This window comes from Protopterus annectens, chromosome 8.part0 (assembly GCF_019279795.1).
Source record: "Protopterus annectens isolate FY-2018-M chromosome 8.part0, PAN1.0, whole genome shotgun sequence".
NCBI classification, from domain to species: Eukaryota; Metazoa; Chordata; order Ceratodontiformes; family Protopteridae; genus Protopterus; species Protopterus annectens.
The window spans coordinates 27,085,647-27,157,735 of record NC_056741.1 but is presented as its reverse complement, the minus strand read 5'-3'; positions in this window follow the sequence as shown (position 1 = coordinate 27,157,735).

Here is a 72,089-nt window from a genome sequence, read left to right as displayed (position 1 = left end):
ATGCATACAGGGGCAGAATATGACACATGTGGTGGGTGAACACCATTGACAGGGAAGGATGTTTGGAAATCGCAAGCCCATGAGCCCACAAATGGCAACAGTGGAACTGAGATCCCCACCCATGGGCAGTCACCAATGCACCTTCACAGCCCAGAGGGTGGCTGTGCTGGGGGCTGTGTAGGAGGGGCAGGCTCACCCATGAGTCACGCCACTCGTGCCTCAAGCTGGCATAGAGGATCAGCGACAGAATGCTCAATCTCCCTACAGACCACAGCCCGGACCGTTCGGAGGGTGATAGGTGGCCCTCTTCTGCCCACGCTTGCACGGGGGGGTGAGCCCCATCCCCTGCAGCGCTTCCACCCAAAGGTGGCACAGGGCCAATGGAGGAGGAGGTCCCAGGCTGGGCACCGGACCTGCTGGTGCCAGGTGCCATCGCCAGATAAGGTGGGACAGGTGGGTCCGCTGAGACCGGCCTTCCCATACATTCTATGTTTAGGAGGATTTAATGAAAATATGGGTTAGTAACAGTCAACAGCATTCCCAATTAGTTATAACAGCATGCAGAAGTATTCCCATTAACCCAACACACCAGAGTTCCAACAGTTGAACAGCAAGCATGACACATGCATATATAGAACAACAGTGGACATTACAACAGCATGCAGGTTTAATTGATGGCAACAGGCCACCAATATTGTGGTATTTGAACAGGGCACATGCATTGAAATAAATGCAGATATTTATAAACCAATAGGACATATGTCCCAACAAATGTTTTGAGATTAGACATACACATTGAGGTGTGGAATTGTATTTTTTATGCACATACAGTAGGGTGGAAAATGATAGCTCCTTTAACAACTTATATATCCTTCTAGTTTACACTACATTCCTATTAACTGCAGTTATATGACCCCTACATGTGTTATTACACTACCCAATTGTCCTTAAATTGTGAAATGGGTTTTCATAGGTTCATAGGTTCATAGGTTCATACTAGGCTATCTGCCCGAGGGCATTTACAAGCCTAGCCCATAGTTTTGTGGCTTACGCCACCCCTTTAGTATGGGGAACTATACCCATTATTTTGCTGTGCCTCTGTTGAGCAGTGACACTGAGGTAATCCCTGGGGTATATCTGCGATCTCCCATCCATTGGTCAAGATTTCTCTTGAACAAGGCCAGCGAGGTGCTATGCCTCACATATACCGGGATTTTATTCCACAGCATAGGGAGTCTTTGGGTGATGAATCTATCCCTCCAGCACGCCCTATTAATAGCCGTGTCGAGGTTTAAGTCTCCGCCTTGTGGCTCTGACGGATCTAGATTTTTGAGGTGAAGCATATTCATCAAATCTGGGTTTGACATGGCCTTGTATGTTAGGCAAAGGTCACCTCTGAGCAGCGGTGGCGACTGAATAGAGCTGGAGTTCTTTCAGTCGGGCAGCATAGGACAGATGTTTGAGACCCTTTATCCTTTTGGTGAGGAACTTTTGTGGCCTCTCCAGCTGCTGCAAGTGTCGGGTCAGATACATTCCGAATGGGGCATTGTACTCAATCATTGGTCTGATGAGTGATGAGTATAGTGAGACTATGACCTCCCTTGATCTAGATGAGAATCCCTTCATGATAAGGTGGGCAATGTAGAAGGTTTTCCTAACTACTTTAGCTACATGGGTGTCGAATGACAGACTACTATCAACCTGGGTCCCCAGGTCCCTGATAACTTCTTCTGTGCTCAGTGGATTGCCACCTATTTGGTAGCTAGGGGTAACCTTGTTTTTCCCGAAGGGTATGACTATGCATTTTTTGGCATTTAACTTTAGGCCATGGCTCTGGCACCAGTTATCCGTTTCTGTGAGACCCTTCTGAAGGATATCTGTGTCAGATGTGTTTTCTACTATGGCGCCCAGTTTGCAGTCATCTGCAAACTTTGTCAGCCATAACCCTCCTGTGTTTGCTTGTACTTCGGAAAAGTAGATGCCAAACAAGGTTAGATTTTTATATACATGGGCTGTATCTGACATACAAACTGTCCGTGATGCAGATGTTACTGCTACATATTTTGTGAGTTGCTCAGACACACTACTGCTGAGATGGTACACTGACAGCTCTACTTTCCTATACTTATCTAGATATTTTTAGGTGAAATTATCAGTTATATGTTAACAGCTCCCTACATTTCTGCCAGCACAATGACATTTCTGGGGAACACAATACCAAGCTACACATGTGCCAGATTAACCTGTACATGCTGGGTATGAACCAACAGTTGAGGACTGCAAATATGCTTAAAAGCTACTGGCACTCCCTTCATCCACTTTATATGGGCCTACCCAACTGTGTGTTAACAGCGCTTAATACAACAGTACTATTTCTATAATGCAAGAGTACAACAACATATCAAAGAAAATTACACAGACACTCTCCAGGAATTATACCTTTATTAAAGACTTAAAACAATTTTTTAGAGGCTCTCTCATTTATTTTATATAACAGTACATGCAGAATAATTATTAGAGAATTATTATACCTTTATTTATTGTGTTAAAACACTTTTTTTCAGGCTCTCTCATTTATTTTACATAACAGTACAAGCAGAATAATTATAAACCTGCCTGGTGGTGCAGCCTTAGCAGTCTGTCTGCATAGGCTTGCTGATTCACAGCACAGACACCTGCAGCTGTGAAGTAAATGAAGTGATATTGAGACATACCTATCCATAGTATACAATAGAATAGCAATTTTTACATACTTAATTCCATGGCTACTTACTCAGTAGTGGGGCATTTTCCATCCATGGGCCTCCTGGATCCACTGGTCCAGTTGATCCACCTTACGTCTTCTCAGGTCTGCATGGTGGTGTCTGACCTGCTCACCAGTCCGAGGGACGCCTGTGGCACTGGTGAGTTCATGAGCTAGACCATCCCAGGCTTCCGTTTTGTATTGGGTGCCCTGGTACTGGCCCCGCAGGAGTCTATCCTCATGATTATGGACAAGGAGCCAAACCATTACTTTGGACTCCTCAATGCCCCAGTATTGCACTTGAAAACAAGAGCCTTCTCTAGCACCAGCCATTGCTGCTTGCAGATGGGAGCTACAACCAGTTATGGCAAGTATTCCCGCCTATGGAGCTTAAATATGCATCATTTCCCACACTTATTTGTGATTGGCCAGTTTTGAAAAAAAATCATCTGAAGGCACACCTGCTTAGCAATGGGTAAACTTCCATTGATATGTATGTGTGTGTTGAAAGTGCATGCTTACGAAAAGCTGTCATGGCTTAGTGGTTCAGTACTGTGATTATGGTGCACAGTATTCTGAGTTTGAGGCCTGTCATTGCTTTTTATTTTACTACTGGCCAGACCGGCTAGGATGTGTGGCTGTGTTTTACCGACTTTGCTCAACTTTGCCAGATGTTGCTCTACATTGCTCGGCGCTGCTCTACATTGCTCATTGCCCGACATTGTGCTGGTTAGCGTGGAGCGCAACTCCAAGCAAACAGCTTGCGCTAGTTGGTGTGATGCGCAGCTACGCGCAAAACCATTGCACTAGTTAACGCAGTGCTCAGCTAGAAGCAATTACATTTAAATATGCTTAATACTGGTAAACTTTGCTTAACAGTGCTTCACATTGCTTAAGATACGTTACTTATGCATCCATCAGTATGCATAACCATTTCACCTTCTTTATATATATATATATATATATATATATATATATATATATATATATATATATTATATATATATAAAATTCGTTCACTACTACATAGGCCATTTCAATGCTTTTTACTAAAATTTAAATGACAAATGTCAGGAATTATTTTTATATACAGATTTCCAACAGAAAACAGAAAGGGGAGTGGTGGGACTTGAACCGGGAATGCCTCCTCTTTGTACGAAGGCTCTACCACTACGCTATTGCTATTTTGTTTAATTTGCATATAAGTTATAAGTTTCTTATTATCCTTTTCGATGTCTAAACTGCTAACTGTAGCTAAGGAATGGGCAAACCCACACAAATACGGGCAGCTATATCGGGAATAATAAAAAAAAAAGAATAAAAGTTTTACATTTTATAATTGTACAGGGGTTTAGAATGTGGGGGAGTGTAGTTTTGGGTGCGGACACATTTGAGCGGACTCACTCATGTAAGTTGACATTTCCCGATTGAGAGACTTGCAGGGCATGGATTTTTGGACTGCTCGGCAGTCCAACACGCCCCCTGCACTCGTGCACGCTCCATGTTAGCCTTAGAGTTGAGGCAGCACGCCCTCATTAATATGCATGGCGCGTTGCCGTCTTACTCTTAGATTGGCGTTTCCGTGTAAGACTAATCTAGTCTTACACGGAGGATTAGTGAATCCTGGGGAATGTCTTTGACTGACCTGAATACTTCACCATTCCTTTGTCCTCATCCACATTTAGAACAATTGAAATATGCACAATGCTATAATTTTCTCTGTGTAATCAATCTAAATTTATAACTTATATTTATATAATTTATATAACGCCAGAAGGACATTAGCAAATGTATTTTATTTATTTAACAAATGTAAAATAAATAAAATAAATTTGCTGATGTCCTTCTGGAGTTTTTCTCCCCAGGCCTCTGCTGAAAATGGGCACATACCCAGTCAAACTTTCCCAGTAAACAAATGTCAAATAAATAAATAAATAAATACATTTTCAGATTTTAAAGTTATTTTTTTAACTTCATTTATGAATTATATGTTATTTTTTTAATCTCTCTTTGAAAATATGTAAAATACAATAACATGTAATGATTCTAAGGAATACAGTATTTCTTTTTTTCATATTCTCCTAAGATTGACTTTAAAAATTGGCTAAGTTTCTGGTGTCATTCTAAGGGGGTCCAGTATCTGTCTGCCTGGGACGATATGATCGACAGACCTCGATGTTTTGCCAGCAATGACCTGCATCTGTCACTCCTGGGATTCTGGATACTAGCCAAGGCTCTTGCCACCCCTATAGTGCCTTTTTTAGGCAATGTCCCGATGACAAAATTACCACAGTAACAGCTACAAGCAAATGTAATCTGAGGGCTATGCTACTCAATGCTAGAAGTCTAAATCTCAAGATGCACTCACTCGAAGCACTCCTTAAAATAAAGAACATCGACATTTGTGCAGTAACAGAGACCTGGTTCAAGGTTCCAGAGAGCACCCCTGCACTAGCAGGCTATAATTCATACCACACATTTCAGCCCCAGCACTTGGACTGAAGCCCTAATGGAGGAGGCGTCTCCATATTCATAAAGGATGTGCAGACCTCCAGCCTAGTAGCACAACATAATGCATCAGAAATACTTCAGATACAATTAACACTGGGTAAAACTGCAATCCAGGATGTAGCTTGCTATAGATCCCCCACCATGTCCCAAGACTCCCACTCCACATTCCTGAGCATGCTGGAAAATATTAAGGTTCAACCCAACACCTACATACTGGGTGACTTCAATTACCCCTCCATTAACTGGGAAAACTACTCAAGTACCAACACACTTTCCCAACGTTTCCTGGAATTCATTAATTCCAACACCCTGGATGAATTCATTCATACTCCCACTAGGGGCAGCATCATCCTTGACCTTGTTATTACTAACATGGGCGACCATTGCTTTACACCATCAGTTAACTCCTCCCTAGTCAGATCTGACCACAAGCTAATCACCATGGATATCCACATCTCAGCCACACCCCTCGTAAAGGTAACCACTGTGAAAAACTTCTCCAAAGCAAACTTTGGCCTTCTAAAAAGAGAAGTGGCCAGCTTCACGACACCTATGCAATTAGAAAATGGGTGCATGACCGCTGAATCATACACCTATGCAGTGTACAATCACGTACACAAATGCATGGAATGGGCCATACACAACAGAACCAAGATGCTCTCCTCCAAAATAAGGAAGCCAATCTGATGGCCCCTACCATAAACAAACTCTACAATGGAAGGAAGAAACTGTTGCAGAAAAAGGTGAAGTCCCAAGACTGAAAAAACTCCCTTGCTAGCCTCAACAAAAAACTGAGATCCCTCATCAAATCCTCTAAAGCTAACTACAAAAACAAAATTGCAGTAGATACCAAAGACAACCACAAGGCCTTCTATAGTTATGTCAAGAATCTACATGGCGATACTCAGATCTGCTCTGAGCTACAGCACAATGGTAACTCCTATACTAAGCCAACCAACATTTCCAGTAGGGTCTATGTTAAATCAGTGAACACTTAAAATAGTGAACGCTGATTTATTGACCCTTTAACAGCGAAAGCTGACAATCTTGAAGACATGGAACAGCGATGTTTTTTTCCCAGTGAAAAAAATCGCTGTTCCACAAAAATAAATAAATAAATAAAGTTCAAAACACAAAATAAAGTGGGGGACTTTACACCCCACACCCCCCTACTTAAATATACATTCTCCGAGATTGCACCACAGTGAAAGAAATGGCAAAGTCCTGAAAATGGCCCAGTGATTTTTTTCCCTGGGAAAATAATCGCTGTTCTGTGTCTTCGGGATTGTCAGCTTTCACTCTTAAAGCAACGATAAATCAGCATTCGCTATTTTAAGCATTCACTGATTTAATATAGACCTTGCCAATATACTGGCTGACAGATTCAGTACAAACTTCACCCCCCTTTCAGCCCCTAAAGGGCCAATCATAATAGCGGAGGAATGCCAAGTACCCAATATTACTGCTGCACAGGTTAAAACCGCACTGTCCAAGGCCAAGAATACAGCTTCTATGGGACCTGATAATATCCTTGGCTGTGTTCTACATGAATTACAAAGTGAACTGGCACCACACTAGTGTGCTCTGTTTAATCACAGCCTCACTTCTGGCTTTGTCCCTACTGAATGACGCACTGCTACAGTCATTCCACTCTACAAAGGGGTAGCGACTACAGACCCTGGGAATTACCGCCCCATTAGCCTGATGAGTCTGGTGTGTAAGGCTATGGAGCACATCATCATGGACATTATAAATAGGGACATTGGGCATCTCCATACTCTAGAACCCACACAGTTTGGATATGTGAAGGGTAGATCATGTGTGCTCAACCTGGTAGACTTCTTCGAGTTTGTCACCAGAGCTGTGGATGAAGGCAAGGTAGTTCACACAGCATACCTCGATCTGGCCAAGGCCTTCAATACCATTTCTCACTCAGGGATCATAGATAGACTCACTAAACTAGGCATAAACCCCTACATCACAAGGTGGGCTGCAAACTGGATCACTGATAGAACCAACACTGTGAAAGCAGTGGACTCCAGATCTGGCTGCTGACCAGTCACAAGTGGTGCCCCACAGGGATCGGTCTTGGGTCCTCTTCTGTTTGGCATCTACTTCTCTGAAGTCCATGCCAACGCAAAGGGACTATGGCTGACCAAGTTTGCTGACGATTGCAAACTGGGAGGCATTATTGACTCTCCAAGAGAGAGATATAGACATTCTACAAAAGGGCCTCACTGAGACTAGTGACTGGTGCCGGAACCATGGCCTTAAGCTCAATGCCAAAAAATGAATCGTCATTCCCTTTGGGAAGAACTCGGTGCCCATGAACTACTACATTGATGGTAGTCCACAAATCTTCAAAGAGTTCTGGAAACATAGGTTGATAGCAACCTCTCCTTTGACAACCACATTGCCACTGTGGTCAGAAAATCCTTCTATGTGGCACATCTCATTACAAAGGGTTTTGCATCCAGAAAGAAAGAGATTATAGTCTCTCTCTACTCTTCCCTCATTAGACCTATTAGGGAGTACAACACCCCATTTGGCAAGTACCTCACTAGACACCTACAACAACTGGAAAGGCCACAAAAATTCCTCACAAAGGGGATCTTAGGACTTAAAGACATGCCCTGTGTGGACAGACAAACAATTCAAGCTATACTCTGTCTCATATCGCCTACTTAGAGGTGATCTCTGCTTGACCTACAAAGCCGTGTATGACCCAGCACTGTTAGATATGCTTTATCTAAAGAAATCCCAACCCCTCCATTCAACATGCTCCAGAGACCTCGACCTCATTACCTCAATCAACAGAACATGCTGGAGGGACAGGTTCATAACCCAGAGACTGCCCATGCTCTGGAACAGACTTCCCATACACATCAAGCAGAGCACCTCATTAGCCCTCTTTAAGAGAAATCTTGACGAGTGGATGGGAAATAGAAAATTCACCCCGGGGATCACTTCAGTGGTCCTGCTCGATAGGGGCACTGGGAACTAACATCAGATGGCTCGGTACCAGGGAATGCTTTGGGCTAGGCTTGTAAAGGCTCCAGGGCCATTAGCCTAGTACACACCTATGAACCTATAAATTCTCCATGGCTTTACCAGTCTCAAAAATAATGTCACAAAATGTCTCTTTATTAATGTGAATAAACACCCTTACCTTGTATGCTTTAACTCCTAAAGTCATTATTATTTCATCCCAAACCTTGTATCGGTCTATTCCACCTTCTTTCTTTCTTTTTGATTTGTACCTTAAATTAATTTGTTCTTTCTACATTTACAACTTTCTTTCCTTTTCCTTCTTTCTCCACTCTCGATTTCACCATCTCAACAGACAACTTTCTGCCCTCAGTCTGTGTGATTTCTTCACCCTGTATCTTCTCCATTAAGTCTCCCCATGATACATCATTGCCACTTTCTGTCTCACTGGCTTTCGCCAAATCCATAAGTATATCACCCCACAACCCTTCCTACTAGAGGACAGTAACAATACAACTCTGCATTGTCTCTTCGTCTCTGAAGAGAATTACTTGAAACATCTCTTTCTGGTTAAAATTCAAAATCTCCTCTCCATCTTTCTCACCCTGGGAAAGCTTGGATGTTTTCTCAACTTTTTTACTTAATTACCTTCCAACAAAGATCTGACTGCCTTTGCATTAACACCCTCTTCCTCTGTTTCCAAACATTTCTCCGTAGCCTCAAAAGTACTTTCTTCCATGAAACATTTTTGTCCTTCTGTATCGGCACGCTCCAAACACTCCATCCTCATTTTCTTCCTGGTTTCTCCAAGCCGCCTCCACGCTCGGTTTGGAAACCAGCAGTGCTACTACAATTAGTATCCCCATACAATAAAAGACTAGGGGAAGTTCCCCCTTGCTGTGGCCAAATTTCCCCTCTCCCCTGAGAAAAGGCTACTAGCTAGTGGGACTAACTCGGTTTATATGTATATATATACAGTGGATATAAAAAGTTTACACACCCCTGTTAAAATGCCAGGTTTTTGTGATATAAAAAAATAAGACCACAATAAATAATTTCAAAACTTTTCCCACCTTTAATGTGACCTTTAACCTGTACAATTCAATTGAAAAACAAACAGATCTGTTACAGGAAAAATTAAAAAAATAAAAAATGTATAATACGTTGGTTGCATAAGTGTGCACACTCTTAAACTAATACTTTGTTGTGTGAGCACACCCTTAAACTAATACTTTGTTGAAGCATCTTTTGATTTAATTACAACATTCAGTCTTATTGTGTAGGAGTCTATCAGCATGGCACATCTTGACTTGGCAATATTTGCTCACTCTTCCTTGCAAAAACATTCCAAATCTGTCAGATTGTGAGGGCATCTGTTGTGCACAGCCCTCATCAGGTCACCCCACAGATTTTCTATTAGATTTAGGTCTGGGCACTGGCTGGGCCATTACAAAACTTTAATTTTCTTCTGGTGAAGCCATTCTTTTGTTGATATGGATGTATGGTTGGGGTCATTGTCGTGTTGAAAGGTGAAATTCCTCTTCATCTTAAGTTTTCTAGCATACGCCTGAAGGTTTTGTGCCAAAAGTGACTGGTATTTGGAACTGTTCATAATTTCCTCCACCTTGACTAAAGCCCCAGTTCCAGCTAAAGAAAAGCATCCCCAAAGCAAGATACTGCCACCACCATGCTTCACCATGGGGATGGTGTTCTTTTGGTGATGCAAAGTGTTTTTGTGCCAAATGTACCTTTTGGAATTGTGGCCAAAAAGTTCAACCTTGGTCTCATCAGACCATAACACATTTTCCCACATGCTTTTGGGAGACTTAATGTATTATTTTGCAATTTTAGCAGGGCCTGGATGTTCTCCTGTGTAAGAAACAGCTTCCATCTTGCAACCCTACCCCATAGACCAAACATATGGAGAATACGGGAGATTGTTGTCACATGTAGTATACAACCAGTACTTGCCAGAAATCACTGCAGCTCCTTCAGTGTTGCTGTAGGTCTCTTGGCAGTCTCTCTGACCAGTTTTCATCTTGTCTTTTTATCAATTTTGGAGGGACGTCCAGTTCTTTTCAATGTCACTGTTCTCCCATATTTTCTGCACTTTTTGATGACTGTCTTCACTGTGTTCCAAGGTATATCTGATGCTGTGGAAAATTTTTTTGTACCCTTCCCTTGTCTGATACCTTTCAACAAAGAGATCCCTTTGATGCTTTGTAAGCTCTCTGCGAACCATGGCTTTTGATGTAGTAGGCAACTGAGTAAATGTCAGAAAAATCCTACTCGGACAGCTGAACTTTATTAGGAGTTAATCATAGTCTCTTTAATTGATGGCAGGTGTGTACCCAAGAAGACTGAATGCGGTAATTAAATCAAAAGGTGCTTCAGCAAAGTATTAGTTTAAAGGTGTGCACACACAACAAAGTATTAGTTTAAAGCTGAGCACAATTATGCAACCAGCGTATTGTACGTTTTTAATTTTTTATATTTGTTCCCCTAACAGATTTGTTTGTTTTTCAATTGAATTGTACAGGTTATAGGTCACATTAAAGGTGGGAAAAGTTTTGAAATGATTTATTGTGGTCTCATTTTTTTATATCACAAAAACCTGGCATTTTAACAGGGCTGTGTAAACGTTTTATATCCACAGTGTATGTATATATATATATATATATATATATATATATATATATATATATATATATATATATTTATTTTTTTTTTTTTTTTTTTTTTTTAGAAAGGTTCTTAAGCTGCCTAAAATATTGCCATTTTATGGTGTTTTGCCAGTAGACCATACTTTCCAAGCTTTATCTCTCTTTAACATGAGCCGCCTGGCTTCTCTTGTGAGTCATGGGGGTGGGGCTAGATTTGATTAATTTTGATCTGATGGGAGCAAGTTTCTTTAGTATGTTAAGGAATATGTTGTTAATGTGAGGTACAGCGGCATCTAGAGTTAAGTATTTAAAACTATCCCAGGTGTATTTATTGAAGGTGTTATTATTGAAGGAGGATATTGTACACACATTATTATAGAGTATGTGTTTCTGTCCATGATTTTTTGTCTATTTGAGTAACAGTAGTGATAATTTGGGTAAAACTAAAGAGTTTAATGACTAGTGTGGGACATTCAGGAGGGAAAGCTGGTAGTGATGCATATGCTCTTGTGTCTGCAGGACAGGAATAATTATTTCAGCATTGGAAAGTAGAGGTGGGTGAGGGTGTAGGAAATGATTTCAAGGTGCTTTTTTTTTGTACAGTAAAGAGTTGATTATCTGAACTAATAAGGATCTAGGGTAGTTTGGATAATCAAATTGTTAGGATAATCAAACATAATTAACCTGATAAAAAACTTGTAAAATCTTGTTTTTTTCTGCATACAGGAATACACTTTTCAAATATTTAGTGATTCTAGTGGACAATAAAGCATATTTTTCACACACGAGCTGGCTACAAGCACAAAAAACATGCTCAAATAAATAAGTATAATGCTTACATATTTAGAATTTATGATTTTTCCTACCTGAAAACTTTGGAAGGCTGGTTCTAATAATTGACGTTTGTGTTAATCGACACTCAGATATTCGACTCTCTACTGTATATCATAGTCATACCATCACCTTTCTTATGCTGTCTGTCATTTCTAGTGAAGTTGTAGCCTGTGGGGAGAATTTCCTGGTCTTTATTACACTATTTTAGACCAGTTTCTGTGGCTATTAGTATGCCAGAGGATATGAGACTATATAGGAATGTAACTATGGTAGTTTATTGTAGATGCTCCCTGCTCCAAAGATTTAAATTTATCAGATATTGATTATTAGCTTGGTTGAGTGGAAGTGGAGTGCTAGGGGTAGCTGAGATGGTAGAGTTGCAAGTGTGTAGGGAGGGGCCAGGATTAGGATGTATATCACCATCAAGGGCAAGCTTAGAAGAGAGGTGTGTGTAGTAAAATTAGTTTTTATATTTAGTTTTCACATTTAAATTATCTATGTGTAGTGTGGTTTCTTTTTTGGTGCATTTGTAATTAAAGAAAGTGTGGGATGTGATATAGTATAGTCTGGGTGCTATAACAGGGTGCAAGGAGGATAATTTAGAATTATGGTATAGCGTTCTAGAGGTAGCGGTGAGGATGTGTAACAATGGAGCATAATAAGATGTGGCATGGGCATGAACATACACTAGAAGTAGAGATAGTAAGTGAAAGGGCAGCATAATGTGGTTATAGTAGAGAAAGTTAGGTCTGAAGAATTTAATAAGGGGGGGGGGTCGGTAGAATAAATTAAGGTATTGCTGATTAAATGGAGGTGGATGGAATAGTAGGGGGAGGAGAAAAGCAGAGTGAGGAGGGAAGGACCAAAAGAAAGGTGGTATGATTTAGTATTAGAGGAAAGAGCAAATACGGTGGCTGACATGTGTATGATCGGTAGTATGTATGGAGTGGGTGGGCTCAGGGAAATATAAATGAAATTGTAGTGGGAGTGGGTGGGAATTCGGGTGTATGGTAGAAAAGCAAAGTGAACCTGAATTAGGTAAGGGTGATCCGAGTGGGCTCCAGCCCCTTAGGACCAATGCATGGCCAAAACAATGAATAAAGTTGGCACTGCTAGAGACTGCACACATGCAATTAAGGGTGCTTACTAGTGTAATTGCAAAAGTAAATCTCAGATTATACAGTATTAAAAGCAGTAGAATAAAAACAATAAGGGTGGAAAGCTATAATAATAATTACAGCAAATAGTTATCAATTTAAGTTTCAAGGCACAGAAAAGGGAAAATGCATAGCAACACAAAACTACATATACAGGTACAGAGGGAGATTCACAAAAGCAGTAGCTGGAAAGAGCAATCAAGAAAGGGCAGGCTGCCAGCAAGAGTAGGGTGCAACTCATTAATTAGAGAGGGAAGGGGGAAAGAAAAAATAAGGGACAGTGGAGGCTATTTCTCATTCTATAAAAGCCAAAAAGACCAATATGTACAGGCCAAAGAGAGAAGAGGCATTAAAGTTGGCACCATTTTGAACAGAGCATGTTTAGGATAACAGAATGAGCAAGTAATCCCCCCTTATACTGAGCAAAAAGACAAGTCTGTGAGCTTCTTCAGGGCTGGATGTTGTATTTGTTCTGCTGCAGTCTTGGGGGGGGGGGTGCAGTCCACAATGATCTGGAATATAACAAACTTCTGTTGTTAACTGTTGAGAACGATGTATAAAAGTAAATGAGAGAAAATAGAAAAGCATTAGTGTCCAGAAGATATGGTATATGTGTAGGCAGTGAGAGCTAAAGAAAGAGATAGCATTAATATGGATAATTGAAAGTAGAGTTATAGTACATTAATAAGACAGGAAAGTAATTTAAGATCAAGAAAGAAGGGCACAGAAAATGGCATACATGGTATTTTCTGTATGTCCTGAGGTTAGTTATGCAACAGTTGACTCCCAGCAAGGTGAGCTAGAGGAACATAGCAGGACTACTAGTTCAAGCAGGTGTGAAGACTGCCAGAGATGGGTGAAGGCTGCCAGCCTACCTGGATAGAATTTTATACATAATTCTATAATTTGTAAATATGAATGTGAATCACAGGCTTGTTGTCTTAAATGAAAAAAAATGATGTTACAAAAATGTGGCAACAGTGCACTTTACTGACCCAGTAAAAGCATGTTGTGACCCTTTGATCTAAAGTCGGCTCCAGTCCGGCTAGATGAAGGCTTCCTGCCTATTGTTTTAAGGCTAAATTTAATGACCAGAATTTACATATGGAATGTCCTTTATTGCTTTAAGTGTAAAAAGAGTGTAAATTCAGTTTCTGTCAGCCTGGGAACACCAGGAAAGTGTGAAATGATGTAATGTTTTATCAGAAATGCAGTTTCAATTTAAACAGAGAGACCCAGAAGGCATTAAGCATTTTTGTCTTGAACATCCAACTCAGCACTGCCTCATGTTCTCTTTATGTAAGTAGTATATTAGAACTGTGTTTTCTCCTAGAAGTAGCTAGGAATTAGAAAGTTTAGACTAAGTGTTTTTCTGTGATTTCAGAACTGTACTACTGATTTAATTTAAGTATTTCTGTGTGATCTTTGAACTCTTGACTAGCACTGACAGTGTAGTAGAAAATATTGTCTGGTGGTTTTAATTATTTATTATTAAATATTTTAAAATCTTTTAACTGTGGCTGGTTTGTGTACAAATAATTTAAGCTCTTAAGAGTACTTACATGCCTCTAGTAAAACTGTACAAAGCCACTCTAAGAAGCTTTGACTGTTTAGTCACATCTACCAATTGGATAATAATATTGCACAGTAATAATTGGACACCCTTTTAAGGGCCTTTGGGTAGCTGATAATTATTAGTGGGTGGTGGCAGCTGGTACTACCGTATAGTCTGGGTAAAAAGGGGCACAGCTGGCAAACCTGTGCCAGCCCTCCCCAGAAGTGTCTGTGTGGTTGTGTAAACTCTTATCTCAAAGTGTGTGTGTCAGCTACTTGGGCAGGGACACAAAGCACTGGTTAGACAGAGAGGGTGCTGGAGATTTTAGCTTGCCCACTGGGCTGAGATCTGGACCCTATAGCTGTGCCAGTGGGGAGTCTTACTGGGGACCTGAGGAGCAAGGGAGTGACCAGCCATGGACTGATTATGATCTCTGTGTGCTCTTAAGGGAAATTGCACTTTACTGTGTGTATTTGTTATCCTTTCCTCATATATGAGATGCCCTCTCTGGTATTAGTGTTGAGGACTGAGGCTTCTTGATTGCTGGGCCAGGGCACGGGCGTCACAGCGGGTATTTACAGAAAAAAATAAGTAGACAAGTTAAGAAGCAAAACCAAAACAAGCAGAAACAGAACACTAAGTAGTGCACTAATTCACAGAAAGTAAAGACTGCATACAAAAATTGTAAAAGCAGTTTAGAAATATAATCGAGCAGCGAGTGTGTCAGCTTGTCAGTGCCAGTTCTACTTAGATATAGACAACAATACGATGTTAGCTTTTGATTCTCAGTAAGATGGTAATGCTATGCAGTATAAAACTAAATTGCAAGGAGTATAAAAAGCAGGTTACTAATATTGCAAATCATGTTACTGGGATCAAATAACAAAAACAGAACACAGTGTTAAAAACTCAAAATAGGCATAATTCACTTTCAAGTAAGGGGTTCCGGAAGTCAACATAAATGTTATGAAAAACAAACTGCATTGTGACACCTCAAAAATATGGCAGCAACTGACCCACAAATTATGAAAGAAGCTCCAACAGTAATAGTGATTGTGGGAACTGACATTATTTGTATGAATAGCAGACAGGAACAATTTGAAAAGTTGAGTAAGAGACATTTTTCTTTTCACTTATTTATTTATCTTTAAACACTATTAAGCATTTTGAAAAGTAAAAGGTGCATAAGGTAATACAAGACGGCAAGAAGGTACATAATGACTGGAGTTAAAAATAAGGAATTGACCCTTTTAAACAAACACCACAAAAAAGTAAGAAAAGTAAGACCAACTAGAAACCAGAACATCCAAAACCACCATTCCAACTGATAAAAAACAACCAGGAGTCAGCAAGAGACATTTTTCTTTTCATTGATCTTTAAACATTATTAAGCATTTTGAAAAGTAAAAGATGCAAAAGGCAGTACAAGAGGGCAAGAAGGTACATTTTAATGACTAGAGTTTAAAAAAAAAGAAATCGACACTTTTAAACAAATAGCTTGCTCCTTTAAAAAGGGCATGTCATGTCATCAGCTGTGGAACGCTTACTATGTTGTCATGTTCATCTCAGCAGAGGTGTCCCTCTAGTGATAGATTTCTTCAGCTACCTTGAAAATTGCTTACCTTCTTGATATGGCAGTGTTTTCTTCATCTACATTTTAAAACAATTAATGGCATGACAATGTAGGGTTAACTCTGAAATAATGTTATGCTGTGATAGCAAGATTATACAGAGGACAGGTGTTGGAAGGCTGCACCTAGCAGATGCAGCTTGAAGGTGACTACCTTGGCATGTAAGGCACATTTTATTACTGCTGCTCTGTGCTTCTGTGGTGAGTAGTTATTGCAGTGATAAGGTTGTAGAACAGACACAAAAGCTGCCAGTGAGGTATGAAAGACAGATGTTCAGTCACACATAGCTACCTCAGTGGAAATACATGTATCCCAAATTTAGCAAACTTATAATTTGAAGAAGCTTGCCTGAATCCTGCCTGCCTCAGCCTCCTGCTTTCTTTGAATATTAAACAAGGTGCTTCAATAGGATCCAGTGTGGCTGTAAACCAGGAGAGCCCACTAATAAAGATTAATCCAGCCTCTGCTCTTTGCATTTATTTTACACATATTTCTTGATTATAATAAAAAAGTGCAAGCCACTCAATTCCAGGTTTAAATCCAAACATAAATGCATGCTCATGGTTTTACATTGAACACAGTACTTTGTCTAACACAGCAGAAGGGATCAGGGCCTAAGCAATGTTTGATCAAATCACATATCATCACTGAAGTGTTGTGTGACTTTTAACTTGTTATTTTACTGTCACATGTTCAACAAACCGAGAGATCCAAGGTTCACATTACAGCCCATCTAAAGGCCTTCTTCAGTCCACAAGGTTGCAGCCGCAGAGGTGTTAATATTAAATGCAGATCTGTGCTACTAGCCTATGTGTGAACACTGGAAAGTCACATGTTTGGGGGGAAAAGCATAAAAAAGGCAAACAGACAGGAGATCACAAGACTGAGATCAAACATTCTCTTTAGTTTTAATGTTATTCCACCTATTGGTACTCTAGCATTTTCTGACTTCAAATGTATTTTTCTTTGCTTTTATGATATCTTTCTTATATGGGAAATTGCTTAATTTAGTCCTTGTCAAAGTTCATTGGTTCATGGGTCAATAGTTGACTGCTGATCCAGAGAACCATTAGTAATATAGTCACACTACGTCAAATCATAAGTACTCATTGACATGACTAATTTACAACCACTTTTGACCCCTTTCAATGAGGGTTTGAGAAGACAGACCTGGGTGTATTTACAATTGCAATCCAGTCATCCAGGTTATGCATAAAGAGAGTTGGGGAGCTACTTTTACAGGGAGCATCTTGCCAGGAGCTCCTAATTATGTTTGGTGGAAGATAAGATCTCTTGAGTAGGTGCTGAAATTGTTATTATTATTATTTTTTAATAAATTATCATGTGACATAGGCAATCATACATTTATATAAATGGGTAACACAGTGGTGCAGAGGTAAGTATTGTCACCCCACAGCAAGTGGCTCTTCGGTTCGATTCTCGGTTATGGTACCTTCTGTGCAGTCTGCATGTCCTCCCTGCATTCGTGTGGGTTTCCTCCTGATGCTCTGGTTTTCTCCCACATTCCAAAGACAACAACCTGGAGCCTTTCTCCCCAGACCTCTGCTGAAAAAAGGCCCTGTCCCAGTCGGACTTTCCTGGTAAGCAACTGTTAAATAAATGAATGAAAAAAAAAAACATACAGACATCATTTTGGTTGCAAATATTATACATCACAAATCATATTGCCATAATTTTAGTTGCAAACATTATACATCACTTATAATCTATCCAGTCATTGTCAGTCAAACATTACACAGCTCATTCAAATCCTGCCTTGTTTTAAACCTTACTCCTCTTCTGCATATAGTGTTCCCACAATTCCCATTTTTTCCATCTAATTTGCTCTTACCGTTTTTAAATATCCCAATTCCAGATGTTTCATCTCTGTTACTAAATTCACTACCTCTAGTACAGTTGATTTAGATTTTGATTTCCATTTTCTAGTAATTGTTTTTTTGGTAGCCACCATAATTAGACTCAGCAGGGCCTTATTATGTCTAGGCAATTCCGATCCTGCATTACAGCTCAAAAGCTAATTTCCTTAGTTACACCAGTTTGCTTAGCCGGTATCTCCGACAGACTAATCTGCAAGGAATCTTTAAAACCTGCCAACTCATCATGCTCCCAGAAAATATGTTCCCAATTATCTCTTTCTTCCAAACCACATCTCCAACTTTTGCTGTCTACCTGAGGAAAAATTCTTTGAAGTGTACTCAGGGTATAAAAATATCTATGTCAACACTTCCAAGCAAAGATCTGAAATCTTCTTGACTTTGTTGCATATTTGGGAGACATACATACTATATACCCCCCATTGTTTCTTTGTGAATTGCTTATTCAGTCTCTCTTCCCAATCCTTTTTAACCTCCTCTGATCGATTTTTATAGTTATAATCTAATGTTTTATATGCTCTACTAATTATTCCTTTTTTAACAGCAGCTTCTGTTCTAGATTCTACTAAAAAGTCTACAAGTGCTGGTCTTTTGCTTAGGATCCCCCTATTTATTTCTGTTTGCCTGTACTCTGATTTCAGTCCTTGATAGGGAAGGCAATCCATAACCTCCAATCCAAATAAATTCTTGACCTCTTCCCATTCTGTTACCTTTCCTTCTCTAATCATTTGCTCCCTATACCTTGGTTCTTTTGCAGCCTTTCTCCAACAAATTCCAGCCCCCTCATGCCTATTGTCTGCATTCTTAATTGCAATCATCCCTACCAGCAGAATATCCTTTCTCCATTGCCATGTCGGCTTGGTTCTTAGAATACTTTCTGCTACTTTATGAATATAATATTCTGCATGGTTACTGTTATTCTCCTTAAGGATCTGCATCCAAAATCCTAATCTCTTTGTTTATTGAGTTTCCCCTTGTTTCATCGTCACCCCTTTCCACTTTGAATTATAGAGTTCTACTTGTGCTATGCATAGAATGTGCAGGATGTCACGCAGGACTGGATCCCTCAAGGCCCTGTTACCTAGACAACGGTCATCTCTCAAGAGTCTGTAGGAAATAGAAAAGAAAGAGTGTGGTCTGGCTAGCTGAAAGAAGATACGCCTTTTATTATCTTAGGACATGGTGTGGTCTCTCAAGCTGGGTCATATGCTTAGACAGGTACATACCAAAGGGGTATTTATACTGTATGATCAGCCTGATGAGACAGACATGATAACTAGGGGTATTTTTCCAGGTCTAAGTTATTAATCTGGCAAGAAAAAAGGATTTTATAACAGTAGTAGATGCATGGTGATCCAAGAATAGTTTGTAATCAACAAATTATTCCAGATACCTAAAGGATAATTTAACTTTCAAAAGGATGTCACCTATGTGGTAGGTGCATGTATTCTCTATTTTACCTAAAGACAGAATGCTGCATTCCTTAGCATTTGGTTTTAGGCCATGATCAAAGGAACACTAATTGGTGCATATTAATCTCTATTGAAGAATTTGGAAGTCATATGGGAAATTAATGAAAGCCCCAAGTTTGCAGTCATCTGCAAACTTTGACAGCCACAAGCCCTTAATGTTAGCCTTGACATGAGATGTAAATACCATGCAGAAGTGTTCCTCGGACAAACCCTAGAGGATAGCGATGGTAACTGCTCATTTAGAAGAGAGCATTGTCTTCCATAGTAATAGATTGGGTTATGTGATTTAACCATTTGATCAGAGCTTCATTGTGCCTGGCTTGGACACCTGTCACTGCAAGACTTGGATTGTTTCTAAAACCATCTGGAAATAGCTGATATAAGTTAAAGATCCTCTCAAATCTCCTAGCACCAGCAGCCTCATTATTACTGGTCACAAGTAACAGACACTATCCAAGCTGCAGACCCCAGCAAACAGCTACATCTCACAGGCTACTAGTGTTAAAGATCCTCTTAAATCTCCTGGTGCCAATAGCCTCATTATTACTGGCCACAAGTAACAGACACTATCCAAGCCATGGACCCCAGCAAACAGCTACATCTCACGGGCTACTAGTGTATGTTAAAGGTGTTTTTGCTACCTTAGTGCTTATCTTCCATACCTCCTCATAGCTGTATCGCACATCACCGTTCCCCCTGCTGCTCCCCACTATATCCCCTCCTTCCTTCCTCAAGCTATTAGATCTGGCCTACCCTCCTTACCCTAGTTTACTCTGCTCTCCTCTCAGCACTACCATCTTTCCAGCTATAGTTATTAAACTACCTTGTCCACTGTATACTTAACTTTCTCCCCAGTGTTTTGGTTCTGCTCACACCTACATAATATTTTTAATTATCTTTGAGTTTGCCCTCTTATATTTCAACTTCTCACCCTGACTATAATAGTACAAAATTCTTACTAACAAGCCTTTCCTCTAGATATAGCAACTAGCATACATAGTTAATATAATTCCCTTCTGAATCAGAGTAAAAAGTCTTCGAATAAACAGCATCTACTAACTGATTGTTTTCTTCACTCTCTGCCAGTGTCCGAGTTTGATTCTCCACCCTGCTGCCCTGCTCTCTCAGATGAAACTCTGCTTAGCCAAAAGTGAAACTATATGACATACCTGCCCACTATTCCCATGATGCTTTGTGAAATCTAAAAACTGGATTATACTCTCCCACGCCTTTTCTGTCCTTGTCGGCTTGCTAAAACTGCATTCCTTCCCTTAGGTGATGTGCGGATAGCTCACTGAGATAACTCGCTGCATTTAACTGCACTTTTCCATTGCTCTGCTTTACAATATTTACCTAAAATGGTATGCATTTTAAGAACTGTAACTTCCCTCTGTTTATAACAGTGGTACTCTGAAGGCTTATACTGTTGTTTTTTACTGTTCTGTACTCAGTACTTAGTCAGTGTGGGTCCATTTTATTCATTAACTTCATTTTTGTGCAACTCTGCTTTATAATACTTATCTAAAAGATATGCGTTGCAAGAACTCTAACTGCCATCTCTTTAAAACTGCTGCATTCTGAATACTTATACCATTATTTTTACTGTTTTGTATTGTTACTTAGCCAAGGTGGGTCCACTTACCTTACTTTTAATTGTATCGCAACCAGTGATGATCCTGCTACATATGCAGTGCTGCCTACTAAACACCCACACAACACGTAATTTAACAACCTGCTAAGACTCTAGGCTTGGATTCAAGTCATAATTAGCAAAAGCTGGTTGCTTTGTTTACAAAGAGTATATGTAAAGTCTGCACTTGAGATTGCAGAGTAATTCACCTGTATTAGCTGTAGAATAGCTAGAAAAGAGATAAGTGCTTGCAACAGTCAATGTATTAAAAGACTGTATTGCTAGGGGCTCTCATAGTGAAATTTCGGAACATGCCTTTACATATTGAATATAGGATGCATATGGACAAGCATGGAAACGAGTATTGTATAATAGAGGCTACACTATCACCTATTATTTATTTGTCCAGCAGCCTAATAGCTAAACAAACGCGGACTGCTCAGTTTAAAAAATTATGTTTAAAGTCTGCACATGCGGTTTTAATTGCAAGGAAGGGAATTTCTGCAAGTAATAGCTGATATACTAAGGATTGCACTCAGTGAGGCTTCCATAGTGAAGTCTATGTTATACCAATTGCTATAGAAACTGAAAACATGCTAAAAGTAAAAATTGAATATCCTTTATTGAAACATTTTTAACTCGACTGTGCACTAACTACTATTTTCTATTTGATTATTTTGTAGTACATATTTTAAAGTTATATTTTGCAGTTTGATGTCTGGAGGGTGGTGTAATGGTTAAGGTGCTTACCTCAGAAACACAAGGTGCAAGGTTTGATTCTCACAAGGGGTAATTGGCTAGGCTTAAATTGGTCCATCAGGGCAATTAGCCTAGTAATAAACTATGAATTATGTGAACTAAGTGCATAACACTATTTAGGAAGTAAAAATCATACCCTCCCCCATGTGAAGTTTCTGCTTGGTTTGTTCTGGACCCAGTAGAGGTTCCATACTGAGATTTTGAGGGATACCACAGATTTTTCTTTTTGATGTTGTTGTTATTGCTCTGTGCTAGCTCTAAACATTGCTGGATACTACCTCCGACGTTTCTGACATCGTTGAAAAAGGCTTTGTGGTTCTTCTTAACACAAGTAGCAGTTTTCAATTCATACTTACTTACTTTCGGAGGGTTTGATTTTGTTTCTCAGGTTTTTATTCATCTTTCTGAATTCACCTATAGATAATGGGATAATAAGCTTGCTTTTGTGGACTATGAATTTCTTCCTATTTTTGTATAGTTTGTTTATACTAGTGATCCACCATACAATTTGTCAATGTATTTGAGTCTTATGAGGACAGATACTTCTACGCATGATTTGAGGGGGACATAGAAATTATTAACAGATATGGCAGCATGTAAGTTGGTTCATCAAAATAAGGAGGGCACTTAAATTTTATCAGGCTATCAGTTAACTGGATTAGGTTTTCTTTAGAGTATTCTTTAAGAACAGAGGAGGTCTGTGGTAAATCAGGTTTTACCCTTCCAGTGAGCATTACCAGATGGTGGCCAGATTTAGGCATAGGCATGGAAACTGTAGGTGATGAGCATAGGGTGGCAATACTGGTGAGAAAAAGGTCCAATACCCCAAGATGGGACTTGAACCAGTTCGTCTAGTGACCTAGAATTAATGAAGTCCGTGACTCTTTCTACATATTTATTTGAGGTGGTGTACATTTCCCCATTAATAGAAGAATAGCTGAAGTCTCCCAAGAGAATAGTGTTAGGCTGAACAGAGAGGGCTGTCAGCTTTTTTAGATATGCCACATGAGCAGCTGGTGATATGGAACAGGCATGGTAGTTGACTATCCCATTTACCATGGAAAGGATCAGGAAAAGTTCAAGGTCATTGCCCTGGCTTAAGAGTCTGGAGGTGAGATGGCTTCTTAAGAATACAGACACCCCCCCCCGGTAACACCATTATTCTATGGTAAAGTAAGCATAAATAGATAGATACTATAGATATAGATATAGGAACACATCACAAATGGTAGAAAACTCAAAACAGAGAGAATCACAAGACAGTGAATGACTCATAAGACTGAATCACAAAACATTGAGCACTTCTCTCCCCTAAAAAGGCCCAATATCAGTAAACCACAATGCAAAATCTTACGCGTATGTACTAATCCTAACCATAACCCTAACTCTACCCCTAATACTAACCCTAAACATTACGTTACTAAAAACACTTTCCAAACAGTATCACTGCACAAGACAAAAGAATACAAAAAACAGACAACACAAAACATACACAACGCTGATTCTATCCCCTTACCTATCCCTTACACTAACCCTAACAGGTGAAGACTTGCATATTCACACCAACTGCTATAACGCAGTCTCACACATCTTCGCACTTGCCACTTTTCATTCAAACATTATTTTTCCTGCTCACTCCTGCTTACCTACACTGTATAAAACTAAATTCAACCATACGTGATTCACTCAAATGAGCATTCATTTATTTGTGCATTCTTCTCGGTTTTTGACACCCACAAAACCTTTCTACCAAATGTAATTCTACCTTTTGACATACATCTAGATAAACCTATAGATACAGATATAGGGGTGTATGTTTCTTGATCGAAATTTCACTATCTCGAACAAGAAACATCGATGTCCATTAAAGCAAAAGTGCACTACACTGAAAGTGCACTTTCGCAAAAGCTGGTTCTCCAAACCGGAAAAAAAAAACTTTAAACAGTGTTTTGGAAGGGGCCAAGCCCCCCCTGCACCCCCCACACACTCCCTACTTAAATATACTAACTCCGAGATTGCAGTACAGTGGGGCAAAGGATATATTTCCTTATTCCCACTGTAATGTGCTTCAGAGAACCGGCTTTACCAAAAGTGCACTTTCAATTTAGTGCACTATTGCTTAAATGGGTTCGATCTTCTGATGGTTGAGAAAGTATGGTTTCGACTATCAGAAGTAGACCCAGATATAGCTATAGATATAGATATATAAATATAGATATAGATGTAGATATACACCCAGATGCACTAATCTCCCTTGCAGGACTAGTTTAGTCCTGCACAGAAGCGCCCATGTAGGAGGAGGATGGCAGCACGCCATGCATATTATTGAAGGCATGCTTCCCGACCTCCTAGGCTTACATGGAGCGTGTACAAGTGCAGTGGGGCGTGTCTGAGAGCAGAGCTCTCAGAATAAACATGCTTCTGCAATGTAGAACAGCACAAAGTGGAAATAAATGAGCGAGACTGCTCATAGGTGTCCGCATATCCTCACCAATAGTCCCCTGTGTGTACAACAGCAACAGGACATAAAAATCAAAAGAAGAAACCCCTTATTTATTTTTTTTTAAACTCCGAGTACAGCTAACCGTAGGTATGTGGGTGTGCCCATTGCTTAGCTATGGTTAAAGCTGCTTAAAAGGCTGAAGAGGATAACAAGGAAGATATATGCAAATGAAGCAGCACAGCAATAGTGTAGTGGGATATATATATATATATATATATATATATATATATATATATATATATATATATATATATGTGTGTGTGTGTGTGTGTGTGTGTAACTACATATATAGATATGTTGTATCCATTTAGATAGTAGTATATTTATACACACACACATACATCTAGATGTAGGTATACATTCTCTGCACTGTTGAATGATTGTGCTGGATGATATGTTTCTGAAAATATCAGATTTATGTATATCCGGCATGGCTTAGTGGTAAACCCCTTTGTCTGTGATTTACAGTGACCTGGGTTTGAGCCTTGCAGGAGCTGTTTATTTTGTTACTGGGCAGAACACAGTCCATTGGATACAGAGTGATTAAGGCACTTTAAAGCAGTTGTAAGCAGGTTTGCGTGGGTTTGCATGTAGCTAAGCACTGCTAACTTCTGGTTCCAGTGTCTTACACTCAGTTAGCTTCTATGTTGCTTAACCTGTGTAGGCAGTGCTTACCCCCATGTAAACCTGCTTATAACTGCTCAAAAGTGCCTTAATCACTCTGTATCCAACGGGCTGTGTTCTGCCCAGCAACAAAATAAACAGCTCCTGCAAGGCTCGAACAAAGGACTCTGTACACCATTGACAAAGTGATTTACCACTAAGCCATTCCAGCCACAAATAAATCTGATGTTTTCAGAAATATATCACCCAGTCCAGTCATGCAACAATGCAGAGAATGTATACCAACATCTAGATGTTTGTGTGTGTAAATATATTAATATCTAAACAGATAGAACATATCTATATATGTATATATATATATATATATATATATATATATATATATATATATGTATATATATATATTTCTAAAACTATATACATATATATCAATATATATGAACATATATACATGCAAATGCCTACATCAATACATATATGTGTCTACACCTATATGTCTACATATACACAGCAAGTTACATATGTGTACACAAATATATATATCTATGTAGGTATATATGGACATAGTTATATATATATCTGAGGAAACCACAGGAAATAGCAAACTTTTGAAAAACACAAAAACAGCCACCAAGTAGTCTCTGAAACACCAAAACGAACTTTAATATAGTGAAGAGCTTTTCGTCTACCCAAATAGGCAGACTTCATCAGATAAACATATAAAAACAGTGTAACAACCTTTCTAAAGCCAAAAAGGCACCAAATCCAAACCAATCAGCTCTTGTGCTTAATAAACCAGCATTAATTAGAAAATGTAAAGGTACACCACAAATATACTGATAAAAAATGCTAAGAAGTTGTAAAAATATGAAAATACATAAAAAACATAAAAATACATACATGTTCTACCACCCACATGGAAAAACAGTCCCAAACCTCATAAATTGCATTGTATTAAAATGTAAAGAAACAATAAATAGTATGTAATATATAACATAATATATTGTCTTATCTACTTTATATAAAAATCAATACGTTTGTTGAAATAAATAAGAAATTTTAGATCACTAATCACATGTACAATAGTAAAAAAAAAAAATTAAAAATTATTATTAAGGAAAAGGAAAAAAATCTACCAAAGCAGACTTTTCAACTTCAAAACACAAGACAAAGAAGTAATCTCATTAATACCAGGCAAGGTATAGGAATTTAACCTAAGCTGCCATAACAATTCACACTTTTCTAACAACAACTGGCAAGGTCCACCTTTACCATCTATAACTACCTGATCTATAATTTTGAACAAGAAATGGTGGGTCGGGTACTCATTACAGTGTCTTGCCAGTGCATTAGTGTTGCTGTTCTTCTTAATGTGGTAAATGTGTTCATAAATCCTTTCTTTAAGCTTCCTGTCAGTTTTTCCAACATAAAATGTTGGGCATGACTGACAGGAAGCTAAATAAACCACTGATTTAGAGTTACAGTTATGCCTACCTCTAGCCTTATAAACATAGTCATTAACTACGAAACTAGTACCTGTGGCAATATACCTACAATAATTACAAGATTCACATTTATAAGTACCCTCGATCCTGTGGGACTTCCTAATGTTAGTCTCCACTGTGTTCTTCAAGTTCCTACCCTTCCTAAAAATTATAGTAGGGTAGTTACCCACCTTTTCCACTAAGTCCCTTTCGTGTAACAGTAAATTTCAGTTCCTTCTCAAAATATTACCAATCTCACCTGCTTCTGTACAAAAAGGTGTAATAAAACACTTTTTAAAAAATAGTTTGTCAGACTCATCTACATTGTCCAAAGGCAAATGGTGAAAAATGGGCAATTCAATACTATTTACATCCCCTCCGTTAATACTTAGAGCTCTTCTAGATAGAATTGGCCTGTAAGTCCCACAAAGTCTTTTGTGCCATACTTCACTTATCAGTTCAAACACCAAACTTTCGGGATAACCCCTACTCAAAAACATATTTCTTAACAAACTACATTCATTTCAAAAGTATGAATCTCAGTTGTCATCCCAGCTGCCCTTACTAACTGACCTTTTAAGACAGACCTTTTTTGATAGAAAGGATGACAACTGGTAAATGTAAAAGGGTGTTTGAGTACATAGGTTTCCTGTAAATCTTAGCCAAATATCTCTTTCCAACCGTGTCTTTTTTCAGATCTACATCAAAAAAATTAATAGTGTCTTCGTGGAAGGTGTAAGTGAATCTGAGGAAGGGAGTTCTATTATTCAGATACTCTACAAACACCTTTGCTTTATTTTCATTACCTTCAAACATAATAAAGATGTCATCCACATACCTGTTGTATAATGTCACCTTCTTGTACACCTCTTTAATGAAAATGTTCTCACATTCCCAATGTGACAACACTAAGTTAGTGTAGCTCGCCCCACACGGGGAGCCCATCAGTACACCAACCACCTGACCTTACAGGCCAATTCTATCTAGAAGAGCTCTAAGTATTAACGAATGGGATGTAAATAGTATTGAATTGCCCATTTTTCACCATTTGCCTTTGGACAATGTAGATGAGTCTGACAAACCATTTTTTAAAAAGTGTTTTATTACATCTTTTTGTACAGAAGCAGGTGAGATTGGTAATATTTTGAGAAGGAACTGGAATTTACTGTTACACGAAAAAGACTTAGTGGAAAAGGTGGGTAACTACCCTACTATAATTTTTAGGAAGGGTAGGAGCTTGAAGAACATAGTGGAGACCAACATTAGGAAGTCCCACAGGGCTGAGGGTACTTATAAATGTGAATCTTGTAATTATTGTAGGTATATTGCCACAGGTACTAGTTTCGTAGTCAACGACTATGTTTATAAGGCTAGAGGTAGGCATAACTGTAACTCTAAATCAGTGGTTTATTTAGCTTCCTGTCAGTCATGCCCAACATTTTATGTTGGAAAAACTGACAGGAAGCTTAAAGAAAGGATTTACGAACACATTTACCATATTAAGAAGAACAGCAAAACTAATGCACTGGCAAGACACTGTAATGAGTACCCGACCCACCATTATTTGTTCAAAATTATAGATCAGGTAGTTATAGATGGTAAAGGTGGACCTTGCCAGTTGTTGTTAGAAAAGTGTGAATTGTTATGGCAGCTTAGGTTAAATTCCTATACCTTGCCTGGTATTAATGAGATTACTTCTTTGTCTTGCGTTTTGCAGTTGAAAAGTCTGCTTTGGTAGATTTTTTCCTTTTCCTTAATAATAATTTAAATTTTTTTTTTTTTTTACTATTGTACATGTGATTAGTGATCTAAAACGTCTTATTTATTTCAACAAACGTATTGATTTTTATATAAAGTGGGTAAGACTTAATATATTACGTTATATATTACATATAATTTATTGTTTCTTTACATTTTAATGCAATGAAATTTATGAGGTTTGGGACTGTTTTTCCATGTGGGTGGTAGAATATGTATGTATATTTATGTTTTTTGTGTATTTTCATATTTTTACAACTTCTTAGCATTTTTTATCAGTATATTTGTGATGTACCTTTAAATTTTCTAATTAATTCACAAGAGCCGATTGGTTTGGATTTGGCACCTTTTTGGCTTTAAAAAGGTTGTTACACTGTTTTTATATGTTTGTCTGATGAAATCTACCTATTTGGGTAGATGAAAAGCGCTTCACTATATTAAAGACTACTTGGTGGCTGTTTTTGTGTTTTTCAATAGTTATATATATGTTAGCAGATATATATATATATATATATATATATATATATATATATATATATATATATATATATATAGGTATATATGGCTATACATCTGTAGATAGCAATGGCAGATTAACAAACATACATATGTCCACATGCACCGCTAATGGGGTTGAGAGGCCCCGCACACTGTACTTCTTGTACAAATAGGCATTCCCCCCCCATGGCCAAAGATGTCCATCCTGCAATACACTACCAAGTGTTGCAGATCCCATAACCAGGACCTGACACGACATGGGCACTAGATGTTACCAGTACTACATTCCACCTGTATGATGTCAGGCTGGTATTGGTAACATATCATGCAGTACAGTCTGCCTCCCATAGGAAATGTAATATGTGGAAGCCATCAACATCCCCAGGATACAGATATGCAGATACAGCTATACACACATATATATATATATATATATATATATATATATATATATATATATATATAGATATACATGTGACTACACATACCCATGAAGTCGCACACCTTATTGCTGGTTGCAACACTCTAATGGCAGAGCGACTGTATGAAAGGCATAATAATGTGGTGAGATTGTTACACTGGAGATTGTGAAAACATTATGGTATCGAAGTGGCTGAAAAACAGTGGAAACATGAGCCTCAGAGAATCATAGAAAAGGATGAAGTTTACATCACATGGGATCACCCAATACCAACAGTCCAAAAGATAGATGCAAGAAAACCAGATATAGTGGTCCAAGAAAAGAAGACAAAAGTAGCACTGATCATTGAAATCACCACACCTAGTGACTACAGTATATTGCGTACAGAGAGACACAAAGTCATAAAATACCTCGATCTGCAGGCAGAAACAAGAGCCATGTGGAAGAAAGATACTCAGACAGTTCCAATAGTAGTAGGAGCAACTGGCCTTATAAAAAAGAATTTACAGTCATATTTAGATATGTTACCAATTCATGTAACACCATACGAATTGCAGAAGGAGTCATTACTGGGCACATTGCGGGTGCTGCGAAGAGCACTTTTGGCTAATATCAAAGAGTGAAACAATACTAATTTCATGAACTTTAATCATACTTTGACTTAGGAATGGGGTCCATTCCCATCATGGTATTAGAAACCCGAAAGACTTGGAGCAATTAAAAAAAAATGCAGATATATGTACAGTAAGATACATATGTAGAAGGTGCACACAATATGGAACAGCCACTGTGCCTACACTTAACACCTGAACAACTGGACACTGTATGGGCCACCCATACAAATGACAATCATTGCCTGCAACATATACCCACATAGAGGTCATAGGAAAAACACCACACACAGGATTGCAGAAGTGGAAAACTTTTAATTGTGTACTATTACAGTTCTATATGCCATGTCATATAGCTATTCAGACACTGACAACCATATAAACAGAGTAATGCAACTGTGAAACAGTTGCACTAATACAGTAGTCTGGAAAGGTTCACAACTGTTGCTGTCCAGGCCAAGCCCTTCAAATAGTACAATAGTAAAGACAGACTGGGCCACAAGATACCAAACAATCAACAGTGTGTAATGCAGGTGTATAGCTCAGCAGCCTCTATCTACACTCTGTACACACTCAGTAGGTGGTAAAGACGTCATGTGACCAAATGGGTTGTAACTTTTACAGAACAAGGCATAACTGACACCACCACGAGCACACTGACAAACAGAACAGTCTGTATGGCAGGAGGCAGTAGGCTTGCATTAACCCAATTCATGTAAGTAATGTAAATATAGGTGAAGTACACGGTACTGTACATCCAGATACCTTAAGGCACCTCACCCCTGATACCCCCACATTTTGCAACAACTTAGGTCATTTATGGTGCTCCCCCCCAGACTCAGTAATACAGGGCCATATACCACTGTTACACACACTGACCTCTGGAGTGCATAAGGGCACACATGTATTGTGTAGGTGACACCCACATATATATGGCCCCAGCCCCACCGAATGTGTGGGGGATACAACAGCAGTGGACTGATGGCAGCAATGGCAGTGTGATATACTCACAGCCCACTACAGCACAACCCCCAACAGCATGACATATGTGCAAAGCTTGGTATGTAGGTGGAGGACAGAGGCTGGAACACAGGCACATATGTGGAAAACTGTTGCCATACATAAGCAAGTTGCTGGTGTTACAGGATAGTCTGCAACATACCCTTAGTAAGGGAATTGAGGTTAGAAACAGAAATGGATGCAGCCATGTACCGATAGCACTCAACACCCACACTGCCAGTGTAATATCTGACACAGGACCTGTGTGGTGGACAGACAAAACATGATAGGCATACCTCTGGCTAGCAAGAGGATAGGCCCACAGTTGTGAGCTATGCAGACAGACTGCATTCCAAGGTAAACTAGTCAGTACACACACACCCAGTAACACCAGTACTGTACAAAGCATAACACAACTCTACTCTTAGTCTGTCTGTAGTTCCTGAACCTCCTACAAATATGTGGCTGTCCTGAGTGTGACGGTGCTCCTGTAAGAGGTATTGCTACCTGCTGTTGGTAACACTGATGCCCACACACAGGAAGATTGGCCATCACACAGGAAATGTAAAGGAACCACGGCCACATGATGTAGAGATTTATAGTGAGTGGTTGCCATGACAGTGGTAATTGGAAGTACTACACATGTGTAATTATATATATATGGCTATCTGGATAAGTATATGTACATATATTTCCACCATATGTCCTGGACATGGAGTGTAGCCCTACCCAGCCCCTATAGTCCCAAAGTCGTAGCGCAAGGCGATGTCAGGTATGTATAGCAGGTATATTAGTAGACTATTGCTACTGTCATTGGGATTGTCTTTACAGACATGGTGTGTGTAAGAGGTCATATCTGCTTATAACGTGTGTGCCATTGGCTACTGAAACACATCCTAAGGTCATCATTGTAAAGTACTGCTGCTAGCATGTAATGCCCCTGAAGACTGAAGCAGAGATATTGACCAATATATGTGGAAATTCTGACACACTCTGTACAGTCCAGAGGTATACACATAAATCCATAGTCCAAAACATGTGTACCATGCCTGACATTATGGATGTAGACAGCCATGTAGATGGGTATAACACATAACTGGTATACATTTGACACCATAGGTTATGCATTCACACACCCTTGTCTGACTTGACACATAATGACCGCTGGTACAGGGGTGCCATGGCCACATACTACCCACTAGATATTGACATATATATGTACAGCATCCCACTGATCTGTCTGACATACATGACTGTTAAGGGAGGCCCAGCAGCAGTACATCTGGCAAGTATCTGCACATGACATCTCACTGGGTAAGTACACTAAGCTGCTAGGCATGTAACAATGTACTGTGCAGGCTACAGGCAGACTGGCTCAACACTGGCCTACATCTCCTATGGGGGAATGCACATGTACCTGCAAATATAGCAGGCTCCACAGGCATGTCACAGCACAGGGTAAGATACACCCGTGTGAAAGTGCATACCCACAACCAATGTGAACACAGCCACAGCTATGGTAAGCTAGCATAATATTACAGTATATGGAGCATCTGTTCTACACCATCCTCATATGTGCCACTCACAGAGTGACCCTACATATACTGGGCTGCTAGTTTGGTCTGATGGCTGTCTGTGGTATGGGACATGTGTGTGTATGACCCTAAAAACATGTACGCCAATACAGTACCATACAGTGGAGCAGCATGTAACATCAGATAGGAGGGGAACTAGAACAATGATATCTACCACAGTCTGTACACAGGCTACAGTACATATTAACAATACACACACTGTCGACATTCACCATAAGTACACAGACCTCAGTACTGTACAAACATCCACAGAATGTCCAGGTAATGTCATGAAATATAACATGTGTAGCAGTCTGATACATCACTGGCTTGTTATCGGATATGATGACACTAATTATGGTGTACAGCACATATGTACCTCTTAATGCTTGACATATGTACAAAAGTTGACAGAGGTGTGGCTGGAAGCACATACACAGTGCCAATATTTACAGGTTGCTGTGATAACCTCATACATTTACTGTTGTAACAGAGTTTGCTGCAACATATGTCCTATGAGGGATATGAAGTCAGTAACTATCATGTCTTTCACCATCTACAGACTGCAATCCTCACACTAACTTCTGCAGTCCACAGATAGATGCTCTGTGGGTAACACATGAAACCAAAGGCACAACACACTGCCTAGTCTGCAGATGACCCTGCAGAAGGGGATTCTTCATAAACATGGAACTGACATGGCAGGTATTGAGACATATATGACAGCCATATTCACACACACAATGTTAAACCAACATTACTCCAAATGCAGTATAGCAGCACTTACAGTCTGTAGTCAGGTTATGTACATCCCCCTCCTGTTTGTTGCCCTGTTTCCACAGTGTATGTTGTTAGAGGTAAATCGCCAATCCATCTGAGATGCTGTTTGCCAAACAACATAGGTTCATAGGTTTATACTAGGCTAACTGCCCTAGGGCATTTATAAGCCTAGCCCAAAGTTATGTGGCTTACGCCGCCCCTTATGTTAGAAATACTGTGCCCATTAGTTTGTTTTGCCTCTGTCCAGTAGTGACACAGAGATGATTCCCGGGGTAAACCTACGATCTCCCATCCACCGGTCAAGATTTCTCTTGAACAGAGCCAGCGAGGTGCTCTGCCTCACATGGACCGGGATTTTATTCCACAGCATGGGGAGTCTTTGGGTGATAAATCTATCCCTCCAGCATGTCCTATTTATATCCATGCTAAGGTTTAAGTCTCTTGCTCTAGTGGTTTTGGTGGATTTGTTTTTTTTGAGGTGGAGCATGTCCATTAATTTGGGTTGGTCATGGCCTTGTATGTCAGGCACAGGTCACCTCTGAGCAGACGGTATGCAACTGAATAGAGTTGGAGTTTCTTCAGTCTGGCAGCATATGACAGGTTTTGGAGTCCCTTTATCCTTTTGGTGAGGAACTTTTGGGGTCTCTCCAATTGCTGCAGGTGTCGGGTGAGATACATCCCGAATGGGGCATTGTACTCGATCATTGGTCTGATAAGTGAAGAGTACAGGGGAACAATGACCTCACTTGATCTGGATGTGAATCCCTTCATGATCAGGTGGGCAATGTAGAAGGTCTTTCGAACCACTTTAGCAACGTGAGTGTCAAACGAGAGGCCACTGTCAACCTGGGTCCCCAGGTCCCTGATAACCTCTTCTGTAGTTAGTGGGTTGCCACCTATATGGTAGCTTGGGGTTACCTTGTTTTTCCTGAAGGGTATGACTATACACTTTTTTGCGTTTAACTTCAGGCCATGGCTCTGGCACCAGCTATCAGTTTCCGTGAGACCCCTCTGAAGGATGTCTGCATCCGATGTACTATCCACTATGGCACCCAGTTTGCAGTCATCCGCAAACTTTGTCAGCCATAGTCCTCCTATGTTTGCCTGTACTTCTGAGAAGTAGATGCCGAACAATAGGGGGCCAAGGACTGAGCCCTGTGGAACTCCACTTGTAACCGGCTTGGAGTCTGACATGGCTCCAGCAACTCTAACCCTGTGGGTTCTGTCCTTTAGCCAGTTTGCAACCCATCTTGTGACATATGGGTTTACATTTAAGCTGGTAAGTTTCTTTATAATACCCGAGTGGGGTATTGTGTCAAAGCTTTGCAAGGTCAAGGTAGGCTGTATGGACTGCCTTTCCTCATCAATGGCCTTGGTGAATGTTTCGAAGAAGTCGACCAAGTTCAAAAGGCAAGATCTGCCCTTGACAAAGCCAAACTGGGTTGGGTCCAAGGTCTGCAAGTCCCCTATGTCCTTGTTTATGAGTTCCATTATGATCCTCTCCATAGCTTTGCAGACCAGGCTTGTTAAGCTTATGGGGCGGTAATTACCAGGGTCCGTAGAGGCACCGCCTTTGTGGAGTGGGACCACAGTTGCCGTACGCCACTCCTTGGACACATATCCTGTGGTGAGGCTAAGATTAAACAGCTGTCTTATGTGCGGGTTTAGTTCTTCATTAAGTTCATGTAGCACACAGCCAGGGACCCCATCCGGTCCCATTGATGCTGTGTTTTTAGCTTTAGAGAGAGCAGCTTTCACCTGCGCATTTGAGATGTCTAACACAATGAGTTCCTGCTCACAGTGAATGAAAAGGGCCAACACCATCATGATGTTCCTAGATATTGGAGTGTGTTTGTTACCACAGCTGTTTCACATGCAATCAGCTAGGGGAGTGCTGAAATTCATGAAGAGGCCATCAGCTGATCATGAGCATCACTTAAAATACACATGCTGCTGCCTAAGCAAAGCAGGTGTAGGTTTCCACATCCACTAGAGAGGGGGTGGGAGAGGCAGACAGAGGCAAAGACATGTCAGGGAGGGATGGGAAAGTAAAACTGAAGCATGTTTGTGTCACACACCTACCGGCACAGGGTATCAAACCCCTGACAACTATGTAGTGCTATCACAGTTCAATGCAGTTATTGGATGCACCACATGAGTTACCTGTTGTGAAGCACTCAGAACATATATGTGATGGTGAGTGACACCTGCAACAGGGATACGGTAGCTATATGGTAGGTGATGTACACTTGCCTGTCCACATGAACAGGTGCCAGCGTCAACACAGCCACACTCTCACAGGGACACACACACATTGACATACTTAGTAGGGCCAGGAGTACAACTCATCAATAGTGGGATTGCCACAACACATCACTGTGCAGGTATCACATGCACCACACGGGTCATATAGAGGTTGTATGGGCAAAGGGTTTGAGGAGGTGTCTGACATCAGACAGCATGCTTCAGTATGCCCATGAGGGTTGTAGTGAGTGTGGATGTGAACATAAGCACCATACAGCACACACAGGGTGCCAGTACTGAGATGCATGGGTGCATGTCTGCACAGGTGTGCAGTGGTCAACTGTGCCAGCAGGCTATACAAGAGTAGGCGATGGGTATACCTTGACATCAGGCCACATGACAATGGTGTGCATTGTGGTTCAGGGCTGTAGTTTCTGCATTTGCCCATACAGGTGGGTATTGTATCGCCCATCCAGTCACCTGGGTGACTATTGTGTGTGGCCAATGCTGTGCATTGCTTGCCATGTATGTGTTCCTTAGTCCATGACATGGATAGTGTCTGGGATGTGCACACCTTCTACATGTATGTACAGTGACATGTGGAACTGTACCTGGAGTGTCTGGCCCATGTTGTGAACACAGCTTATCATCAGATGTGCCAGTCTTGCCCACCTGTGGTGGGAACTGGTAATGGGCAGCAGGTTTACCATGCACCTACATTGATGGCATGCTAACAGCATTCCCTGGTGTCTGTGGCATCTGTCTATACAGGGCATGTTGTCAGGGATGGTATGTCTATTGTGGATCACATGTAATGGCACCACAGGTGGTACAGGTGTCCATTGGGGAACATGGGAGGGTGCACTGTCTGCATGTACATGCATATTGGACAGATGGACAGGGTGACATACCCTCTGTAGCCCACTGTTATCACTCCATAGCTACTATCAGTGGCCAATATGCAGTGTACTACCCACATATTGGCTGTTGCCTAGGTGTGTGTGTGTGTGTGTGTGTGTGTGTGTGTGTGTGTGTGTGTGTGTGTGTGTGTGTGTGTTTGTGTATGAAACATGGGTTGAGAGTGTGCTCTGAGTAATACTGGGGTTGCTAACTGTGATTGCCTGGCCTTGATGTCACATGTATGGGTATGGCTTTGCACCCCAGCCTCTCAGCTATTTCATATATGTTATCCCTGTATGGTGGACATTGTGGTATATAGTAGGGCCATCATATAAGAAATATGCAAAACCCGCTCCACATTGGCCACAGGCATCACACACTCACAACCACCTCTACATAGGATATGAGTAACACACACACACACACACACACACACACACACACACACACACACACACACACACACACACACACACGCACACACATGCACACACATGCACACACACACACACACACACACACACACACCTGTCATGTCTGGGAGTAGAATCCCTACCTAACTAGTTTATTACACAACAGCACTACGTTGTTATAGTACACGCCATGGACATTACTGGAGTACTCCTTCCCCAAAGGTGTATTTCACAATGAATGACATCAGCAGGATTGTCATAGTAAGGCATTTGAAATGTACTGTGTGTGACTAGCCTAAAATGCATTGCTCCCTACACAGACAGTGACACACACACAAAACATGCAAACCGACATGTGTGGGTATAGCACCCCTAACAGAGGTCTGTATCACACTACAGCATGGAGCTGTTATAGGATGCACCACAGACATTACTGGAGTACCCCTTCCCCAAAGGTGTCTTCACAATAAATGACATCAGCAGGATTGCCAAAGTAGGCCATTTGAAATGTGCTGAGTGTGACTAGCCTATAATACATTCTTCCGTACACAGACATTGAAATACACATGAAAAATCCTGAACTGCTATGGGTGGGCAAGGAACCCTAACAGAGCTCTACATCACACTACAGCAGTACGCAGTTACAGGATGCACTACAGAGATTACTGGGCAACAACCTTCCCAGAGGTGTATTTTTAGGAGGGTGACATCAGCATCCTTGCCAAAGTTGAGTATCTGCATTGTAAGGAGTGTGAGTACCCTAAAAAGCATTGCTCTCTACACAGTCAAAGACAGACATACACGCACACAAACACACACACAGACGCCAAGTCTGGGGTTAGAACTCCTACCTAACTACTTTATCACACTACAGCAGTACAAGTTACAGGATGTGCTACAGAGATTACTGGTCTACAACCTTCACGGAGGTGAATTTCTAGGTGGGTGACATCAGCAGCCTTGCTAAAGTTGAGTGTATGAATTGTAAGGAGTGTGAGTAACCTAAAAAGCATTGCTGATTACGCAGTCAGTGACAGACAGACATGCACACAACCACACACAAAGACATACACTCAGTTGCTAAGTCTGGGGTGAGAACTCCTACCTAACTAGTTTATCACAGTACAGCAGTACACAGTTATGAGACACGCTACAGAGATTACTGGGCTACAACCCTCCAAAAGGTGTATTTCACATTGGATGACCTCAGCAGGCTTGTCATAGTAGGGCTATGAGGAGGGCAGTGTGTGCATGGCCATAACCCATTCATCTAGGGGTTGACATGCAACATGCGGGCACACATGGGGTCATATGTCACAGGTACGTGTATACAGCTACTAGATGACTACTTCCTTGTACAGCCATGTTGCACAGCTGGCACGTGCACCACATAGTCTGTAATTCTGACAGATACTGGTGGCTAGAATCTGCAGTGAGTGACATCTGCACCTCATATGTTTGTGGCCCTTTGGCTGTGTGCATGTGTGGGACAGGCCTGGATGGCTCCTTGTCACGGCCACTCTCTTCCACACATCTATGCCCATCTACCTTTGGCTTATTATAGTGTGTTGTCCTTACATATATGTCTGCATTTCTATCCACTGTGTGTGCAAGGCATGAGTGGTGCATACTGACAAGTGTCTACACTAATAACTGCAACTGACAGATATGTCTGGTCCACTGGTGTTTGCAGACATGGTCTTCATGTGTTAAAGTATGTGAGCATGCCCAGTATGACCTTTCAGTATGTTGTTGACTGATATTGCCTTCATTTCTCTGTGTGTGTGAGCATGCCCAGTATGGCCATCTGTATTGCATGTATGGATCAAGTCCAGGTAGTTTGTACTGTGGTGCTGACCTTTGTGTTGTACACCAACAGGTAGCATGCTGAGTCTGCAGGGTATACATCGATCATTTGGCATTGAATGTTGCTACATTTCTGCATAGCGGGGGGGGGGGACACCTGACTCTTCCTACATTTCTACACAGGTTTGGGAGAGCACACCTGACTGTTACTATATTTCTATGTAGGATGGGGGGGGCACATGACTATTTCTACACTTCTACACAGGATTGGGGGGAGGGGTACACCTTACTGTTACTATATTTCTATGTAGGATGAGGGGAGGGCACACCTGACTATTTCTATGTTTCTACCCAGGATTGGGGGGGGCACACCTGCTGTTACTATATGTCTACGTAGGATGGGGGCACACCTGACACTTGCACACATTTGCTAGGACTGTACTGGTATGTCGGGTACTCCATTTCAGTCTGTAGTCTTACCTATTGTGCTGGCTAGAGGCATACCGGTGTACTACAGTTCTTAGCTTTTAATTACCTACATATTAGTTTCTGACTTCCTAGCCTTCACAACTGACATACCACTGCCTGGCCTGCTGTAGTCTGTCTGTGTAGGCCTTGGGGGGAGGTTACCCATAGGCCTCATTCAGAGGCCATAGTACAGCATTTGTTTGCGTTTGTCTACACCTGTCCTGCTGGCTGTGACTGTTGTTGGGTATGTGACCCCTCCCCCCACTGACTAGCATGTGTGAGTCACTTACCTTGTGGGTGTGCCAGTACTGAGGGTGGTGCTGTAGGGCTGCCTATGTTGGATGCACATAGTAAAATCCCTACACATGATTAGGCACAGGTAATGTAATGTTTGGCATCCCTTTTACTGTATGTGAGAGTCAGAGAGAGGTGTTATTCCCTGAGTCTTTCCCATGTCAGTGTATGTGCTATGCGTTGCCTCTTTGCCAAAGCCAGGGCATACTGGGCACTCCTCCTTCTTCCTACTGGGGCAGGCTCAAGTTGTTCCTCCTCTGAGTCACTCTGTGCCTGTGCAGGCCTTGCCAATGGTGGGGGGCTGTGTGTCCCTGCCCCGTGCTGTCCCTGCTGCAGTTGTTTACGCAGGATCATATTGTGTAGCATGGCACATGCAAGGACAATTTGGGTACATGTAGCTGGTGAGTACTGCAAGGCTCCACCGGATGTGTCCAGGCACTGGAACCGTGACTTGAGCATCCCAAACACATGCTCTATTATGATTCTTATTTGTGCGTGTGCCTCATTATGGAGTTCTTGTGAGGGTGTGCGTGCATTTCTGATGGGTGTCATCAGCCACGGCTCCAGTGCATATCCACCATTCCCCACTAGGTGATCGTGTGGGATGTCTGCATTGGCAAATTACTGGTACAGCTGCGTCAGATGCTAGATATGGGAATCGTGATAGCTTCCAGGGCAGCCAGCACACATGTTCATTATTATGTCCTGGGCATCGCACATGACCTGAGAGTTGATGGAGGTGAAGCCCTTGTGGTTGACGTAGAACCTACCCCGCTCACCAGGTGGTGCTTTGATGCATATGTGTATGCAGTCTATTGCACCCACTACCTCAGGGTATTCTGCTATTTGGTGGAAGAGACGCATACTGCTGGCCAATGCCTCACGGGTGTTGGTGAAATATACGTGCTCACTGACATGTGCTGACATGGCATCCAGGAACTGGTGGAGTACCATGGATGCTGATGCCTGTGAAATCCCGATCATATCCCCAGTTGGCCTGTGGAAGGTACCTGTAGCTAGTATTCGTAGGCCTACACATACCTTGGTATCCACTGAGATGGGTTCCCCTCTGTTAGTTCTGTGTATGAGGCGTGGCCGGCACAGCTCAACAATTTGCTGTAGGAGGTTCCTGTCCACCCTATAGTGCTCCACTGTCTCCAGCTTATGTAGCCCTTGTAGGTTACCCTAGTTCTGTACACTCTTCTCCATCTCCTCACTGTGGGTTGCTCGGCAGCATTCACATCCTCATCACCCTCAGCCTCTTCCACAAGTTCTATGATAGCTATTGCAGCCCCTAACATTCAGTTCCCTGCTTGTTTACACTGGTGGTATAGAGTGTGGGAAAAACCAGAGGAGTAGGTGTTTGCATAGTTTATAGTAGTGTTCTCGGCTGGGCTGGTCTGCTGCCTGTGTAATTGGCTGGTTCTGATACGTTTCGCCTGGCAGCTAAGCTAGTACTCCTTGATTACCTTCCTACTGCTGTTTTCCCTTCCCATTGCCCTTCTGTTTAAGCCTGTGTGCACACCGCGCAAACAGAGTGCTCAAACGTGCAGAGTGCTGCTATTTCCTGGTTTAACTTCTTTTTTCTTCCTGTAAACCCCGGTGCGTGGCAAGCACACCTGCTTACATTTTGTAAGAGTGCTAGGCATGTTTAGACACACCCCCTAGCTTAGCTGTGTGAAGCTAGGAGCAAACGCGAGCCACAGGGCTCCAATCCGCTTACAGTATGCTGACACACCCCCATGATGTCACCTCCCTCCTAGGCTTGCACCCAGCTATTCATACTCTTACACTGATGGGACCTGTTGCACATGCTGGGGAAAACTGGGATTCACTATCCTTCCTCTCATTTGCATATGATTGCCTGCTAATGCATAGTTACATGTCTCACACTGAGCTTCCCCCCTTAGCAACCACTACTCACTGGCCAGGTTGTCTTCTGCCTGCCCTTGACTTGCATGGCAGAATACTGATTTTAGTTAGAATGCTTATTTTAGGTTTATTTTCTTATTTCCCCCCCGATCCCATTCGCGCGTCACTGCCCTATGCTTAAACAGCCGAGATTGGCTAAAAAAAAAAATAAAAGTTGATTTTTTTATTTTTTGTATTGTTTGCAATGTGAATGGCCTTATACTTGGCCATTGACATGCTTCCCCAATGATATGCGGCCTTTATTTGGAACTAGTCTTGCACGGACTGTTGCAAGCTTCCTGGATTCCAAAATCACCTCATTTGCATGGATTTCACCTGCAAATGGGGTAATTTGCATACCAGGGCTTAGTCCGTGCAAGATTAGTGCAGGAGCGCTCATGCATGCCCCTGCAGGCTGTTCCTGGATCGCACGGCAGACATATTGCCTGCTTCGGCTCCTGCACAAATCTTGCACTCCATGGAAGTTTTTAAGAATCCAAGGGACAGATATTGATAATGGACCTACTCAAAAAGATCTAAACCTACAAAAGTTGATCTGAAAAATATTGGCGTGCAATAATTGCCAAAAAATATGTAATATTTACATGTGTCAAAACAAAAGAACACCCGCAACACCCCCTGCTAATTAAATATACCAACTCCAAGAACACACAACGCTGTGGAAAGGACATATTTTTAAAACACATTATTATAACAATCTTAGACAAATAAAATATCTAAACCCCAAATAGTTCACATATAAAAATGTTTTTTTATTTAAATGCTCCAAGATTTTATCTCAGAGCATACAAATAATTCTTTTTCTTGATTATTTTAATTCAACATTTTTATGATAAGTTTTATGGGATTAGATGTTTTTAGGCTTACCAATTTACATATATATACATACATACATATATATATATATATATATATATATATATATATATATATATATATATATATATATATATATATATATATATATATATATATATATATATATATATATACACTATGTAATCCCGAAATACTGAAATCCAGAATTTCAGTATTTCGAAATTATATAGCCGAAGCATGCAAATCCCGAACACCACACAACCGCGAAATTCAAAATCCAGACAATACACTACACACACACCACACACAAATACATACACACAACTCCCCCCCCCCAAGTCAAATATAAACAGCTGCAATATATAAAAGCAGGGGAGCAAGCCCCCCTGTGCCCCTCACACAGCCCCTACTTATACCAACTCCGAGATTGCACATTCACACACACAAAGGTAACTCACACCCACACATTTTACACTCCCTCGCACACACAGACATCACAGTCACAACACACACTGACATACACTGAAACCCCTAACCAACACACATACATATACATACCCAAACTAACACCTTACCATTCACACACCAAAACACCAGCAGTGCTAACTCCAAGATCGCATGATCAGACACACAAAACTAAATCACATCCACACATTTTACAGTCCCTCACACACACACATCACAATCACAACAGACACTAACATACACTAAAGCCCCTAAACAATAGACATGTACACACATACATAACCAAGCTAACACCTTACCATTCACACACCGAAACACCAGAAGCGCTAATTCAAAATCTCCGTTCTTCGGGATTTTGAATTTCGTGCTTCTAGTGTTTCGGAATTTACAGGCTTCGCTATTATAATTTCGAAATACTGACATTCGCGATATCAGTATTTCAAAATCATATAGGAAAATTATGGACTGGTTGGCTGCGGTGGTGCAGCAGTTAGTGTTGTCACGTCAGAGCAAGAGGTTCTCCTGTTCAATTCTCAGCTGGGGTACCTTCTGTGCAGAGTCGGCATGTCCTCTCTGTGGTTAAGTGAGTTTTAAGGGCATGCAGGTAGGTGCATGTGTGTATGTGTGTGCCTTCTGTGAAGGTTGGATGCTAAGCTGGCAACTTAACACTGTAAAAACACCACTGCCAATCAGTCTGCAGACAGGTAATCCATTGTGGTGACCCCTAACTGGGAAAAGCCAAAAGACAAGCAACCACAAGCTTTAGATTAACCATAAAAAAGTGAATAAATAAGGATAGTGAAATTGAAAAGGATGACCTGTGAAAATTCAGGTAAGGAACTAGCACATTATTGTGAAGGTGTGTCAGTAGAATTTGCATTAATAACTAAGGTGATGTGGGGGCAGTGTTGCTCCATCTAGCTTCAAGGAGTTGTGTTCTGTTTTACTATTCATTTATTTAGTTAACATTTGTTTACTGGGAAAGTCCGACTGGACAAGTCCTTTTATAGCAGAGGCCCGGGGAGAAAAGTTCCATGAGTAACAGTAAATTTGAATGCACAAATTACAATAATCAATAAAGTATTGATGAAGAACTAAAATCCACTCCTCAATCAAGAAAACCCACCAAAAACTAGGTCTCCTCTACAGGCATAACCGCTTCCTCACCCCCTCAACCAGACAAACCCTTGCATCTACATTCCTTCTCCCCTCTCTTATGTACGGTGCCCCCTGTTCACCAATCTCCATCTTGGCTTACTATCAAAACTCAAATCTTGCAACCACAAAATCTGCAAATTTGCAACCAACTCAAAAAACTCATCCCACCACTGCCACTCCCTCCACACCCTCAAATGGCTTGAACTACCCAACTATTTTAGTTACCTATCATCTCATTTAAAATAAAAGCCATGGCTCAAAAGGCAGATGCAGCTGAATGATTCAGCTGCATCTATTCTAACATGTCTTTTTTTTTCAATTTCCCAACCAGAATCACTACCAGCAGCCGAAAAAACAAACAGGTGGTAAACTATAGCTATAGGCGCCAGAACCACAAGGTGAGGGGAGGAGGACTCATGCGCATGTCGCACACTAATTTAAACACAAAGGTGCACAGAAAGCACTTCTTGCTGATAAAGCTCCCAAGTTTTAGCTCCATGGATAACTGCTTACTTCTAAGGCTCCAGTTCTGGAGTAAGTCAATGATATTTTATTCTGTTACGCTTATGCAGTAAGTGATGGCCGTTTATTTTATGCAGTAGCTCCGAAGTGATAGTGATGGCTGTTTAGTGCTAGCTCCGTTTATTTTATGCAGTAGCTTGATAGCTCACTTTGCCATTGGCCTAAATCTTTCTTTATCCCACTATGTTCTGTAAAGTGGCTGGAATTTCCCTCAATACCTTAATCAAACCAGTCACAAAATGGTACACAGATTGTTACAGATTTGATTGTAGTAATGTTAGTGTACACATTGCATTTTTAATTCTGTATTTCAAATATACAGAATAGAAAACATAGGAAGTAACAGTATATGAGTTTACTGTACGAGGAATTGCTGGCTGTTCCCATGGTGGTGTGAAAACAGTGTAAAAGTTGGTGAAATATTTGAGGTATTGCTTAGAATGATATTTACAAACTGTCATCAAGGTTTCAAAACATTTACAGTCAGTTATTTTGGCATTAGAATGGGCTCTGAAGTTGGGTACCACTTGAGATTGCATAGTATTCCAAGATGTTGATGACTGTTTCTAGAGGTCATTTGCACATAATTACAAGTGTAATGCTTTGACCAAGAATGTATTCAAGTTGTTTAATGTCTGGAATAATTTACATGCTAGAGTTTGTAGGTACAATGCTATTGGATTTATATCAAAAAAGGCCGTAGCTCCAAAGCGATAACTGATTAGTGCTAGTTCCATTTATTTTATGCAGTAGCTCCAAAGCAATATTTCTTGTGTGTAGCTCCAAAGTGATATTTCATGTGTGTGTGTAATTGGGCTCAAACCCTGCACCTTTGGTACAGAGTCCTGCATTTTCTACCCACACCACCACATGTGATTCATGGAGTTTGGCTCATACTTTTGATCCATTCCTCTTAAGATTTGTGGCTTTCTGGCAAATCATAATGAAAGCCCTTTAAGTTTCAGTCTTACCATCTTTTTATTTGGAAACACACAGTAACACAAAACACTATTGTATCAGCTTTCTAAGATTATACAAGCAATATTTAAAATGTGCCCCTGGTTTTAGCCCTTTGCCCCCCCCCAAATAAATTTTGGCTTTTTCCAGATTTCTTCTGCTATGAAATTGAGAGAGCAAGTTGTGTCAAGTGGATGGTGCAGTGGTAGTGTTTCTGTCGCACAGTAAGAGGTTATGTGGTTTGATTCTTGGCTGTGGTGCCTTCTATGCAGAGTAAGTATGTCCTCCCTGTATTTGGGTGGGTTCCCCCTGGGTACTCTGGTTTTCTCCCATGTTCCAAAGACATGCATCTGGAGCATTTCTACCTGGGCCTCTACTGAAAATTGGATTTCTTCCAAGTCTGACTTTCCTGGTAAAAAATGTTAAATCAATAAAAAATTTTACAAGGAGCTGAGAGCTTCAGGGGAAGAGAAGTTTAGCACTGCATTTTCCAAGACCATTTGCACTGTTAGCACAACAGGTACTAGCTCACTTTTGATGCAGAAGGCTGTGGGTTCTACTTCGACAGTATGCAGATCGCTGATACTGTACTATGTTGTATTTTAAAGGGAGTGGATGCTACAGCCTTGTGAATGTTCTCCTTTGGAGAAGTTACCTAGTAACTATGAACCTGTTATCAGTTTGCCATCCATTCCCTGTTGCAATATTATTAGCTTATGATTTTTAATATAACATAGGCAATTTATTCTTCAAGGGCAACAGTCAATTTATTTTTAGATGAAACAATGAAATATACAGTTATTTCCTAGCAGCAACCTCTTCATTAGTTAGAGATCCCTTAAATTTGGAATTATTTAGATGACTTACTTCTGCAGACATTTTGCATATTTACTGATATTGGTGGATTATGAGAAGTTTTAGTGCTCTTTTATGGTTGAAATTTTCTAAAATGGGTAGTTCTGTTTTGTCATTACTGGTTCATACATTTTGTTTCATTGCTTACTGGAAGACTGTTCAAAACTACAGATTTTAAAACACATTTTAACAACTGGTGCTGTATTATACAAGGAATATAATTTAATACAATCAGGAAGATGAATCAAGGAATGCATACATGTATGCATGGCCCTAAAAACGTGCTTGAAAACAGCCCAGAGGAAAGTGTGAAAGGCACAAAATTATGGGCAAATTTTAAGCTTTACTCTTGTTACCAAAGCAATGGATGAAGGTAAAACAGTTCACACCACATTACCTTGACCTGGCCAAGCCTTTTGACACACTCCCCTACTCAGGTGTAGTACAAAAGATGAATAATGTAGGAGCAAACACTTACATCACAAGCTGCATTGCCAACTTGGCTCACAGGATGCAGGAGATCAAAACAGGGGAAGAGGTGGATCAGAGAAGTAGTAGCATCGGAAGGTAAGTCAAATAGTGCTGGGGTAGCTATAATTATTAAAGATCAATATAACGAGAAGATTTTAGATTCTAAAATGGATAAAGATGGGTGATGGTGTTACGTTATTCTTTCGTCTACCCTATTTGATAAACCTATTTTACTTTTAAATATCTATGCACCCTGTAATGATCAACAAATATTCATAACATCTTTGTATTCAATTTTAACACAATATGATAGATATTATATAATTATTGGAGGAGATTGGAATGCTTACCAAAATCCGAAGTTGGATAGATCTTGTCCACAAAGAGCATTTAATAAACATGCTGTATCAGCATTAAATGATATTAAGGAGGATTTACAACTATATGACCCTTTTCACTATCTGAACAATGTTAATAACACAAAAAAATTATACCTTTTATTCCCCATGTCATAAAATGTGGTCCAGAATAGATTTATTTTTTATTTCAAGAACATTGATTAATTTAGAACCAATAGTTGTTACACATGCATGTTATTTATCAGATCACTCAAAAATTTCGTTAAGTTTTGCTAAGGAGCTAAAGGATACCCTGCGACAAAGAGGTTATTATTGGTCTCTTAACCCTAATCTGTTGAATAAGGAGGAAGTAATACAGGAAATTACAAATTACCTCAAAGATTTATTGGTTGATCTAAAGAAACAACAACATGCCCCAGATGTTGAATGGGCGACAGTTAAAACACAAATAAGAAGGATCCTTTTGCAAAAAGCTTCCTATTATAAAAAAATACAAAACAGAGATATTCAAAATTTAGAAACAAAAATTAGGATACTTGATCAAGAACTGATTTGGAATTTTAATGATCAAACAGAGTTGGAACTGCTTAAAAGTCAAAAGGATCTCTTCTTAATTCAAAATAGTAGATTAACATTTCAGGAACATAAGACATTAGTGAGGTATGCTAATCATGTTCAAACACCATCAAGAGCGTTAGCTAGGATCATTAACCAATCGAAAACAACAGGGCAAATTGCAAAAATACAATTTAATAATATACTCTAAAACCGAGGATATCATTAATATTTTTGAGAAGATATATACCAATATTTACGATGGGCAAAAGGATGCGTCCTCGCACAGAATCTATAAATGATTTTTACAGACAATTAATTTTCCAAAAATAGGAGAGGATATTCAAAACAATTTAGTTAAACCGATATCCGAAGAAGAAATAGTATACATAATTCAACATATGAAATCACATAAATCACCAGGGCCTGATGGGTTGACAGTGGAATTTTATAAAAAGTTTGTAGATATTTTTGGTAAAATACTTTCATCTGTATTTAACTATATAATTAGGAATAAAATTAGTGATCCTCTTCTTAACGCTTCAAAAACTGTTTTTATACATAAACCCAATTCCGATCCCCAAAACCCTGATAATTATAGACCAATATCATTAATAAATGTAGACATGAAAATTTTAACCTCTATTATAGCATCTAGACTGAAAAAAATCATGATTCATATAATATCTAAAGAACAGGCTGGATTTATGGCAGGTAGACAAACTAGTGATAATACACTTACACTTCATACTATAATAGCGCATGCTAAACAAAATAATCTTAATATCTATGCCCTTATAATTGATGCACAGAAGGCCTTTGATAGGGTTGATATAAACTTTTTGTTTGAGCTTTTACCTTATTTTAACATATCTCATGAGTTTGTTCAAATGTTACAAATATTATATAGTAATCCCTATACTACACTGTACATTAATAGAAGTTTTTCTAAAAGAATACTGATCAAAAATGGAACACGTCAGGGCTGCCCTTTGTCCCCTTTATTATTTAATTTTTATCTTGAACCTTTGTTTTTATATATTAAGCAGAACATATATCATAATGCCCCAATAATTTATGGAACCAAAATATTAATGGCAGCTTTTGCTGATGATCTTAACATTTATTGTGCATCCCCAATTTCAGATACTGAAAAGTTATTGAAGGCTGTTAATGACTTTTCAGAAGTCTCTAACTATAGAATTAATTTGAAAAAAAAACCCAACATCTTCCCTTTATGAACACCTAAACCTTTTTTGTTATTGCCTTTGGTGGGACAGGTAATGTTTAAAGAAAATATTAAATACTTAGGTATTGGGTTTTCTACAAATAATAAAGACTTCTATAATAATAACATTAAAATAATTTGGGATCAAATAAGATCTGATTTTGGGAGGTGGAAGAATTTGTGACTGCCAGTATTAGCAAAGGTTTCAATTATTAAAATGAATGTACTACCATGGTTACTATATATTTTTAGGTCTGCCCAATTAATAATTCCGAAGACATTTTTTAAGCAAATTCATAAAGAAATGGCTAAATTCATTTGGGAACCAAAAAAAAACTAGGATATATTATGATAAATTAATGACCCCAAAAATAGAGGAGGACTGAAGCTACCCAATTTTGAAATGTATTATTTAATTGTGAACTCTAATAGAATTCTGAGAATTGCTAGCTATGATATAACTAGTATTAAGTGGACACCAACTTGGGTGGTCCTGAATTATAAATATATTTTAAAGTTGAATATTAATCCTAAAGCAATACCCTTTTTAGGCAAAGGTACCTTGAAATTATATGGGATTATAGAACACATTAAAACATATATATTATCTTTACAAAACTTATTTCAATCATTAGATCTGGCTCAACATATGATGGTTTTTCAACCCTTTCACAGGAATCCTAACTTGAGATTGAATAATCAATTAATTGATCTTAAAAAGTTTCCATTAATAGTCAATTTAACTCTGATTGATATATATAAATATCTTGAATGTTCAGCCAACCAAGTAAGACAAGAATTTAACCTACCTAAAAACTATCTTGTTATTTTGAGACAAATTAGAGAACTTGCTATAAGTTATTTTAAAAATTTCAAACCTGAAGATGAGATTATAAAAAAATGCTCGGATTTGTGGCAAGTTCTCCAACAAGATATTAAATATATAACAACAACAAATAAATTAATTAAAGAACTTAAATTTCAAGATAAAATCTTCTTGTCGAACTATTGGGAAGAGAAAATTCTATTGACAGACAAAAGTAATATGTTAAAAGCAATTGACTTGACTATCAAATCTACTTCTCTTCAAAAATTGATATATACCCAGTTGATGGTATGGAATAATGCATATTATACATGTCTTGCCCTGCACAAATTTAATTCCAAAAATTCTCCAACTTGTCCATATTGTAAAAATCAACCAGCTGATCTTCTTCATATGTTCTGGAGCTGTAAATGCATATACAAACTTTGGAATTCCCTTAAGATTCAACTTCAGAAGATGGGTTACCAAAGTACAACGTTGTCATGGAAATTCATGATTTTGCATATTCCCCCGAAAGAACTCCCTAGATCACAAAGTATTATATGTATTAATATTTTTTTATTAATGAAACTTTATATAGCTACTAATTGGTTAGACCCATCTAAAACATCATGGGAAAACTTTAGAGTTTTGGCAACAAGGCATATCTTAGCTCATAAATTACTTTTAAATCCGCATAATAAAAATATTAATAATCCAAAAATTTGGGAACAAATATTTAATATTATACTAGCATAATACTTTTAATTTGAAGGTATAAAGAATTTATACACTTGAAGAGAATTTTGCAATCATGCTGTTTATTACTTGAAATGTTTTTAACTATTCTTATGTTTTTCTTGTGTAGTTAGTCTTTTACATGGAAGCATTCTTGTAAATATTGTATATATGTCTGGTGTGGTTGTTAGTGATATTTGTTAGTAGTTCCTTTTAAAATGTTGCTTTTGTTTTTAATTGTGTATGAAAATAATATAACAATAAAAATTTATTATGGAAAAAAAAAACAGGGGAAGAGACCAGTCACCAATGGAGTCCCCCAGGGTTTGGTGCTGAGACTTTTTCTGTTTGGCATATACATCTCAAAAGTAAAAGGAAATTCCAAATAGCTTTGGCCAGCTAAGTTTGAGATGACTGCAAGCTAGGAGAAGTTATTGAATCCCCAAATAACTTAACCATCATGCAGGAAGGTTTGTCCCAAATAATACTGGCGTCAAAATCATGACAATGCCCTCTGAGAACTGATCCAATCGTTTGGCATTTGGGAACTTGTGTGTACAGTGACCTAACTTTTGACCAACATGTGCCCAGGGTCATAAGAAAGCCTTTCTATATTGCACAGCTTATAAACAAATTGATTGTGACTAGATCTAGAGATCGTGTTGTCCCCCTTTACAAAGCTCTCATTATGTCAATCATTTTGTATAATGCCCACTTTGGCATGTATCTGTCCAGCCCCATGCAACAATTGGAATACCTTCACAGATACCTTACTAAAAGGATACAAGTCCTAAACAATAGGTCTTGCATTGACCACTTCAAAGATTTATTACTATACTCAGTATCCTACAGAGTGCTTAGAGATGACATGTATGGCATACAAAGCATCCTCTGACATAATACAGATGGACCTACTGAACATCAGCAAGTCAGATGGAATCAGAAATACTCAGTCCAGGTATCTAAACTGAATGTGGTGGAGAGATGGATATATATCACAGAGGCTACCACTGTTCCGGAACAGACTATCCATAAAAATAAAGCAAAGCTCATCCATTCATATTCAAATGCAACTTGGATCTAAAGATGGGTAATAGAAAATGTACTCCAGGATTTCCCCTCATGCCACTAATGGATAGAGGCAGTTCTTAAATGCTACATTCCTTACATGGCCCCTTCAAATTATCTATGGTATGATCGCAGTTGTTCTCACTAGGGCTATTATACAATTATCAGCCATGGGGATAGCTAAGACCAATCAGAAAATGTTAATTCAATCACCAAAAGGGAATCGGCTAAGCTTAAACTGTCCTCCAAGTGAACCTATGTTGTGGTAGCAAATAGTTATAAAAAAATTACCTTTTTTAGTTCACTAAGTGCCCCTGTCACCCCCCCCCCAGTCTTTAACAGCTTCCGGCACCTATGGTTATTTATTAATAAGAATTTCATGACCTGGAGATGAATACACCTTTCAAGCAGCTTAGAAAGAGGTGAAAAAATAGCAACTGGATGATAGTTTGTCAGTTCTGTGGAAGGTCCCCATTTATGAAGTTGGATTACATGGGAGATTTTCCACAGTTGATGAACCTTGCTTTTGAGAATGGATCTATTTATAAGGACTGATACTGGGAAGGCTATAGATTCAGCTGCAGTTTTGAGGTATTCACTGGGTAAGTTAGCTATGGCAAGTGTAGTAATTTTTAGTTTCTTACTAGTGTATTTTATAGTGGCTGTAAGAACTGGGGAGAAAGAGAATGATGCATTGTTAGTTGTAGATGTGGCTGGTTTGGTATCAGGAGTAGGGGTTTGCTGCTTGGAATGGGCAATTATAGATTCAGTAAAATGTTTGTTAAAAATGGTAGCTGTGCTATCAGAATTGCTGTGGATGTTTGCGGATGGTGTAGTAGATTTTCCTGGGTGAAGGACTGAGTTTATAGCAGGCCGGTGTTTTTGAGGGTTTTTTTGGTATGTGTTTTGAATGTTATAATATAAATTTATTTTATCCATTTTTATTTGATTTTTTGCCTTATTTCTAAGTTCCTGATACTGTTGTTTAGAAACTACTGTGTTAGTCTTACGCCATAGTTCTCAGCCTTTATCTTTATTTTTCAGAATGGCCCTAGTGTCTCTGCTTAGCCAGGAGGCATAGTTTGATTTTACTCTGATGGTTCTAACAGGGGCATGTGCATTTAATATATCTAAAAAGGATTTATTAAAGTGGTTCACTGCATCATCTATGTCAAGGTATTTGAGTGGAGTCCAACTGGATCTTTGTAGATCAGCTAGGAAGTTATCAAGATTAAAGTTAAGTTAGTTTCTAAGTTGTTTAAACATGGTAGGTTGTGGTGGGAATATGTGTTGCTGTATAAGAAATGTGGGTAGGTGGTTGCTCAAACCATCAGGAAGGCAACCTGACTGGAATGAGTGAGAGGAGTTATTTAGTAATATCCAGTCCAAGGTGGATTGTACCATCAGGAAGGCGACCTGACTGGAATGAGTGGGAGGAGTTATTTAGTAATATCCAGTCCAAGGTGGATTGTACCATCAGGAAGGCGACCTGACTGGAATGAGTGAGAGGAGTTATTTAGTAATATCCAGTCCAAGGTGAATTGTTTTTCTTTATCTATTCAGGTAGGTTCTTAAATAGTTTGTGTAAAACCATGCAAGTTTATGTGATGGATGGAGTGATCTGTATCACATGCAAACCAGTCTAAATTAAAATCATCCAATATGAATGTCCCCTGACTAAGGGTGCAAACCAGTCTAAATTAAAATCACCCAGTATGAATGTGTCCTGACTAAGGGTGCAAACCAGTCTAAATTAAAATCGCCCAGTATGAATGTGTCCTGACTAAGGGTACTACTTGCCCAGTGCAATAAAACTTCTATAGTTGGGGCATTATTTCCAGCTGGGATATAGCAGCCAATTATATTAAGCGTTTTCCTTGAATTTATAGTTAGTGTGGTGTAGATGATTTGTGGGGTTTTGCAGTCAAGGAAAGTTAAAGTGAGATGGTCTTTAAAGAGGATAGCAACTCCACCTCCTCTTTTGTTGAGTCTATCCAACCGTAGTATGGAGTAACCTGGGTTTTTTGTTGAGTCTATCCACCCGTAGTATGGAGTAACCTGGGTTTTTTGTTGAGTCTATCCACCCGTAGTATGGAGTAACCTGGGTTTTTTGTTGAGTCTATCCACCCGTAGTATGGAGTAACCTGGGTTGTAGTATCCCATTATCTTTTGTACCTGGTTTTAGCCATGTTTCAGTGATGATTACTATGTGTGGGGAGTATGTGGCTAGAGTGGCATGGAGGATGTCCAGTTTGTTGGCTGTACCTCTAATATTAATGTTCATTAGCAATAGGTCTGATTTTTTTTTCTGTTTAGGATTAGATGTGTAGGGGTGTTGAGACTAGAGTGACAAGGAGGGTGGGTGTTATCTGAGAGTGGTCCAGGGTTTGGGTGGATGTCACCACTAAGCAGTAGCCTAGAGGCAATGTTGGTAAGTAATTTCAATTGTTTGATAAGCTCATTGTTGAATAACTGGGGGTTATAGTGACTATCTTTAGTAGGTATTATTTTGCATTGAAAATATTGGAGGCTAGTAATATTGACAAGTGTAGGAGAGATGGTGAGATATGTACATGGAGTAGTATGGTAAGGTGGGTTAGTGGCGGTACTGAAAAGTGGGTGTCTGGAATGTGTTGTGGTGATAAGTACTGAGGTGAGACAATAGTATGAGTGTAGTAAGAAGTGATAGGTGGAGGAGGAGCCAGGATAACAGGAAGTGCATGTAATTGGATGGAGAGAGTGAGGGAATGGTCAGCCTAGTGAATAACAGTAGAAGCACTGGGGGCAGGTGGGATATGGGGGCAGGGTATGGGACCTGAGTGAGCCTGAAGGGTGAATGAAACAAGCCCCAGCAGGAGGGAGTCCAAAACAAAATCAGTCATGAACCAGGAAATGTAAGTAAGACAATACACTATGTCAGAGCTTTTAATCTTACAGAAAATGAATGTTACTAGCAAGCTCTTTAAGGATGAATAGAGGTAGGGCAATTGGGACTGAACTATAGTTTTGTTTTGGAATAATTTTGATCTTAGACTCTGGAGCTAACCTGTTTACCTACAGAGAAAATAGGGATCTTATACAATTAGAAGAGTATGTCACCACCTACTGGCCGACTTGATGCCATGCAGCTGTGCTCACCTCAGAATAATAGTCACAAAGTAGGAGAAAATTGGTAAAAAATTCATTGACATTCACCTAATGATTAATTGTAAAGGAAGGCTTGTATATAAAAGTAAGTTGAGATTTCCCAGGGCTGATTTAATAATGCTAACTCCTTCACCCTCCAACCTGTACCAACTTACACAATCTATAGACACCTAATCAAACTTAAACCCACCACCTTAGCAGTAGACAAATTACCTGCCAAATTCTTACAAATAGCCACCAAAGCCATTTCCTTCCCAGTCTCTATAATCATTAACAGATCACTCTCAGAACAAAAGGTGCCACTTCTCTGGAAAATATCCAACATTATACCAGTTCACAAAGGGGGCAGCTCCACTGACCTAACAAACTACCGCCCTATAGCTATACTTTCCCCACTAGCTAAAATAATGGAAAACTGTATCCACACCCAGGTCGTAACACATCTCCGCTCCAACAATGTTCTTGTTGAAACTCAACACGGATTCTGCCCCAACCATAGCACTACTACTGCACTCATCCATTTTATAACCTAGTAAATATGCAATGCAGCAATGGCCAACTAGTGTCTGCAGTTTTCCTTGACTCATCAAAGCCATTTGATACAATCTCCCATACAAAACTAATAACATCACTCTCAGAATTAAAACTAACTACTCCCACTCTATTATGGTTTCAGGACTATATCTACCAATGCCAACATGCTGTTCAGTGGAAAAATTCCTTTTCCCCCCTACTTCCTTTAAAACCAGGAGTACCCCAAGGATCAATCATAGGACCCCTTATTTTCACTATATTTACAAATCTTTACAAAGCCACCCCTCTAGCAAACCTAGTTCAATACGCTGATGACTCCACCTTAATCTGCTCTGCCCCCACCCTCCAACAACTTCAAATCAGGATCCAAGAAGCCTTTACATGCATCAAAACCTGGTTAACAAATTCCCAGCTATTACTAAATCCTAAAAAGACTCAACTTTTGCTCTTTCATCCTTCCAAAGCAGTAGCACCTACTCCCCTGTTCTCTATTTCTGCATTAGATAAAACCCCTATCTCCCCGTCACACAAACCAAATTACTAGGGTTCATTATTGACAATAATATGAAATTTGACAAACACATAGCTCATACAATAACCAAAATCAACAAAAAACTAGGTACTCTTTGCAGATGTAAAAGCTTCCTAACTAGCAACAGTAAAGTGCCCCTAGCTCATACCCATCTTCTCTCTACCTTACTGTATGCTTTTCCTGTCCTAATTAACAAAAACAAGAGTGATTTAAACAAGCTATCACTATGCTACAACAAAATAGCAAAATTCACCACAAACTCCTCCTACTGCACCCCCACTGTCAGGCCCTAAAACGGCTTTCCTGGCTTGAACTCCCTAACACCTTAGCTCTAAACCAACTTCATCTAGTTCACCAAAGATTGTACCAACCTGACAAAACGCAAGCCTTACAAGACCTGATCATCCTCTACTCCAATAACCGAGAACTTAGATCCACTAGCAAGGAACTAATCGCAATCTCCAAAACCCATTAAAGTTCTGCTGACTCCCTGTATTCTAGCAACATTGCCAAGATTTGGAACTCCCTACCACTACAATTCAGGGTGCAACCTAATAAAACCATCTTCAAAAAACAGTTGATGTCCCACCTAAAATACCCCTGGACATGAAACTGCCTAGCACCTGGCTGACATTTTCTAACTCCTTTCCCCTACCCACTATCCAACCTCTTTAAAACTCCCACAGATGCACTATATATTATCACACATTACTTGTAACTGCCTAGCACCTGGCTGACATATTCTAACTCCTTTCCCCTACCCACTATCCAACCTCTTTAAAACTCCCACAATGCACTATATATTATCACACATTACTTGTAACTGCCTAGAACCTGGCGGACATATTCTAACTCCTTTCCCCTACCCACTATCCAACCTCCTCTTTAATACTCCCACAGATGCATTATATATTATCACACGTTACTTGTAACTGCCTAGCAACTGGCTGACATATTCTAACTCCTTTCCCCTACCCACTATCCAACCTCTTTAATACTCCCACAGATGCACTATATATTATCACACGTTACTTGTAACTGCCTAGCACCTGGCTGACATATTCTAACTCCTTTCCCCTACCCACTATCCAGCCTCTTTAAAACTCCCACAGATGCACTATATATTATCACACGTTACTTGTAACTGCCTAGCACCTGGCTGACATATTCTAACTCCTTTCCCCTACCCACTATCCAACCTCCTCTTTAAAACTCCCACAGATGCACTATATATTATCACACATTACTTGTTTCATAGTTTCATAGTATAGTACTAGGCTATCTGTCCTGGGGCATTTGTAAGCCCAGCCATAGTGATGTGGCTTTTGCCACCCCATGAAATGGTACAAAAAATGTACAGAATAAATTTAGAATACTGTGCATCTGTCTAGTAGTGACACAATGAAGGTCCCCTTATATAATAGAATTAGTTTACTGTGCCCCTGTCTAGCAGTGACACAGATGTGACCCCTGGGGTAAACTTACGATCTCCCATCCACTCATCAAGATTTCTCTTGAAGAGAGTCAGTGAGGGGGTCTGCCTAATACGAACTGGGATCCTGTTCCAAATCATGGGAAGCCTCTGGGTTATGAATCTATCCCTCCAGCATGTCCTATTCATACTTGTGCCGAGGTTTAAGTCTTTAGCTCTCGTGGTCCTGATGGATTTGGATTTTTTGAGGTGGAGCATGTCCATCAGATCCTGATTGGACATGGCCTTGTACGTCAGGCAGAGATCACCTCTGAGCAGGCGGTATGCTACTGAATAGAGCTGAAGTTTCTTTAGTCTGGCAGAATAAGACATATGTTGGAGACCCTTGATCCTCTTGGTGAGGTACTTTTGTGGTCTCTCCAGCTGTTGTAAATGCCGGGTGAGGTACATACCAAATGGGGCATTGTACTCAATCATGGGTCTGATGAGGGAGGAGTATAGGGCTACAATGACATCCTTGGATCTGGATGTGAATCCCTTCATGATGAGGTGTGCAAGGTAGAATGTTTTTGGCAATGTGGGTGTCAAATGAGAGGTCGCTGTCGACTTGGGTCCCTAGGTCTCTGATTACTTTTTCCATACTCAGTGGGTTGCTGTCTATGTGATAATTTGTGGGTACTTTGTTTTTCCCAAAGGGGATGACTATACATTTTTTGGCATTTAGTTTAAGGCCGTGACTCCGGCACCAGTTGTCCGTTTCTGTGAGGCCTTTTTGTAGGATGTATGTGTCCGCTGGTGTATCAACTATGGCGCCTAGTTTGCAGTCATCTGCGAACTTTGTCAGCCTCAGCCCTCCCATGTTTGCTTTAACATCTGAGAAATAAATGCCGAACAAGAGGGGTCCCAGACACCACGTGTGACTGGCTTTGAGTCTGACATTGCTCCAGCAATTTTAACTTTATGGGTTCTGTCCTTTAGCCAGTTTGCAACCCATCTAGTGACATAAGGGTTTATGTTTAAACTGTTGAGCTTATCTATGATGCCTGAGTGGGGTATTGTGTCGAAGGCCTTAGCCAAGTCCAGGTAGGCTGTATGGACTGCTTTGCCCTCATCTATGGCTCTAGTGACTGTTTCGAAAAAGTCAACCAGGTTCAAAAGGCAGGATCTGCCCTTTACAAAGCCGAACTGGGTGGGGTCAAGTGTCTGTAGGTCCCCTATGTCTCTGTTTATGAGTTCCATAATGATTCTTTCCATAGATTTGCAGACCAGACTGGTTAAGCTTATGGGGCGGTAGTTTCCAGGGTCTGTAGAGGCACCCCCTTTGTGGAGTGGGACCACTGTTGCTGTACGCCAGTGTTCAGGTACATATCCCGAAGTAAGGCTAAGGTTAAATAGCATTATTATGTGTGGGTTTAGCTCCTCTTGGAGTTCACGTAACACGCAACCCGGGATACCGTCAGGTCCCATTGATGCTGTGTTTTTAGCTTTGTTTAGGGCGGTTCTCACTTGGACATCTGAGATGACAGGGAGATTACATTCAGCTGGGATAAGTATTTCTTCTTTTGGGGGTGAGGGAGGGGAGAAATTTGCACTGAACCTGTCAGCCAGAATGTTGGCAATATCTGTGGGTTCAGTGTATTTTTTGTTGTTGTGAACCAACTCTGAGCATATCTGAAGGTTTCTGCCCAGGTTCCTAACATAGCTGAAGAAGGCTTTGTGGTTATCTTTAGTGTCCTTAGCGATTTTTCTCTCAAAGTTGGCCTTGGATGTTTTTATGAGAGAACGTAGTTTTAACTGCCTAGCACCTGACTGACATATTCTAACTCCTTTCCCCTACCCACTATCCAACCTCTTTAAAACTCCCACAGATGTACTATATATTATCACACATTACTTGTAACTGCCTAGCACCTGACTGACATATTCTAACTCCTTTCCCCTACACGCTATCCAACCTCTTTAAAACTCCCTTTTCTAAAGGCAGCTTCTGTTCTAGATTCTACTAAAAACTCTACCAGTGCTGGTCTTTCATTTAGGAGCCCCCTGTTTCTTTCTCTTTGCCTATACTCTGATATCAATCCTTGATAGGGAAGGCAATCTCTAACCTGCAGTCTAAATACGTTCTTGGCCTCTTCCCATTCCATCATCTTTCCCTCTCTAGTTATTTGCCCCCAATACCTTGGTTCCTTTGCCAGTTTTCTCCAATAAATTCCAGCCCCCTCTTGCCTATTAGCTGTATCCCTAACTACAGGCATCCCTATCAGCAGAATCTCTTTTCTCCATTCTTGTGCTGGTTTACTTCTTAGAATACTCCCTGCTATTTTATGAATATAATGCTCTGTATGATTTTTGTTGCTCTCCTTAAGAGTCTGCATACAAAATCCCAATCTCTCCTTACTTCTTGAGCTTCATCCCTATATCATCATCACTCCTTTCCACTTTGAACTACAGTTTTCTGCTTGTGCTATGTATAAGAGCATTAACTGTGTTGCTGTAAAATACCCCCTAAAATTGGGTATTCCTAGTCCACCTTGTTCTACTGGTAGACTCAGCTTATCGCACTTGACCCTTGCTGTCTTCCCTTCCCAGATAAAAATCCTTCAACTCTTTTTTAATTGCTATCCACAGCTTCTCCTCTGGTTGATAAAAATATGCCTGACCTGTGTATAACACCAAAGGGACTAAAAAATTTTAATTGCTTGTATCTTTGCATCCTTATCCATATAACAAAGCTTCCAGCTTCTCAGTTTTTATATTATCTTCTGTTTAGTCTCTTCTCACATATCCTTAGCTGCCACAACAGAGTAATTTCTAATCCGTATTCCTAAATAATTAATTTTATCATGTCCCCATCAATATGGATATTTTGGGGACAATTTGTGCGTGGGTACATAATTTACTGCTATTGCCTTTGTTTTAGCTTCATTCATTTTGTATCCTGAGATTTGAAACTGTCTTGAAATGTTTCACAACACTGTAATGTCCCTTTCTGGTTTTGCCATGCATAAAATAATATCATCTGCAAATAGAGCCAGCTTTTGCTGACGTCTATACCAATTCTGTCCTTGAATTTCTGAGTCCCTTATTTTCTTTGCCAGTGGTTCTAAATATAATGCAAACAACAAAGGGGAAAGTGGACAGCCCTGGCTGGTTCCTCTACTCAAGCAGAAGTTATCAGAGAGAATGCCACCCACTTTAATTTTCACCTCCAATCCCTCATATATACTCCTAATCCACCTTATAATTGTATCAGGGAAATGCAAATGCTTCCATTGCCCTGCTCATGAAGTCGCAGTCTACTCTGTCGAATGCTTTCTCTGCATGATAACAGTGGTATTTTCTTACGCTCTGCTTTCCTCTGGATCATCGCTGTTCTGTAAATATTGTCAAATGTTTGCCTCCCCTCCACAAAACCACACTGATCCATATCTATCAACTTTGGCTTCACTTTTGCCATTCTTTTAGCCATTATAGACATAAACAGTTTATAATCATTGCTTAGTATTAAAATGAAGCTGGATCTGATGGATCTTTACCCTCAATTGAATAACAGCTGTTATAAAGAAAAAAAAAAAATATATATATATATATATATATATATATATATATATATATATATATATGGATCTAAGACTATTGACTGAAAGCACATTTCACTGAATCACATTTCACTGAATCACATTTCATTGAAAGCACATTTCACTGAAAGAAATTAGATTCCTAAATAATGTATGCAAATGAAAAATGTTAATGTGCTTTTTCTTTCTTTTAACGCATGTGTCTATATCTTAAGCAATAATTTAATAAAGTTGTTTAAAAAACATAGTTGAAGGAAAAAATGTATCCTTCTACATCTTAGGAAGCACTGATTCAGTGCTTTCAAACTTTTTCACATTCTAGCTGGGACGCCAAGGGTATCTACTTGGTAACTTGTCTCTGAACTTTCGCCAGTCCACTAGCATGTCTTTTTACAGTCAAGGAGACCACAGAGAGAATAAGCATATTTTAATCTCCTTCTTGTGTTTGTGTTAAAGAACAACATTAATGCTTTACGGCCTGGTGTTCTTATAAATCTAAGGATACAGTAAGACAACCCAGTGAGTTGATTTCAAATGTTATCACTGTATGCACAAAATGACAGTAGGCTGTCTACACATAGACCTAATTTGTTGCACGATTTAGTCTAGCTTATCATACAACTATCTGCAGTATAACAGTTTGGACAGGACTTTTGTTCAAACCTGAACAGCATGATTTATTTATTTATTTATTTATTTTTCCTTTATTGAGAATCCACTGGCAATGGGCCAATTCATAGACCTAATTCAATGATTTAAGCCATTTTTGATAGAAGCAATCAAGATTGCAGTTCAAGACATTTAAACATCTGAGTTGCACATAATATGAGAAACAAGACAGATTAAAATTCCCAAGGACATTAAGCACTGATGGACTTGAGTAAAATCTCAGTGTTAAGACAAGGTAGAATGGTATCAGTCCTGTTCATATTCTAGCTTATTTGTATTTCTGACAGCGTATTATTTCTAAGGCTAAACTTCATGGTACTGATTACCGCTCTCCTCATTTAAGATGATTCGGTGACATCTACCCTTCCAGGAAACCCACGCTGCCACCACGGTCAGGCAACAATAGCTACTGATAAGCTTCAAAAGATCAGTGATGATCTCTTTTATTTATTTATTTGCTTGCTTGCTTGTGTGTTTAATTGTCCTTTGGTAACCATGAAAGTCTGACTGAAACAATGGCTCATTTTAATTGTGCGCCTGGGGAGAAATGCTCCACAACAGATTCAAAACATTTAAACAACAGTTGAGTAATTATATACAAAGGAAGAAAAGCCTCACAGCAGATTAAATGTTTTACAATGGGTATGGGAGAAAGGCTTCACAAACATACATAAAAACATTTTGCAATTCTTGAAATAGCTGACAAAATCACCTTCATTGATAACTTCTTATAGGAGCATTATACAAAAGTTTTAGGATCTTGTTTTGTTTTTCAGTTTTTGCAACAACTCCAGATGTTCATTTTCAGTCGAGATGGTAGAAAATGTTTCATTTTCTTTTATATTCATTTTAGTGACCTCTAGAATTGTAACTTACAATTTGGGCCCAGCATTCCCTCAAAGTCTGGTACTACCACAGGGCTTTCATATAGTCTCTCAAAAATGTCATACTGAAACAGGAATGATTTGATTGTTTAGACAAGTCTATAATTATAATGCAGGATCTAGAACCGTGCACAAGCAGGTGTGCTAATCACCTCTGATCCTTAGCAATAAAGTATTTCAAGTATGCATGGGAAAAGTATGTTCTGCTGGTAATTAACTATCAGATGTTCATCATTCTCACTGCTGCAATAGCCTATATGATGTATCATGCCAAGGAAGCAGCAACCGACCACGTCCAAGAGCATTCATCCTTTCCTATACTGTCTCTCTGGCTGCTTTTTGAAGGGTGCTATATAAGGAGACAGAGTAACTAAAAGTATTCAGTGCTTTCTTGCTGTTTTGTGTAAATGCATCTCTAAGGCATTCCTGGATCAGCAGTCATCCTAAAGCTTCTTGCCAGACAGATAAGACCCCATTAGAGAACCTATCCATACTAGTTTTTTTTTTTTTTTTTTTTTTTTTTTTTTATATAAATGTATTTTTTATTTTTAAATTATTTTTTGTCAGAATTGCAGTATATCAGTTTAACAAAACTGGCTTTTCAGGACCGTCGGCTGACTATCCTCGAATACCACTATTTTAGTCTAGAAATTACATTTTGGGTATCAACTGTATGTTTAAGCTTTAGAGGATTATTTTACATTGTTTTCAGCTTATCAGAGAGTTTTATGAATCAGAAAATATATTTTGAGCAGAAAACTGTGTGTTATGGTAGAAATGCTTATGTACATAGCCTACTTGTAATAGGTGACTCTATCGTCAGGCACACTGACGTCCCGCTCACCAGGCTGAACAAGGAGAAGGTCACAGTGAGCTGCCTGTCAGGCACTAGGATCCGCCACATAACACAAGCACTCAGGTCACTCCAAGGCAAGTACAAATATGACTCAGTCATTGTCCATGCTGGTGTGAATGACCTGAGACGTACCTCCCTGGACTACATGAAAAGAGACATAGAGGAGCTCTCTGAGCATGTAGCCCAGGCCGGTATGATCCTGACCTTGAGTAGCATCTTACCCTCACCAAGAATGATGCCACAATATGAAGACAAGATGATCAATTTCAACAATTGGCTTAAGTGTTGGTGTCATTCAAAGGGGATCCAATGCCTGTCAGCCTGGGATGACATGCTCGACAAGCCACGATGCTTCGCTAGGGACGGCTTGCACCTGTCACCCTGGGCTTCGGATATTGGCAAAGGCTCTTGCTACCCCCATAGTGCCTTTTTAGGCAAGGCTCAAAAGACAAACCCACCTCCATAGGTATCACAAGGGATAAGAAACGAAGAGTAATGCTACTCAACGCCAAAAGTCTAAACACCTCAAGATGCACGCACTCGAAACTCTCCTTAGCATGGAGAACATTGATATCTGTGCAGTAACAGAAACCTGGTTCAAGGCTCCGAGAGCACCCCAGCACTACCAGGTTATACCTCATACCATGCTTTTCGCCCCAAAACTTGGACCGAACCACAAAAGGAGGGGAGTATCAATATTCACAAAGATACCCACACCTCCAGGTTGGTGGCACAGCACAAAGCATCAGAGACTATCCATGTGCAACTAACTGTGGGTAAAACTGCCTTCCAGTTTATAGCCTGCTACAGACCACCCTCCCAAACACAGGAACCCCACTTGGCCTTCCTGAGAATACTGGAAAATATGAAGGTCTCTCCAAAAACCATTATACTGGGCGACTTCAACTACCCAAACATAGACTGGGAGCATTACTCTAGCTCCAACACCCTAGCCCAAAGGTTCCTAGAATTTATAAACTCAAATGCTATGGAACAACTTGTTACCACTCCCACAAGAGGGGAAAACATACTGGACCTGATCATCACCAACATGGGGACACTATGCTCCAGACCAGAAGTGTGTCCCTCACTGGTAAGATCAGACCATAAACTAATCTCACTGGATATTCACATCCCGACCCCACCCCCTGCCCAGAAAACCACAGTGAAAAACTTCTTTAAAGCAAATTTCACACACCTCAAAACCGAGGCGAAATCCTTCAAAGCCCCGGCCTGTGGAAAATACGCCCAGACCACAGAATCCTTTATAAACGCATTCTATGAACACCTTCAGGAATGCATGGATCATGCAATCCCAAATAAAACCAAGACCCAATCCTCCAAAGGCAGACGTCCTGTCTGGTGGATCCCAGCCATAAACAAACTATACAATAGAAGGAGGAAGCTACTACATGACAGAGCAAAATCCCAAAAAGGGAAGGCATCTCTGATCAGTATTAGCAAAAAACTACGGGCACTCATAAAATCGTCTAAGGCCAGCTTCGAGAGAAAAATTGCACAGGACACTAAGGATAATCACAAGGCTTTCTTTAGTTATGTTAGGAACCTGGGTGGGAATTCCCAGATATGCTCAGAATTAGTCCAAAATGACAAAAAATACACTGAGCCCACAGACATTGCCAACATCCTAGCTAACAGGTTCAGTGCAAACTTCTCCCCACCAAAAGGGCAAATATCTATCCCAACAGAGTGCTGCCCCCCTGACATCTCAGATGCTCAGGTAAGAGCCGCCCTCTCCAAAGCAAAAACACAGCATCAATGGGACCAGATGGTGTCCCGGCTGCCCTACATGAACTCCAAGAAGAGCTAAACCCAAACATAAAACTACTGTTCAATCTTAGCCTTACTACAGGATATGTACCCAAAGAGTGGTGTACAGCAACAGTGGTCCCTCTCCACAAAGGTGGTGCCTCAACGGATCCTGGAAACTATCACCCCATAAGCCTGACTAGCTTGGTCTGCAAAGCTATGGAAAGGATCATCATGGACCTCATAAATAAAGATATTGGGGACCTACAGACACTGGATCCTACCCAGTTTGGCATTGTTAAGGGCAGATCCTGCCTCTTAAACCTGGTCGATTTCTTTGAAACAGTCACCAAGGCCATTGACGAGGGGAAGGTGGTCCACACAGCCTACCTGGACTTCGCAAAAGCCTTTGATACAATACCCCACTCAGGCATTATAGATAAGCTCACCAGCTTAAATATAAACCCCTATGTCACTAGATGGGTTGCAAACTGGCTCAAGGACAGAACCCACATGGTTAGAATTGCTGGAGCCATGTCAGACTCCAAACCAGTTACAAGTGGCATCCCACAAGGCTCAGTCCTGGGACCTCTCTTGTTCGGTATATATTTCTCGGCGGTACAGGCCAACACGGAAGGACTGTGGCTGACCAGGTTCACAGATGACTGCAAACTGGGCGCCATAATCAACTCTCCAGCCGACATAAGCATCCTCCAAAAGGGCCTCATAGAAACAGACAACTGGTGCCAGAGCCATGGCCTCAAGCTAAACGCCAAAAAGTGTATAGTCATCCCCTTTGGCAAAAACAAAGTGCCCACAAATTACCACATTGGTGGTAATCCATTAAGTACAGAAGAAGTCATTAGGGACCTGGGGACCCAAGTTGATAGCAATCTCTCATTTGACAACCACGTGGCCAAAGTGGTTAGAAAAACATTTTATATAGCCCACCTAATCATGAAGGGATTCACATCTAGATCAGGGAGGTCATCGCATTCTTTACTCATCCCTCATCAGGCCCATAATTGAGTACAATGCCCCTTTGGGATGTACCTTACCAGACACCTGCAGCAACTGGAAAGACCCCAAAAGTACCTCACCAAGAGGATCAAAGGGCTCAAACAGATGCCATATGCTGCCCGGTTAAAGAAACTCCAGCTCTACTCAGTGGCATACCGCCTGCTCAGAGGCGATCTGTGCCTGACATATAAAGCCATGTCCAACCCGGAATTAATGGACATGCTGCACCTCAGAAAATCCAAATCCCATCGAGCTAAGCGCTCGAGAGACTTGAACCTCAGCACTGAAATAAATAGGACATGCTGGAGGGACAGATTCATAACCCAGAGGCTCCCTTCACTCTGGAATAAAATCCCAGTCCAGGTTAGGCAGTGTCCCACACTGACTCTCTTCAAGAGGAATCTTGATGAGTGGATGGGAGATCGTAGGTTTACCCCGGCTATCACTTCTGTGTCACTGTTAGACAGAGGCACAGTATACTAACCTCAAAAAAAGGCATAGCAAAATTAATTTAAAATGGGTGGCGAAAGCCAAACACACTCTGGCTAGGCTTATAAATGCCCTAGGGCAGATAGCCTAGTATGAACCTATGAACCTATGGTCCAGCAGTTCAGTTTGGGGAGTACTATTCTGTTTTTTTGACAGGACTTGGTGTGCTGCTTGTGTAACTTTTTGTTGAGGTTTTGAAGTTTTGGGAAAATCTGTCTGCTGTTTATGTGAACTAAGTGAAAACTTACCTTCTGTCCAATACTTTCTGGCATATGTTACCAGCAATAAGACATATTCATGGCTACAGCATGGATACTTTCCCTTCCTTTCTCCCACATACCTAAAAGAAAAAAAACAGTTAAAGCACAAGCCCTTGCCTTCAGCTCGGGCTCAGTCAATGCCTCAGATAATGGTAGGTGACTCTGCAGAGGCCGCTCTTGGTTCCTGAAAACCACTTACTGGTTTCCTCAAATGCCTCTAGTGTAGCCTTTCTGGCCACTATGGACCAGGGGTCAGAAAAAGCCTCTTCAGGTGTTCCTGTTTCTGATTTGGGCATTGAAGAACCATCCATTGTAGGTGCTGTAAACATGCTGGAAGGGTCATTTTGGGGGGACAGGGGAAAAAGACATCTTGTTCAGGATGATATGCCTTCTTCTTCTAGGTCTTCTTTCAAAAATGTCCATAGGAAAAAGAAACATAAAATGAATCAATGTGACACAAAAAGATGGTTTCTGTGACTAAAAGTGCTAGGAGGTTGTTGTTGGCTTTTAATCCTGGGTGTCAAGTGCCGCATTCATTTCCTCATCCATACACCCCAAAGGGAGAGAATGTTTGTTTAGAGGATTCTGGTGTGGGCAGAGACAATATAATGTCACCTGACAGGGGTCCAGGAAAGTAAATATTGTGGGAGGAAATATCCAGGGAATTGTTATGGCTAGGCTTGTATAGGCCCTAGGGCCGATAGCCTAGTACCAGCCTATGAACCTATGAGGTTTCCATATGCCAAGACTGATTCATTAGACAGGGATCCTGAAATGGAACATTTGGAGACTTTTTCCTTCTAGGATACTGTCTCCAGACGTAAAGATGTATTTGTTTGGGAACAGGTTGATATTCCTCCTGAAGTGGGTGGGTATTATTTATTAGAAGAGGAAGTCCCTTATTCAGCACCCTTTCCTCCAATTCTACTAGCCTTGAAGGATGTTTTTAATGCTGCATGCAATATCATTGATTCTCAGCTAACTGTACCAAAAAAAGGCAGATAAATTATATAAATCTCTCAAGCTAAAAATATTTATTTTCTCATCTTAGAGCAGACCCAGCTGCTATCCTGCCTACTGCTCCTCATGCGAACAGGTGCCTTACTACCCCTAACCCGGATCCTGAGGATAAAAAGGGCAAACGTCTGTTCGGGTTGGGTAAGAGACTTTCCTTTTCCTTCTTCTGCTTTAACCTCCAGACAGGCTATATGTGGAAATTTATACTTCAATGTGTCAATAGCTTGAGAGAATGTTCTGTTCCCAGTCTCCTGAAGAAGGTCTTAACTGAATCAGATTGTGGCTAACCTCTCAGGTTTCTAAACATGCCTTAAAAAGTGAGTATGATTCTGTTGATACTGTATCTCACTTCAGCCACAACCTTGAGAAAAATCATTTGGATATGAAAACAAACATTTTCAGATGACTTAAAGACATAAATCCTGAACCCCCTTCTAGAGGGGAGCCTTTTGGGGGAGAGCTTCTGTTACATGGGTACTCAAACAATGGTATGAGAGAGATGAAACAAGCAAGCAGTGCCAACTAACAGCAAGGTGCTTAAGAAGAGATGGCAGGAGTGATCTAATAAAAATCTCCAAAAGAAAGGACCTTTTACAAAACATGGCCAGGTGCCCTCCTCAGAATGACTATGCCAGAAGCCAGGTCACCTTCCTCCCTGTCCTGCCCCCACATCACTTTCACTTTCAAAGAAACTGATTCTAAATTCTCCCTTTTGGCAACAAATTGCTTCAGACAAACAGGTGTTGAAGGTTATTCAGAAAGGTTACAGTTGGTAAAGGATGCAAAGCCTCCTCCTTTCGGGGGAATCCCCCATCACCCAGGCAGTTAAACATTTTATTTTTTTATTTTACTTTATTTATTTTACATTTGTTGACTGGGCTGGTCCAACTGGATATATGTCCATGTTCAGCAGAAGCCCGGGGAGAAAAGCTCCAAGTGAAAAACATTAAACATTAAAAAACAGAATTACAAATATAGCTCAGAGAAAACTAATAATAGCATGATAGTATTTTTACAGTGGCTACAATAAGCAAATAAGTACATAAAAGGGTGTTCAAATTGAGCATGTTAGGAGAAAAGTAAGTTTTAGTAAAGATTTGTAAACAGAATTGTTTCTTTAATGTTCCTACTCACATTAGAAACAGGAGTCATAGAACCTGTTCTTGCAGATCAAATAGGAAAGGGTTTTTATTCTAGAATGTTTCTGGTTCCAAAGAAGGAGCACTCCTGGATACCAGTTTTGGATCTTTCTTTTCTCAGTTTTTTTGCAAAGTTCCAAATTTCAAGATGTTGACCCTTCAGTTTTAGTTAGCTCTTTATTCCTAGATCAGAGCCTTATGGTAACTTTAGACCTCAAAGATGTTTACCATCACATTCCAACAGGAAAATAGCTTCAAAAGATTTCTAAGTTTTTGTGCGTTTGGGTCAAATTATCAATTTGTTTTATTATCATTTGGTCTGTACACTGCATTAACAGTGTTTACAAAGTGTCTAGCTCCAGATTGCAGGGTACTCCACACTTTAACTTATTTAAATGACATGCTTATTTATGCAGAGTCTTTTCCCAGTTCTCAAGCATCCTTAACAAAACTATTTTCCCTTCTAGAACATTTGGAATTCCAGATAAACATGCAAAAATCCCTTCTTACCACATCGCACAGGACTGTGTTTCTAGGTTGGCTAACAGATGTTGTTTCTCAAAAAGCTTTCCTTCTTCAAGGGAAGGGGGTAAAAGTGAAAGAATCATGGGACAGTTCAGACTGATTAAAGCACATCCATATGAAAGAAATGTTGGCTGTGAGTTGTTCCAAAATGTCACCGCATTATCTCTGGGACCCAGGTCCATTAAAGATCATGGCTGACAGCACCACAGTGATGTGACACATAAAAATGGGAGGAGGGGCACGAGGTCATACTCTCTTTGCTGGTTGACAGTGATAGCTTGGGAATTAGCTTTATAGTGCTCCTTAACTTTTCAGACTTGTGTGATGATATGGGGTATTACCAGCTATGCCAGGAGAAGTAAGGCAGTGGATATGTAGCATATGCCAGCCCAGCTAGCTGAAATCTTGTAAAAAAATATATGTCAATAGTATATCAAACTGATCTGTACAGACACGTGTTGAAAAATATATTTGTAAAGCAGCTTGTGTTAAAAATGTACTAACAGTGTGCCCTGCTGGACAGAAAAATAAATATACATGTATTATTGTAACTGTTTAAATGTATATGTTTTAACAGAGGATATTGAAAGTGAAGAGGTTAATCTCAAACTTTGAAAATAGTCTGAAATTAAATTACCTGGCTTAGGCCATAAAATTGCATTTTACAGTTCTCAATGCAGCCAGAGACAAAAAGCCTGTACTAGGAAGCTTCCTGCATTCTCACTGGGGTGAACTAATTGCTACTCTGGAAGGGCGGACATTTGAAATTGTTTTATGACTTCCAGGAGATGCAGCAGATTTTTGCAAGGTTTGTGTGTGTGTGTGTGTGTGTGTGTGTGTGTGTGTGTGTGTGTGCGTGTGTGTGTGTGTGTGTGTGTATTATTGAGGCATAGGTGATAATTCCTGACAGCTTCTAGCTAAAAGGGAAGCATGGGAACCAGAAATCAGATGACCAGATGTATGTGATGTCATTCTGTAATCCATTACTAAAAATAATGTTTAATACTGGGTGAGACTGAAGTCTCAAAACACTCTATTTTTGTAACCAAAGAAGGATCTCTCACCTACTTTATATTGCCTTGATCTAGTAAGTTACCGGAGAATAATTATTTAGATCAGTCAGGAAACTATAGTGAGATTAGTTAAGTACTGTTTTTTCTGTAACTTTGTGAACCTGTCCAGCTGTGTTATTTTTAATATTTCCTGTGATGAAACTCTGGTGTTTATTGTAAATACATATTTAGTGTTTTCATGTTCTTTTATTATTTATTATTTAATATATTTAAACTTTTCATTGTGACTGATCCTTTAAAGAATATTTCCACTTATGAGAGTACTCATATCTCATATACACACTGAGCCGAGTGGAGGAGAGGCAGTGACTACAACTTTGATCTGAGATATACAACAATAAGTATCCTTTTTTTTTTTTTTTTGCTTATTTTTACTAGTTATTGCTTATAGCAATTTATATATAGCACTTTTTATTGCCTGCTGCATACTTTTTACTGTATATTATTGCTATTAACTAATCTGTACAGTTAAACTAAAACTATTTACCTTACAGGGCCTGATAAATAAGGTCTTTACTGTCACACTGTTTGTAAAGCTTTTTAGCTAGTTTCACTGTGTGAAAGGTATTAACGTGAAATTTTCTCTGCTTGTTAAGCACCTATTTGTTTGTTTTGATTTCCTGCCAAGGAGTGTATCATATAAATGACTTGTATGCAGCTAAAAGTATTCTGTGGAGTCTCCTTACTCCTTTATCTGTTTAAAACTTTCATTTTGAGGCTCACTGCTGTTCTTCTGCTGTGATAAACATTTCTGAAGTGTTTACTGTCTAATAACCCACGTACTCAGGTCACTCCACAACAAATACATATATGACTTTGTCATTGTCCATGTTGGTGTGAATGACCTGAGACGTACCTCCCTGGACTACATGAAAGAGACATGGAAGAGCTCTCCGATCTTGTAGCCCAGGCAGGTATGACCCTAGCCCTGAGTAGCATCCTGCCATCACCCAGAATGATAGCGCAGTACAAGGACAAAATGATTGACTTCAACAAGTGGCTAAGCTTCTTGTGTCATTCTAAGGGGATCCAATATCTGTCTGCCTGGGATGACATGGTCGACAGAACACAATGCTTTGCCAGAGATGGTCTGCACCTGTCACCCCTGGGATTCCAGATACTGGCTAAGTCTCTTGCTGCCCCATATAGTGCCTTTTTAGGCAAGGTTCAAATGACAAATTAACCACCATAACAGGAACAGGCAAGCAAAAACTGACAGTAATGCTACCCAGTGCTAGAAATCTAAATCTCAAAATGCACTCCCTTGAGGCACTCCTTAAAATGGAGAACATTGATATATGTGCAGTGACTGAGACCTGGTTCAAGGCTCCAGAGAGCACCTCTGCATTACCAGGCTATAACTCATACCACACTTTTTGGCCACCTAACCTGGACCGGAACACCAAAGGTGGAGGTGTGTCCATATTCATTAAGGATATCCACACCTCCAGGCTAGTTGCTCAGCATAATGCATCCGAGGTTATCCAAGTGCAACTAACTCTGGGCAAAATGACAATCCAAATTTTACCTTGCTACAGATCCCCCACCATGCCTCAGGATTCCCACTTCTCTTTTCTTGATATACTGGAAAATATTAGGGTTCAACCAAACACCCCAATAATGGGTGATTTCAACTACCCCACCATTAACTGGGAAAACTACTCATATACCAACTCATTCACTGAATGCTTTCTGGGATTCATAAATTCCAATGCCCTTGATCAACTTATGCACACACACCCACCAGGGGCAACAATATCCTAGACCTAGTCATATCCAACATGAGTGACAGGTGTTCCACACCTGAAGTCAACTCCTCGTTGGTCAGATCCAACCTTAAGCTAATCACCCTAAATATCCACATCCTGCCCCCACCCCTTATTAAGGAAACCATGGTAAAAAAATTTCTGCAAAACCAACTTCATGCTTCTTAAGACAGAAGTGGCAAACTTAATGACACCATGCAGATGGACAATATAGTTATGACTGTTGAATCCTGCACAAATGCACTCTATAA